The 65,777-nt window shown below is 37.0% G+C and overlaps 2 protein-coding genes across 3 annotated transcripts; one reads left to right on the forward strand and one right to left on the reverse strand.

Moving 5' to 3' along the window:
• The first annotated feature begins 6,442 nt into the window (after nucleotides 1-6,442).
• LOC131048526 (F-box/kelch-repeat protein At5g60570) lies at nucleotides 6,443-8,107 on the forward strand. Its single transcript, XM_057982497.2, has one exon. The coding sequence runs from the start codon at nucleotides 6,495-6,497 to the stop codon at nucleotides 7,650-7,652; it is 1,158 nt and encodes a 385-aa protein (XP_057838480.2). The 5' UTR covers nucleotides 6,443-6,494; the 3' UTR covers nucleotides 7,653-8,107.
• A 32,359-nt stretch (nucleotides 8,108-40,466) lies between these two features.
• Nucleotides 40,467-43,492, reverse strand: LOC131048525 (pentatricopeptide repeat-containing protein At4g02750). Of its 2 annotated transcripts, XM_057982496.2 has the most exons (2): nucleotides 43,132-43,263; nucleotides 40,467-43,034 (listed from the first exon to the last, which is right to left on the reverse strand). In XM_057982496.2, the coding sequence occupies exon 2, from the start codon at nucleotides 42,994-42,996 to the stop codon at nucleotides 41,239-41,241; it is 1,758 nt and encodes a 585-aa protein (XP_057838479.2). In that variant the 5' UTR covers nucleotides 42,997-43,034; nucleotides 43,132-43,263; the 3' UTR covers nucleotides 40,467-41,238. The 2 variants fall into 2 exon arrangements, with proteins under 2 accessions (XP_057838479.2, XP_057838478.2); XM_057982495.2 differs by having other exon boundaries at nucleotides 40,467-43,492.
• Nucleotides 43,493-65,777: the final 22,285 nt, after the last annotated feature.

Genomic DNA, 65,777 nt, shown 5'->3' on the forward strand with positions numbered 1-65,777 from the left:
TATCATTGCATGCAACATACATTTTTCATATTTTGATTGTATCTATTATCTAGGTGCATTCATATTTCCAATTTACCAATCTTTACATTACATGCAATAGGGGTTTGCTTCTATTAAGCAGGGTATAGTTTTTATTTGCATCTTTCCAATTCATCAATTTACCAATTTTCTAGTTTATTTTTCCAATCTATCTATCTGGATGTCTATGGCGGTGGAAACACCTAAACGGGGGTCTGATTGAGGTAGGCCCGTATATAGCTCCCAACATTTTTCTTGTCTCAATGTGTGCAAGTGGTGAATAGGTCTTGCACGTCGGAAAGCACGCACATGAGCATTTCTGAAACTTTTTATTCTTGGTTTGTACGGACGACAACGCACTGTGCTGAAGTCGAGAACCTGAGAGCTCCCTAATCCAGAGGTATATGCCACTTTTGATTATGTTCTACTCTTTGAAACTAGTTTCCTATGTGTTACTATTTCTGTATTATAAATTTGTTATTTACTTTCGTATAGCTAGTTTAGTTGTTTGTTATCCTCTGGCTCATCTTAGCGCTAGTTCGAAGAGGTAGAGGTGGACTTATTTGTCCTCTAAGATTCATCATCTTGGAGGGGACAAATCTCCTCCCCTACAACACCAAGATATGCAACCAAAAAGTGAACACTTTGTGTTTTTTCAAAAAAAGGGGCATTTGGCAAGTGGCAAATTCAAAAAGTTGATGTTAATAAAAAAAATCACGCCTTTCATTTTCATTTCTTCTTGCAAACCTTTGTCTTCATCCATTTTTTGCTCATCCAACCTGTGCCTTTAAAGGAAGATAGTAGTTTTTGCCCTTGAAGTTGCCTTTGCAAATGAACAATGTGCACTTACTCTTCTCTTTGTAGTTTCTAGTACTCTGAATATTAAATTTAGTTATCAGTACCTCCAATACTCATAGTTTTAAGTTTTTGCAATTTTCAACTTGCATCATATTCTCTTATGACAAGATCTTCAATATTTGCTTACCTCCATTCAATGGGAAAAAAATTGTCCAGATTTTTGAAGATTAGTAAAATAAATGGTTACGTTTAATTAGGTCTTTCTTCCCATGTATTACCATTCAAAAGAAAGGAAACCTTTATGTACTTTTTGCATTAAAGAAGGTAAGATTTGTTTAGATTTATGTGCTTCCTTGCATTAGAGAAGATAAGATTTCTACAAACTTTCTCAACTTTTCTTTTGCCTATCTCTTCTCAAATGGAACTAGTAACTACCAAAATAGCTTATGCACCTTTACTTCTCAAGATTTTCAAAGGGAAAAACATTGCACCTATTGCAATGCACTCAAATTGCTTTAAACATGTGGTAGGCACAATTAATTTGTTTGAAAGAAAAGGAAATAAGAACCGTGCAATTATGTTACCAATGTAACAAATAATTTTATTTAAATTATTAAAATGTGTATAAATATTGAAATTATAGAAATGTAAACAAATTTCTAAAATTTTGTAAGATGATTGGCCAACCAAAAAGAAAAATTGCATTTGACGAATGCATAAGTATCTGACTTATTGACAAGAATTACAAATCTATCGTTTTTATAAAGTGTGAAAGGAATAACAATTATGAAGAAAGTAAAGTTGAATCCAAACTCAAATCAGAATTAAATAAAAAAATGTATCATTTTTATGAATGTGAAAGCGATGAACAATTCTAAAGAAAGTAAAGTTGATTACAAATCAGAATTAAAATTTTCAATCATTTGTACGAGTGTGAAAATGATGAGGATCACTTTTAAAAGTAAAATAAAATGTCGATCGTAGACGGTGGGAGACAGATGATGGTGGTCCTTGGTAAAACACTCGTGGAGTAGGCGATGAAAACAACAAGCCGACGTCATAAAAAGTAAGAGTGGTCCAGGCCATAAATATTTGTTTATTGATTCCACATGTTTCCTCCCCATTTTCCCCTTTTCTTCACCTCAACTATACTTCCTAATGGTAAGAAGTTTGACGTTCGTTTCTTTACAGCATAAATTCAAGCGTAGGAGAAACCAAGAATCCCACAGCTTAAGAAAAATCACTTTTTGTTACAGAATGTAGCCTGTAGCCATGGCTGCGCAACCGGCAGTGATGGTGGTAGGGGGTTGCACGCTCTACACGCTATGCAGTCCCATCCGGACGAGTTATGCGGCAGTGATGGTGGTAGGGGGTTACACGCTCTACGCTATGCAGTCCCATCAAGACGAGTTAATGAGATTCGATCCTTGGATGACTGAATAGGTGGGCGGGCGTCGAATACATTGGGGGTGAGTGTGAAACGAGGTTTTGATTGCGTTTTAAGCTTTGTAAGTTTATGGATGTCAAAGTTATTTTGGTTTCAAAACAGATTTTTCGTACAGCGTGATAGCAACGTGTTGGTCAATCGCAATCGCTTATTGCAAAATTGATGGTCTAAAACACGTGACTAATACGCATGTTAGTGAAAATGATCGAAGGTCTTGTCTGGTAAGAAATCAAAAACTTGCACTGTTCTGTGAAACATGATCCTTTTCTCCCTTTTTTGGATAAAATTATTATTTTTTAAATGTATTGGGAAAAAACAATCATTATGGCTTCAACGTCTGTAAAGAGACCTACGACATGACAGGAAGTGTATTGTCGTATATTTAAAAGTTTACAAATATATCGTTATTATCAATCTACCTATATAGGGAAAAGGACCCAGTAGTTGTGCACCCTAAATTCACGCTTCTCAAAATCCTACGTGGAAATTTCAAATCACTTCGATTTTTTACAGCAAGCAACTTGGCAAGTCCCCTGCTTATAACTAAGGTTTCAGGGCCACATCATCAAATATGATGCCACATCAGCAAGCTTTTTGCCAAGGTGTCCAAAACAACCCAAAAAAAAGTGAGACCAATAGGCATGCAAAAGAGACCCCAATAGTTGTGTAGCTGATATGGCATTGCTTGATTGGTAACTTTTTACAATATTAGTACATTTCCTAACAACTATTGGTACATTTCCTTACAACTATTGGTACATTTACTAACAAAAATTGATATTTTATGTTTCAAACAATAGGTTTTATTTAGTCAATTTTTGGAACAAAAGGTATCAACAACCCTCACAACAATTGGTACATGCTCAACTACTGGTGCTCTTCCCCTAATTTATGTTGATGAGTTATTTGAATTAAATTAAATAGTAGTTGAGGATGTTAAATAAGTATATTGTTGTTTTTGGAAAGTAAGTAGGTATTTAGTTTTGACATCAATATGGTGAATATATTATTTTATTATAGAAAATTGAAGATTTGGATTCGTTTTTTTTTTGTTTTTTTTGTTTTAAATGAGATTGTGGTTTTTTAGGTTGAATTTGTTGATTTAGTTCATCTTTACATGTGTGAATATGTCATGTAACTCTTGGATCCAATCATGTTAATTGTGCACTTCTAGTATCAAGATCGTTGGATTCTTTGTTTGTGTATTAATCATCAAGAAGTTGCGTTATTACCATGAATCAAATACGATAATCATTCTCCAAACATATAAAACAACTTAAAGGATCAAGACTCTATGTATTGTCATGAATCGAATTCTTAGAAGCACATTACACTCACATATCGATGCAAAAACCTTCATGAATAAAAAATAGAAACATTAAATTTGACATTTTCTCCTCCCACTTACATAATATTTATCCTTCATGTCATGAAATATTTATTCTCTTAAGACAAGACTAATTTTATGCTATAATAATTTAAGAGAATTTAAGTATTCATATTAAAATGAAGTAACTTGAAATATATTATAATATAATGTTATTAAGAAGAATCATTTATAAAAGTTTAATCATCATCATTTATTCAATTTGTTTGGTATATTTATTAAATTAAGATGAATTGATAATAACTTTATTTAATATTGATATATCTCACAAATTTTATATTTTTTGGTTTAATATAAATATGCTAGTTATTATTAATTTACTTGTACTTCTCTCAGAAATAACCAATTATAAAACAAGAGCTGTGAGACAGCATGAGTCCCTACCTTTAGGGTTTGAAACTATTTAGAACAAAAGTTGCGTATTACCATTGACTGTTAGTCTTAAGCTTTGATAATGTGCCAAGTTGAATTCTTTCAAAAAATATAAAGTATTTTTGCCTTGAAAATTTGTTGGTTTTCTTACCAAAACTCTTTTACATGTACTCATTTTATCTCTCTTACCGAATTGTTCCTAAAAACCCCTAGATTTGGAATCAAAATGTACTCAAATTGGATTCGTGCACAAAACCCTGTGGATTCAACCAGGTTTCTGATTTAACATCTTGTATTTGAATGCAAGTGATTCTGCACAGCTTTTATCAATTTTGACCTTTTTGAAGGTTTTGGTCCTCAAGTTTGTCATGTCAACCATGTTTTGTGTTTGTTTTGGGAAAACATATGCTGAGATCCAATGAAGTCTTCAACAATGATAATCATGAATTGAACCAGTAAGACCCTAATTAAATAAAACCCATACCATCTATTTGCACCAAAACCTTCATGTTTTCAATCTCAACAAAACGAGCAAAACACACCCAATAAATTTAGGGCAATGAGAGGGGAGCAGAGTGCTACACATTACATGTCAAGGTTGTAGAATCTGAAACTTCTCTGTCTCCTCTGAGCCAACTGATTAATCAAATAAAATAGCAAAGAATACACTAACAGCAATAAAAAAATTCGCTGAATTGAAAATTCATAAATTGTTGAATGCTCTGTTTTAAACGCAGGCCCCTGTTTTATTATTGCAGAGATTCTCTGATACAAAAAAGAGTTTATTGCAACTTACAAAAAGAGTTGAGTCTTAAGATATATAAAGATTTCCCAGCTACTTAAAAAGACTATAACAACCAGTTCAATGCACCTCAAAAAAGAATTCGAAAGATTTGCCAAATAAAGTATTTACTGCTTAAAGCAGAGCATGCACAGTATGCATTGTTCGATGAAAGAAACTAACTAATAGTTCTAAAAAAAACTCCAAACCAAATTCAGCTAATTCAGGCATGTTCATACACATGCTTTATTTGGTTGCATTAAATAAAAATAAATCTAAACCGGTCGACTAAAAATTGGTTGAAAGAAAGCAGAGATCGGTGGAAAAATGTTAGAATGCAAACTTGTCGTAAAGAATTACGAGGTAGGGGTCACACATAAGGAAAATATGCATACACATTTTACCATATTACAGAATACAGAGCTCAATCTAGTTCATGTTTTCCATGTGATCTTCTAGTTTTGTCCTAGAGAACTCAATCCACTAAAGAGCATAATGCTTAAATTTCATTCTAAAAGACTCTGCTAAATTCATCAAAGAGTAAAGAGCAAAAGCCTTCCAGAAATAATTCAAGACAACAACCAAAAATCCATTCTAAACCATTCATTCTTACTCCTGCACCAAATTTTGTCCAAAATCACCTTGAAATTAGCACAGCCACACTAAATAAACTTGAAAAGCACTGCAAAAATCCCAATCCTCGGGGGAAAATGGGAGTTGATATGAATATCAGGCCATTGACGTAGAACTTACTCTCTCTTAAGCAGCACTGGTAAACCCTAGCTACCTTCCAGATCGTTGACGTGGCAAATACTAGAACCTTCTAAATAAAAGTTTGGTAAATACTTCATATTTTTCCCTCCTCGTTGCTCATTGGTCAACACATTTTTTTCTTGAAATTTTAATCGAAAAATGGAAAAAACCTCGGGAAAATATGGGAGGACGAATCAGGAAAAAAGAAAAATTCATTAAAATTACATTTTTTAAATTTAAATAGTGCAAACATTAGAAAGAACGATTTATTTTTATGTTGGCGCAGTTCCCGAGCAGAAGTAAATATGCTAAGCGAAAACATTAGTTTCCTGCCTATATAGGCAGGGACTAATAAAATAGTTAAAAGATAAAAAAGAGAAATATGTGAACAGACATGTCATTTTCATATATTAATTTAACTATATTGTGTAGATTTACATAATTATATTTGGATTTATGATAATGAATGACGACCTTTGAAAAAATGTTAGGTATCTATCTTCTCAGTCGTTTATGAGAATTTTCAAAAGTTCTAGACTATTTACCTACTTCAGTAACTATTGCGTCTCCTTTCTGGAAGTGCAACAATTACTAAACGTGGTCCAATGTGCAGCAATCCGGGTAGACAATACAGAGTGGAGGCATGGATCGAGTCGAGAAAGGACGCTCCAAAACAGATTTTGAAAGGACGTCAATCAGCAAACATGGCGTCGTATGGATGGCGGTAGGAGCAAGAGGGCCCTCCAATCAACGACAAGAAGCGACCCGCGATGACACATATTTGCAGATACGACAGAGCATGCAAGTTGAGTTTGTGCAGGCCCCACGATTGCGTCAGCCCTTGTGTTTGCATTTGTTTTCGGCTGAACGAATTCAGCCTTCAAATACCTAATGACCTCTGGAAACACCATTCCGAAATTTGCAAGCAGAGCGTGAGGATGGGAGAAATGCAAGATCAGTGTGTTGTGATATTACCCAATATGGTGGACGACATCGGGCTTCTGTGTCTAGCCCGGCTGCCTCATTCGTGCAGGGCCAAGGCGCGGTGTGTGTGTCGGTCGTGGAGACGCGCCCTCGCAAATCCCTCTTCTCTTCGGCGCTCCTTCAATCTTCAATCCGCCCCGGAGCACTGCCTTTTCATTGCCCTCTTCGACACAGACTGCGATCCCTCCTACTTGCGCGCCACTGAGCACAACACGAGATGGTTGTTCATCCACCCTTCCTCCCTCCAAACCACTGAGCCTCTGCCCAATCCTCTCTCGCAAATCTCTACCGACCGCCTGAATCTCAGAAGCGTGGCCGCCACAAGCGCAAACCTTTTCTTGCCTGACATTCCCGATAACAAAATCGAGGGGTTCCAGTCTTACAACGCAGAACACCGGCGACGGAGCGCGGTTCCGTTCGCTGCGCCCGACTATAAACACGTCAGATTGTACGCCTGCGCTGCGCTGGGCGACTTGGTTTTTTTCAGCGGCGGGCAGAACGATGTCACCGGAACGGCACAATCGAGTGGTTGTATGTACGACGCAGCGAAATGTCGATGGGAAATCCTTCCGAACATGATAAAGCTGAGAATTGATTGCACAGGCATCGTTATGGACGGCAAATTTGTTGTGATCGGGGGCTCTTACAATGACGGGCAGTTTATGCGGGTGCATGCTTCGGGTGAGGCATACGACCCGAAGACTGGCAGATGGACGCTGTTGCCCGATCTGTGGGCCAATGGACTCAACTATGTTGATGAGTCGAATGCTGCGCAACCGGGAGTCGCAGTGGTAGGGGGTCACACGCTCTACACGTTGCAGTCCCATTCGAATGAGTTAATGAGATTCGATCCTTTGATCAACAGGTGGGTGAGTGTGGGATTCGTTGGAGGTGAGTTGCAGAGAAATCCGTGCTTGAGTTACAAAGTGATTGCTGTTGGAGAGGAGTTGTGGGTGGTAGAGCACGCCATGGGAAGGGACATCCGTATCCACGCTGGTATGCCGCCAAAGAATTGCAGGGATGGAAGGACGGTCCTCAATTTCAGGGAAGTGAAGTTACCGGAACTAGAGGGCTTTGATCATGTGTTGACATGCACAGTCTTGGCGCTATGAATGCATGCACAAAAAGATTTTAATGATGTCTAGAGGCCAAACAATTTGAGGGATCAAGAACTGCGGTTTTAAGTTATCTTCAAACTTATTTCATGTCGGATCTTTTATTATAAATCTTACTAATCCTTGCTTCCTCAATGAATATGTGTTTAGCTAAGTACGTCCAAATTGCTACAAAGTGCATTTTTCCTAGCATTTGTAACACAGGTGTGGGGATTCAATTTCAGAGATTACGAGTAGATCAGAGATCTCTATAGATCTTCATCTAATGTATCAGAAATTTTTAATTTTGATAAACGATTGTTGAGGTCCCACATTATGATGTCCCAACCGCCCTACCTACAACGCCTTTTAACTTTCGGTGGGATGTAGGTGTCTTCCACTCCGATGTATTCTGTTGTCATCATTCTCAGATTGTCCATAATTTTATTTCAGCTATTTTGTTTTTTGCTTTTGCCCAATTCATTTGTGGTTTCCTTAAATTATTCGTTTCGGGACGACCCGACTCACGGACCGGGAGTTCCTCTGGTCCATTTGTCATGATTGTAATATTTTATTTTATGTTTTTTTGACGGCGGACAGCCGAGTCGTGTAAGTACAGCTTAAAGAAATTCTTTCTCACCATTCTCCGACCACATCTCCACTTTCAACTGCACTCTAGCGAAATATGGGTGTAGTTAATCTGGTTTTAAAAGCGTCATGATTTCAGCATAACACAAAGATAAATCGAAAAATTATAGATCTTCGTTATGTTCCGTAGAATTAATTGCAAACGCGTAATATGAATCAATTCCTAGATATCTCCAATGACAAAATGTTTTTGGGCAATACAAATATCTCAAATCTAATTTATTTGGTTCATAAGATCTTTTACAAACTCTTTAAAACACCCGACTTTCATGTTCTTCCCTAAACACAATTAATTGGAATTATGAATTCACTAAAAATTATGTCTAATTTTAATTGTATATTAATTTATTGTTGAATTTTAGCTTATAATAGTGACATCTCCTGTTTAATTGGACTTTCTCTTAACTCCTCCACTATTGGCATCATCTTATATGGGAATGTCATGTTAACATCATCACTTTCAAGTGACTTCCATGTTCTATTTGACATCATGATGATATAATGCTAAAATCATTATTGCAATTGTACATATGAGATTTCTACCTCCAAGTGAACTTGACCTTAAGTTCACTTCCAAGTGCATTTCACCACAATATTTCTTTTGTAGATAAATTTACCAAGACTCTAGGTATTGCCATGAATCAAAATGATGGATAGATATATCCATAAGTGAGTGTAATATGCCCCTCAATATTACAAGATTATGTGCTAGATAAATTTCGTAACTTAATTTAAGAGAAAAAAATATTTAGATTTTCAATAAATTCTTCATTTCTTAATTTCATCGTCTACAAAAACACATAACTTTTTTCTTTAAATTATTACAAAATTAAATAAATTAAATTAAAATATTGAAGTCACAAGTCCTTTGAAGTAGAGTACCAAAGAGATGGGCACCCAACTTTGAACAAGAATATCTTAGAACTAAGAAAACAAGTCAAAACATAAAAGAAAAAAAGATATGATCTGAGGTGGCCTCAACTACTCATAATCTATTGAAAAGGGTGTGAAGGACTTGAAAATAACAAATCTTCCCAACTATCAAGGTAACATTGCCATGATTTCCATGGATGACCTTTTAAAGAGAGCACTTATGAGAAACACTTGTCATTAATTATTGATTTGAGTTTAAAACGTTAAAACTATTACAAATTAGTTGAAATGGGCAAAACAATTAGCAAAGGAATCGTTTGGTTGATTGCATAACCAGTAAAAATATTATGCAACTTGATATAGTATGAATAGATAGATGCTAGACAAAACCAAGTCTTTAGGTTACAAATGGAATTTAACAAAGAAACTAAGAATTTGCATGAACTACATAGACATAAGGAATTGAGATATCACTACTAAAACACAATATTTCGATCAATCAGGAAAGAATTTAATATAGATGGTAGTCTTTTTTATAATTTACCCTTATTTAAATCTAGTAAAGAAATATTAGATATAAGTTATTCAACTTAATTTCCAATTTTCAAATAATCCTAAACACGAATACCCTCAGACTAGATGATTTGTGTGAGCGTATTCTTAATCACCCAAAAATCTCTAAAACATATAGCAAGTGTGATGATAAAATTTGTACATTGCACTATATCCAATAATCCAAGTGATGGTCATTGTTTAAGGAACAAAGCATCTTCAATAAAAAAACATTTTCTTGTTTACAAATACATACATTTGAACTTTAGATAATTTCTAAGTCTTCCTCGCACTACACTTGACCAAGCGGGTAAGTGCACCAAGATGATGAACAGAAAAGTGGCCACATGCCAAAAAAAACCAAATTTTTCATAACCCGTGCGGGTTCTAAAAATTAAAAAATGTGCTAGGCTTGGTAACACGAAGCCTACCCAAAAACAATTTAAGAAACAAAAAGTTCCTCAAAACTCGTACGGGTTTTGAGGAACATTTTATTTTTTAATAAAAAATTAAAAGTTTCTCAAAACCCATACGGGTTTTGAGAAAGACTATTTTTTTGTGAAGGCCACAGGTTTTGGCCATTTTCAATGCCAAAAATCGTGGAACAATAGCAAGAGAAAGCCAAAAATTCATAGAACCTGCACGGGTTTGTAATTATTTTGGATTTTCCTAACATTTAGAGCAATTTTCAACAATTACACCCCATCGAACAGGTAAGATTTGATTGTTTTTGTTTGCATTTTAATTGAAGTAGGGTTTTTTAATTGATTTAAGTTTTGTTTTTATTAATTTGATGTCAGATTCTTCAAGCAATCCCCAAAAATGAAATAGACAACAAAGACCTCTTCCTGCACAAGCAACACAAGCAAACCCTGTAAACATTGCCATGAGCAACAAGAAAACCCTCAAAGTCCTCAAAATGTTGCTCCTCAACAACCACCGCCACCCCGAAACCCTCCACGTCCTCTATTAGATCATGTAGATGTCACATAAGAGGATCTCATCAATCACCTTACACAAAATAGTGCCCAGATTTTTATATTGGTGAATAGGTTGAGGTCCTCTAGGCTTGAGCACCACTCAACCCTCGCCAGAACACTAGAAACAATGGCTAATAGTGCAAATGAGGTATCTAGGGAGGTTGCGAAATGGGGTTCATGGAGGGATAGATGCCGAACATTTTATGTGGATGGGTTGTCATATGATCAAGTGAAAAAAAAGGGCATAGGTAAAGCTGACATATGTGCTCTTTTCACCGATCCTGTTACCAATAACAATCTAGAACTAAATACGACTCGGTTTCCTAAACATTGGTGTGTTCATGCTAGGTTGAAAGAAGATTTTTGGGATAGGTGGTATATGGTCTTTGACCAACCACCTTGTAATAATTGGGAGGTGCCTCTATATTTTTTGAGAAAGTTGTATTGTGAGTTTATCCTCGGTGAGAAGTCGAATTACTTTTGACATCCAGCAATTTCAGGGTAGAGGGAGAGGCTCTGCGTAGGATAGACCTGGGGCCATAGGGTGGTAGAGCCACAACATAGGAGGCGTACAACTCCTAAACCCATAGTTCATGTCACTGTCCCTATATCCTTGAAGGAGTCTATGGAATTACAGACTCTTCAAGCAACTACATCATTGACTGATGTCATTGTTCAGCATGGCACATAGTTGGTTAGAGAAGAGGATGTATCAGCACCTGTGGTACCTCCTTCATTAGCGACACCTCCTTCATCAGCATCACCTCCTTCATCAGTGTCACCTCATGCATCATTTGGCACGAGCCAGCCCATTCAACATATGTGCCCCACTTGCCAAGGTGTATGTTTTGGTGTAGACACTGACACATACAAGGATAGTTCGACATCTCATTCATGTACATGTTGCGAGAGTAGATGTCATGCTTCCACTACAGAGGATGTGGCCCTCACCAACGAATTGATCAATATGTTGTACCCTCTCTATCAGACACAGGTGCGTTTAATTCTGTTTATGACACGTTATCAATTAAGTGACTAAATCCTATAAAAAGAAATGATTTTTTATTTTTAGAACAATTTAAAGTGACATATAAATAAAATGCATTGCAGGGTGCAGCAGGTGGTGGGAGTACACCAAATACTTTTCAGTCAACTCCATGGCCACGAGAGGTAAAGATTTGTAAATTTGTTAAAAATATAATAATACATTGGTTTCAAAATATCTTTTGTTAATTATGTGTATCATTACTTGGTGTTTTATAGGGCTTATCGGTGACTGAGATGTCCCAACTTGATGATATCACGCTTTTGGCCATTGACTTTGGCCAAGATAGTTATGCGGTACCATTTAGATTTATATATTTTTGACTTAAGTAATATATTAAATACATGCTCTTTTCCCTCATGTTAATTTTTTATGTTAGTTTACCCCACCTGCCTCGAGGACATCTTGTGTGAGAAAGCCATCCTCTAGCACTCCGAGGCAGAAAAAAATATCCTCTCAGACACCCAAAGGATAGAAGGTAATTCAGTACAATTTAAATTCATTTGTTGAAATGTATTACGATTAAACATGTATATGTAGATATTGATAGATGCACTTAAATTATTTGTTCTATATACAGAAACATATGGGGTTTACGGAATTAACGAATGCACCTGATGTCGATGAGGTTTAGTAGAGGGAAGAGATGATATCTTCATATTCACTTTGGATTGCATTCTTGCTTGTTCGAAATAACTAAATCATTTTATGTCTATATCATATGTTATCATTTTTCATACAGGAAATGGTAATAGCTGCATTAGATTCGACTAGGCCTCCTAAGGTTATAGGAGAACTATATAAGGCTTCGGTGTGCATTTGTTCTATATATGCTAAAAATATTTGTTTTATCTAGTTTGTCAACAACTTTGGGTTATTAACTTGTATAATTGTCTTTAACCTATTACAGGCTCCTTCCAAACTTCCTACTGTTATTCTACCATTCCATTTCAGTAGAAGTCCTACACATATATTATGGGATCCAACATGACCAAGGGAAAAGGTATGTCTGTCTTAGATCAACTCATTTTCACTAAGTGCACAATGGAGTTGAAACTCTCTAGTTAACTCCTTTTGGATCACTTACCATGGATATAGGAAATGGTCATAACTAATCCATTTGTGACTTTGCCTCCTACGACCACAACACATCCATCTGAGGCTCCGGTATGCTTTAGTTTTTGAGTCTATTCATTTTTAGTTATTATGTGTTATTTGACATATATGTTAGTAACATGTATTAATGTTGTTTTACCAGTTACAACCCCCTTCAGGACATCCCACAGATCCTCAGCCTTACCCAATTGCAGAAGACAGAGATGAGGTAATCAAGATTTCAACTTCAAACAATTAAGAGTTCAATATTTAGTTGTTTTGATGTTATATTGAGAAAATATATCTGATTCGACATTTGAATTGTCCTTGTGCAGCCACCTACAAAGCCACGTACTGCTTTGAAGATTCTTGATTTTGATGATCCACCACAATCATAGATACGGATAGAGACATATAGTTATAGTTGTGGTCATTGAAGGACCAATTCTTTTATATATTCGACATTTGTATATGTATATATTGACTTTGATAGACATGGCACATGCCACATTTTTGTAACTATTATTGATTTGGCATCAATGCCATTTTTTGATATGTACACTATTATTGTTCATTTTGATATATATGAAACTTGATATTCGATCCAATTTGTTCATTGATATATATGAAACTTGATATTCTTGAAACTTAGTTATTTGCTCTTGAAATGTGATCAAATGTGATCAAACTTATTCATTGTGTATATGTCTTAAAATGTGATCCAATTTGTTCATTACTTGTAACTCATATGGCGTATACTTTTAAACTATCTATTGCTCATATTGTGTATACCCAAGTACTGACACCGGTAATGTTGATATTGTGTATTTTGATTGAGTGAATTTTCTTTGAGTCCTTCATGCATGAAGATATTGGAGTGAAGTTATTATTTCATAAACTCATGCTTATGGAGCGAAGTTCATCATTTCAAGAACCAATTAAGACAAGATTTGAGCGCACAAAGCGGATTTGAAATTTATCTAAGGATGAGTCGACTTAGGTAAGGTTTTCATTTAAATTTTATTCCATAACAAGTCGGCCTTAGGGTAAGAGACACACCTATTCATCCAAATCACCTGTAAAAGAAGAGTTGAAGTAATCATTTTAACATTAAATCAAACCAATTATCTCTTCTTTCATCAAAAACCATCTATGAGAGGTGGCAAAATAGTGCATCTTTCATTCTACTCATCGTGGGAATGGACCGTCAGCGCGAGAGCATCTAGGTGGTCAGGTTTACGCTAGGTGTGCCCTTGTCTCACTCCCCAAGACATCTAATCATTCTGAGCCACCTCATAGCGACGTTTTCCCTTGAAAGCTCAAAGTAGAAAAAAAAGTCAGACTTTGACGTCGCATAACTTGGAGAATTTGGAACTTATGGAGGATATGTGTGAACCTATGGGCTCGTGTTGTCACTGCCTAAAAAATCCTCTCTCGATTTTGGACAACTCGATTCTGTTTTCTTGTGGTGAGATTTTTTCTATCGCATCAAAAACCGTAAAAAACCGTCAGTGAGAGGTGGTAAAATAGTGCATCTTTCGTTCTACTCATCATGGGAACGAACCATTAGTGCAAGCACATCTAGGTGGTTGGGTTTATGCTAGGTGTTCCTTTTTCTTGCTCCCCAAGACGTCTGATCGTTCTGAGCCACCTCGTAGCGATGTTTTCCCTTGAGTGCTCAAAGTGGAAAAAATGGTCAAACTTTGAAGTCACGTAACTCGGAGACCGTGGCACTTATTGATGATCTGTGTGAACCTATGGGGTTTTTTTGTTGCTTCCTCAAAAATCCTCTCTCATTTTTGGACAACTCGATTCCATTTTCTTGTGGTGATATTTTTTCTGTCGCATAAAAAAATGTCAAAAACCATCAGTGAGGTGGCAAAATAGCGCATCTTTCATTCTGCTCATCGTGGGAATGAACCGTCAGTGTGAGTGCATTCGGGTGATCATTTTTACGCTAGGTGTGCCCTTTTCTCACTCCCTAAGACGTCCAATCATTCCGAGCCACCTCATAGCGATGTTTTCCCTTGAGTGCTCAAAGTGGCAAAAATGGTCAAACTTTGACGTCACGTAACTCGGAGACTGTGGCACTTATGGATGATCCATTTGAGCCTATGGGATCATGTTGTTTCTTCTTAAAAAATATTCTCTCAATTTCAGACAACTTGATTCCATTTTCTTGTGGTGATATTTTTTTGTCGCATAAAAAGCTGTCAAAAACCGTCAATGAGAGGTGGCAAAATAGTGCATCTTTTGTTATGCTCGTCGTGGGAACGAACCATTAGCGCAAGTGCATCTGGGTGGTTGGTTTTATGCTAGGTGTACCCTTGTCTTTCTCCCCAAGAAGTCTGATCATTCCGAGCCATCTTGTAGCGACGTTTTCCCTACAGTGCTCAAAGTGGAAAAAACGGTCAAACTTTGACGTCGCGTAACTCGGAGACCGTGGCACTTATGGAGAATCTGTTTGAACCTATGGGGTCATCTTGTCTCTTCCTAAAAAAATCCTCTCTTGGTTTCAAACAACTTGATTCCATTTTCTTATGGTCAAATTTTTTCTGTCACATCAAAAACTGTAAAAAACCATAAATGAGAGGTGGCAAAATAGTGCATCTTTCGTTCTGCTCATCATGGGAACGAACCATCAGCGCGAGCATGTCCGAGTGGTCATTTTTACGCTAGGTGTGCCCTTGTCTCACTTCCCAAGACGTCTGATCATTTTGAGCCACCTTGTAGCAACGTTTTCCCTTGAGTGCTCAAAGTGGAAAAAACGGTCAAACTTTGATGTTGCGTAACTTAGAGACCATGGAAATTATGGACGATATGTTTGAACGTATGGGGTCTTATTGTCACTGTCTAAAAAATTATCTCTCGGTTTTGGACAAATTGATTCCATTTTCTTGTGGTGAGATTTTTTTGTTGCATCAAAAACTGTCAAAACCTGTCCATGAGAGGTGGCAAAATAGTGCATCTATCATTCTGCTCATCGTGGGAACAAACCGTCAGCGTGAGCACATCCGAGTGATCATTTTTATGCTCTTTGTTCCCTTGTCTCACTCTCCAAGACGTCTGATCGTTCCGAGCCACCTCGTAGCGACGTTTTCCCTTGAGTGCTCAAAGTGGAAAAAATGATCAAACTTTGACATCGCATAACTCAGAGACCGTGACACTTATGGATGATCTATTTGAACCTATTAGGTCATGTTTTCGCTTCCTAAAAAATCCTCTCTCGGTTTCAAACAACTCAATTTTGTTTTCTTGTGGTGATATTTTTTCGGTTGCATCAAAAACCATTAGTGAGAGGTGGCAAAATAGTGCATCTTTCATTTTGCTCATCATGGGAATGAACCGTCAATGTGAGCGCATCTGGGTGGCTATTTTTATGTTAGGTGTACCCTTGTCTTGCTCCCCGAGACATCTAATCATTATGAGCCACCTCGTAGCGACATTTTCCCTTGAGTGCTCAAAGTGGAAAAAATGGTCAAACTTTGGTGTCGCGTAACTCGAAGACTATGGCACTTATGGACAATTCATTTGAACCTATGGGGTCATGTTGTCTCTGCCTAAAAAATCCTCTCTCGATTTCAGACAACTCAATTCTGTTTTATTGTGGTGAGATTTTTTCGGTTGCATAAAAAACCATCAGTGAGAGGTCGCAAAATAGTGCATCTTTCGTTATGCTCATTGTGGGAATGAATCGTCAGCGCGAGCGCATCCAAGTGGTTGGGTTTATGCTAGGTGTGCCCTTGTCTCATTCCCCAAGACATCTGATCATTCTGAGCCACCTCATAGCAACGTTTTCCCTTTAGTGCTCAAAGTGGAAAAAACTGTCAAACTTTGACGTAGCGCAACTTAGAGACCGTGGCACTTATGGACGATCCATTTGAACCTATGGAGTCATGTTGTCGCTTCCTAAAAAATTGTCTCTCAGTTTTAGACAACTCGATTTCGTTTTCTTGTGGTGAGATTTTTTCTGTCGCATAAAAAACCGTCAGTGAGAGGTGGCAAAATAGTGCCGAGGAGGAAAGTGTCCTTACACAACTTGAATTGCTCATCTAACCACCTAGCTCTATGTGTATGACCTATGTACTCATACAATATTTTCTCTTGAAACATCTTCATAAAATCAGCTATGCATATATCCCTTTTCACTAACTCGCACCTCTTTAATTCTTTTCCATCTTTAACACCATATGTGTCTGACTTGTATTTTCCAATAGAAACTAGTTCCTTACCAATTTCATGTGTGCTATCCAGATGTAGGCATCTATGCAACTGTTGCAAACTACCACATGTAGGACAAAAACCTCTCAAACACATCATCTTATAGTAAATGCACTCGTCATCTCGTCTACATAGAACACTTGAAATAAATTCTCTCGGTGACTTGGGAGGTGCTTCTAGACCACATTCCTGCAAAACATTGTTAGTGTGCAAAGTACAACATATATAGCGATAAATATCATAATGCATGAAAAATTAAACATGGACCCTACAACAACATGTAGTACGTGCATGATAAATCTTAACATAAAATAGTTTTGTCATCTCAAAAAATCTTTGACCAGTTTTAACCCGAGGAAAGATTTGAAGAAACCTTTCAAAAAATTGTGTTTGAGTTCTATCTAAATAGTTTTTTGGATGTGGCTCACGATTACTTATTCCAATTCACCTTCTAACAACATCTCTTTGGTTGGGTGAGACCCTTGTGTTGTCGTGCCAATATTTCTCAATTAATGTTCTTAGTGCATCAACAACAACCTTGTCCTTGCATGGGAGTCTACCCAAGAATGCCCAAACAGAATTATTGTTAGGATCCTCGATTTTCCCTTGCCTTTCTAAGGCATAGTGTAATGTGGTTCTGCTTATCCTTAATGACTTGCTTGTTTTTCTTATTAAATGATAATTTTTCATTTCCTTTCCCATTATGGTTGATGTGAGGACATGACGAGTAACATTAGCATCTTTAGTGCGTTATTTCGAACCAATGGCTTGGTATGCATCAAAAATATTTCTCACAATTGTTCTTTCACTATTATTTTCGGATGTTCTTAACCCCAAAATTTTCATTGTCTCTCTAAATTCCATATTTTTAATCATTTCAACAACTAATTGGCATCTTCCACTTTGATTTAAGTTTTAAAAATAGTTATTCCAAATTCTTCTAACCGTTCTTCTACAAGTTCTTTTGGAAATTTTATCATACATTGGCTTCACAATATTTTCATCAATGTCTATTAGGAACTTTGGTTTTCTATGAATTATTCTAAGAGGTGTTAAGATTGGTGCATGCTCTTCATTTTCATTAGGTGCATTGATCACATCAAATTCAAATGGTATATCTTCTTCAATTTCATTAACATGTGCATTCACCGAATCATTTTCAAATGGTGTATGTTCATTGCATTCATTAGGTGCATTCATTGTATGCATTTGAATTGGTGCATTCATCATATCAATTTCAATTGTTGAATGCTCATCACTTTCATTAGGTGCATTAGATGACGCCTTCACGTAATCTCCTCATACACTCCATTTGTCTTTCCTTTGCTACCTCTCTTTATTCATTTGTTCCTCTATTGTTCTTTCCCATTTTCCTACACATAACATCATGATGAAAATCCACAATCAAATAGCAAAAAAACAATAAATGATCATCATTTTGTTATAATCTAAAGTAACAATAATAAAATAACTTTAAAAAAAAACCAAAATACAAGACAAATCAATCATGATCAAAGCAAAAAAATAACAAATGATCATCATTTTGTTATAATCTAAAGTAATAATGATAAAATAACTTCAAAAACAATCCTATATACGAGACAAATCAATCATTTCAAAGAAAAAGTGAAAAAAAAAAAGAAAATCTGACTGTTACTGTCCCAGAAAATCATGTGCAAAAGCAGTGGGGCCTTCAAACAACTTGCAATGTTGGTTTTTACACCGTTGGGACTAAAATATATTAAGATTTTCCCATAAAAACCTTTCATGTGAACGTTCGCAATTTCTCATAACCCGTATGGGTAATGTAGAACTAGAAGTTTTGGCCTTAGTTCTACATAACCCGTACGGGTTATGTAGAACTAGGAAAAGGAGAGGGGGAGAGGGAGAGGGAGAGAGAGACAAAGAGGGATATTGGGAAAAGGAGAGGGGGAGAGGGAGAGAGAGGGAGATGAGAGGGAGGGAGAGGGAGATTGGGAAAAGGAGAGAGAGAGAGAGAGAGAGAGAGAGAGAGAGAGAGAGAGAGAGAGAGAGAGAGAGAATAGGATAAGGAGAGGGGGATGGATGGAGAGGGAGAGAGGGAGATTAGGAAAAGGAGAGAGAGAGAGAGAGAGAGAGAGAGAGAGAGAGAGAGAGAGAGAGAGAGAGAGAGAGAGAGAGAGTAGGATAAGGAGAGAGAGAGGGAGTAGGATAAGGAGAGGATGATGGATGGAGATATATAGAGAAGGAGATTAAGAAAAGGAGAGGGGAGAGGGAGAGGGAGAGAGAGGGAGATTGGGAAAAGGAGAGGGTGGTGTAGGAGCACCTAGGACTTAGGCTTATAGGTTTTTCTCAATTTGGGCTTGTACTGATCTTAGCCAAGTTAGATATTGAATAAGGACTCCAAGAGGGTCCAAGAGTGAGTGTGATGAATAAAATGTAGGCCTATATTGAGTTAGTTCTTCTTAGGTTTGCATTTTGTGCATAAGTAGTGGTTTGAGTAGGTAATTGAGCTTCTTGGTGGTCAAAAGTGTCAAAAATTGGTATAAGCATTAGGGAGGGTTAAAATAGTCTTATAAATGCTTTAAAAGTCATGAATAATGACTTAGAATAGGTTTCATAGGTTGAAAAGGCAAAAAGTGCAAAAAGTGCAAAATTGCAAAAAGTTGTCATGACAACTTTTGTCCTAAAATGCTTAGCGATGGAGTTAGGGATAGCCCAATGCCCTAGAAATCCTCCACGCGTGGGGAAGACTATAAAAACATTCTCTTGCATGGTTACCAATGTTGGAGTCTTTGTCTTGTAAGATCAACAATCTAAAACTACTCATTTTTGGACTGTTTGACATCATTTTGGCTTATTTTGCTCATATTGTGAATACAAATGGATTGAATCCATTGATCCAGTAATGGATTGAGTTTCTTTGGTGTGTTTCAGAGTTGTTAGTTTCATTTCAAGCTTTGTAGTTAGGTTGTATTAGTGTTTTCTTGGTTTTGTTTGCAAACAACTAGTTTTGGCTTGTAAATAGCATTTTTGAGTAAAATGGTTGCCCCATGAATTCCCTTCGTGCTACCATCATGGCCTATTGGTAATGGAAGGAAACAAATTGTAAAGTGTACATATGCAAGGACAAGTTTTGGAGATGAAGTTTGATATGACTGTCACCTTGTTCTAGGCGAGTCCAGGAGCAACCCGACTAGAGGAGACAAGGTGAATTTGGAGTACAAAGTGCACGGGTGGATGCAAGACCACAATCTAACCTTTTGGAGGGTTCCATGAAGTTCATACATAATTTCCAATTCAAGGAGAAGCCTTGACAAGACCATTTGATTCCCAAACACAAACTTGACCAGTCATTACCGATTAGGAGGCCTAGAAACCCTTCAAAACCCTCATATTTGGGTTAGGGCATTGTACGGTGGGTTGAGAGACCAAAACAAACTAAATCACTTGGGGATAGGTGTATCATTGAATAATATCAAACCTTGTTGCAGGGTCTTTTGGACCATTTTCCTCCAGGCCCTAGAAAACTGGATTTTGGAGGCCTAATAGGGGCCCATTCCTTGTAGCCCTTTTCTAGGCAAAATGGTGAAATCGGTAAGGAAGGAAATGAAAGAAAACCTCAATTGGACCTAAAAGGTATTAAAAAAAAATGTTAGAAGCCACCTCCACACCTCTGCATCAACTCACAACAGTAGGAGGTCAAATTGACAAGTTGAAGCCAAGACAGTCATAATGAGCACATGGGAAACATTGTAAATTGGTAGGGTTCCTAGTTAAACACTTGAAGAAAACACCTTGAAATTGACAAGAAGCAAGCCCTAGAAGAGATGGAGAAGGAATTGGAGGTCTTAGAGCATAGATAGGCCTGGAGAATTGGTGGAATTGAGCAACACCAACTAGGTGAAGTGTGAGCAAGCTAGGTGAACCCCATCAAACTGGTATCAGAGCCTAAGAGATTTGGGCTAGGTGAGTAGATGTCCTTAGTGGAATCTGTAGGAGACAACAACATGGTGACCAATGCAGAGTTGGCAAAGAAAGTGGATGATCAGGAGGAAGAGAATAGACTCCTGAAGGAGAAGTTGATTGAATTGGAGAGTAACCTTGGTGAGATTGAAACCAAGGCAGATGAAGTGTTGGTAAAGGTTGAAGGAGTAGAAGGGAAGGGTAAAGAAGTGTCAGAGATTGACAAAGTACCTAAACCTGACCCTATCCTAGAACAAGAACCTTTCCTGAAAGCATTGAAGGCCTTAAGTGGTAAATCACTAGAAGGATTGCCATTGTTCACTGGTAAATGGAGGCAGAGGTGGTCCTAGAATGGATAGAAGGTATGGAGAACCATTTTGAATGTGAAGGCATAACTGAATCCCAAAGAGTCAAAGTGGCTAAGTCAAGGATGAGAGGAGCTTCTCTCACATGATGGAAATTTGTGCAAGATGAGAGAAAGAAAATGGGCAAAGCACCCATCTCTTCTTGGAAAGGGATGTTAGTCAAAATCAAAGAAGTCTATCTCCCTGATGACTATGAAGAGAAAATTCATAGGAAAAGACAAAACTTAGACAAAAAGACCTTGATGTTAGTAGTTATATGGAGGAGTTTCACAAACTTAGCCTTAGATCTCATATGGTGGAAGAAGAGAGTCTCAAGGTACCTAAATGGTCTATGGTGGAACATCCAAGAAGAAATCAGTCTAATGAGCCTAAAGACAGTTCATCAAACCTATCAACTTGCCCTTAAGGTGGAAGAAAAACTGAAAAGAAGACATGACTCAAGCAGCAATAGGGGCAGAGGTAGAGGAAAAGACAATAGAGGCCATAGGGGAGGCTTTGGAGGAAGAAGTTTTGAACAAAGAACACAAGGGGAGTCTAAACTCACTGAGCAGCAAGAGAGTGGCACTAGTAAAGGAGGATTCAATAAAGGAAGGGGGTCAAACAGTGGTTTTAGAGGAAGATCTAGTGGACAAGGTAGAGGTTCCTCATATTTTGCAACAATGAAGTGTTACCATTGTAACCAACTTGGCCATCCAGCATATAGGTGTCCAAAGAAGGGGTCATCATCACAAGCTAGTAAAAGGAGAGTGAACTATCTTCAAGAAGAGTCTTCAAGCAGCAAGACTTCAGAGGTTGCCTTAGAATCAGAGGTAGGTGACAACTTGATGATAAGGCAACTTTGATCAAATAACTAGTCAGAGAAGAGCCAAACCAAAGAAGGTCCTTATTTAGGATCAAATACAAGATTATGGACAAAGTTTGAAAAGTGATCATTGATTCAGGGTCAACAGACAACATTGTCTCAGAAGAGGCAGTGAGTAAGCTCAAATTGCAAAGGATACCTCACAACAACCCTTATAGAGTCACTTGGTTGAACAAAGGCCAACATGTCCTAGTCAATGAGTAAGCATGGGTGGATTTTACCATTGGAAGGTATAAGGACAAGGTGTTATGTGATGTCCTACCCATGGATGCATGTCATCTTTTGTTGGGAAGACCATGGCAATTTGATAGACAAGCTATTCATGATGGAGCTAAGAATGCATACTCATTCAAGAAAGATGGAGTCAAATTCAAGATTCAGTCTATCCTTGAGGAAAGTGAAAAGAGGTCAGCAGGTCCTAATGTTCTTTTGGTGAGTGAAAAGCAATTCTTGAAGACACTTGAGGAAGGTGAAGGTATAGGGTTTGCATTAGTAATGAAGCCTAAAGATGAAGACAAGAAAGAGCAGCCAGATTTGCCAATAGAGGTTCAAGACTTGTTGAAGAAATTCAAAGGCATAGTGAGTGATGGGCAGCCAACCACCTTACCTCCTAAAAGAACCATAAGCCATGAAATAGACTTCATTCCCGGAGCATCCTTACCTAGCAAGGCAGCTTATAAAATGACTCTCCAACAAAATGTTGAGATTGCCAAGCAAATCCAAGAGCTCTTAGACCAAGGCCTAATTAGGAAAAGTATTATCCCTTGTATTGTCCCTACCGTGTTAGCCCCAAAGAAAGGTGGTACTTGGAGATTGTGTACATATTCTAGAGCTATAAATAGGATCACCATCAAATATAGGTTTCCAATTCCTAAAATAGAAGACCTAATGGATTGTTTAGGGGAAGCCAAGTACTTTACCAAGATTGACCTTAAAAGTGGATACCACCAAATTAGGATTAAGGAGGGCGATGAGTGGAAAACTGCATTTAATACTACAGAGGGTCTTTATGAATGGCTTGTAATACCATTTGGCTTATTCAATGCTCCAAGCACCTTCATGAGACTCGTGAATGAGGTGATGAAGGACTTAATAGGTAAATTTGTGGTGGTATATCTAGATGATATTCTCATTTTTAGTAAGGATAGGGAAGATCATATTAATCACTTGCAAGATGTATTACAAAGATTGTATGATGAAAAGCTAACCATGAATTTGGACAAGTGTGAATTTGTTAAGAAGGAGTTGGTTTACCTTGGGTCTGTGTTGTCTCAAGGAAACCTCAAGATGGATCCCAGCAAGGTTGAAGCCATAGTAAATTCACCTACTCCTAAGTCAGCAATAGAGGTGAGAAGCTTCCATGGACTAGCTCAATACTACAGGAAGTTCATTAGGCAATTCAGTGCTATATGTGCACCAACGTTAGACACCATTAGAGGTGGAATGAAGGAAAAGTTTCAGTGGAGTGAACAAGCAAATAGAGGTTTTGAAACCTTGAAGGAGAAGATAGCTACTCAACCGGTGTTGGTATTGCTTAGTTTTGACAAACTTTTCATAGTAGAATGTGATGCAAGCAATGTTGTAGTAGGTGTTGTCCTAAGCCAATAAGAAAGACCAGTAGCTTTCCATAGTGAGAAGCTAAGTGATGCAAACAGGAAATACTCCTCTTATGACTTGGAACTATATGCTTTAGTGCAGGCTTTGAGGAAGTGGAGACACTATCTCCTTCCTAAGGAATTTGTAGTCTATACGGACAACCAAGCATTGAGCTTTCTAAACTCACAAGACAAAATCAGTCTTAAACACATGAAATGGGTGGAGTACATGCAAGCCTACACATTCACAATCAAGCACAAGAAAGGACAGTTAAACTAGTTTGTTGATGCATTAAGAAGGAGACTTTTGACAGTCCAAGAAATCCAATTGAGAAGCATAGGAGTTGACAGTTTTAGAGACCTATACCTAGAGGATGAAGACTTCTCAAGTGCCTATAAGGTGTGCAAGGAGTATCAAAATCACTTCCATAGTTAGTATTCTGAATTTACTTTGCAAGATGGACTATTGTTTAGAGGTGGGCAACTTTGTGTGCCTAGAGGCTCGATGAGAGAAAACCTCATTCAAGAGAAGCATAATGGAATCCTTAGTGGACATTCTAGAGTTAATAAGACTCGTGAGTTGGTTCGGAGGTACTACCATTAGCCAAGGATGAATCAAGATGTGAAAAAGTATGTGGAGATTTGCATAGTTTGCCAAAAGGCCAAGGGTACTTCTTCAAATGTTGGTTTATACCAACCTCTTCCCATACCAAATAGACCTTGGGTGTTCATTAGTATGGACTTTGTAGTAGTTTTACCAAGGACAAAGAAGGGATTTGACAACATTTATGTCATTGTGGACAGATTTAGTAAGATGGCCCACTTTGTGCCTTGCAAGACTACTAATGATGCATGCCAAATAGCTCATTTGTTCTTTAAGGAAATAGTAAGGATACATAGTTTACCCATGAGCATTGTTTCAGATAGGGACTCAAAGTTCATGAGTCATTTTTTGAAGACACTTTGGCAAAATCTTGGCACCAACCTATCTTTCGGATTAGCCAACCATCCTCAAATAGATGGGCAGACCGAAGTGGTGAATAGAAGCTTAGGGAACTTATTGAGGTGCCTTACCAAAGAGTATGGTCAGACATGGGACCAAGTGCTTTCTCAAGTTGAATATGCTTACAATGACACAATAAATAGGACCACCGGCAAGAGCCCTTTTGAAGTGGTCTATAGTGTTCACCCAAGGGGTATTTTGGAGTTGAGAGACTTAGGTAGTGCAGCAGCAAGAAGTGGATATGCAAAAGACTTTTCTCAATCAATGAAGGAGGTACATGAATCAGTTAAGCAAGCCTTGATGGAGAACACAAGCAAAATCAAACAAAAAGTTGATGAAAGAAGGAAAAACCTCCAATTTCAAGTGGGAGATCTTGTCATGGTGCACCTAAACAAAGCAAGGTTACAGCAAGGAGTGCCTAACAAGTTACAAATGAGAAGGTTGGGTCCTTGTGCCATTCTAGCCAAGTATGGAGAAAATGCATACAAGGTGGACCTACCTGGTGACATAGGATTGTCACCGGTTTTCAACATAGCAAACTTAGTTGCCTACAAGGGACCAATTCAAGATTCATATTGTAGTCAATCAGAGGTATCAGATGATGTGAACAACCTTCAACTACCAGCAAGACCAAATCCAAGGGTTGAGAAGGTGTTGAGTTCAAGGATCCCCAAGAAGACAAGGCATCAAATCTATTGGGAGCACCTAATCAAATGGCAGGGCATGGATGATGATAAAGCTCCATGGGTGCTTGACGCAGAGTTTAAGAGGCTAGGAATTTATCAGAATCTGATTCCCAAGGAGGTGACATAATTTTCTTTTGTTTGGGAGAATGGTGCAGGAGCATCTAGGACTTAGGCTTATAGGTTTTTCTCAATTTTGGCTTGTATTGACCTTAGCCAAGTTAGGTATTGAATAAGGACTCTAGTAGGGTCCAAGAGTGAGTGTGTTGAGTAAAATGTAGGCCTAGATTGAGTTAGTTCTTCTTAGGTTTGCATTTTGTGCATAAGTAGTGGTTTGAGTAGGTAATTGACCTTCTTGGTGGTCAAAAGTGTCAAAACATGGTATAAGCATTAGGGAGGGTTAAAATAGTCTTATAAATGCTTTAAAAGTCATGATTAATGACTTAGAATAGGTTTCATAGGTTGAAAAGGCAAAAAGTGCAAAATTACAAAAAGTTGTCATGACAACTTTTATCCTAAATTTCTTAGCGATGGAGTTAGGGATAGCCCAAAACCCTAGAATGCCTCCACACTTGGGAAATACTATAAAAACCTTCTCTTTCACGATTACCAAGGGTTGATTCTTTGTCTTGTAAGATCAACAATCTGAAACTACTCATTTTCGGACTGTTTGACATCATTTTGGCTTATTTTGCTCATATTGTGAATATAAATGGATTGAATCCATTGATCCAGTAATGGATTGAGTTTCTTTAGTGTGTTTCAAATTTGTTAGTTTCATTTTAATCTTTGTAGTTAGTTTGTATTAGTGTTTTCTTGGTTTTGTTTGCAAACAACCAATTTTGGCTTATAAATAACATTTTTGAGTAAAATGGTTGTCCCATGAATTTCCTCCATGCTACCATCATGATCTATTGGGAAATGGAAGGCAACCACTTTTGCAGTGTACATATGCAGGGACAAGTGTTGGAGATGAATTTTGATATGACTATCACCTTGTTCTAGGCGAGTCCACGAGCAACCTAGCTAGAGGAGACAAGGTGAATTTGGAGTGCAAAGTGCAGGGGTGGATGCAAGACCACAATCTAACCTTTTGGAGGGTTCCATGAAGTTCATACAAAATTTCCAATGCAAGGAGAAGCCTTGACAAGACCATTTGATTCCCAAACACAAACTTGACTAGTCACTGCCAGTTAGGAGGCCTAGAAACCCTTCAAAACCCTCATTTTTGGGTTAGGGCATTGTACAGTGGGTTGAGAGACCAAAACAACCTAAATCAGTTTGGGATATGTGTATCATTGAATAATATCAAACCTTGTTGTAGGGTTTTTTGGACCATTTTCCTCCAGGCCCTAGAAAATAGGATTTTGGAGGCCTAATAGGGGCTCATTCCTTGTAGCCCTTTTCTAGGCAAAATGGTGAAATTGGTAAGGAATGAAATGAAAGAAAACCTCAATTGGACCCAAAAGGTATTCAAAACATGTTAGAATCCACCTCCATGCCTCTGCATCAACTCACAACAATAGGAGGTCAAATTGACAAGTTGAAGCCAAGACAGCCATAATGAGCACATGGGAAACATTGTAAATTGGTAGGGTTCCTAGTTAAACACTTGAAGAAAACACCTTGAAATTGACAAGAAGCAAGCCCTATAAGAGATTGAGAAGGACTTGGAGGTCTTAGAGAATATCTAGGCCTGGAGAATTGGTGGAATTGAGCAACACCAACTAGGTGAAGTGTGAGCAAGCTAGGTGAACCCCATTAGAGTTAGAGAGAGAGAGAGAGAGAGAGAGAGAGAGAGTAGGATAAGGAGAGGGGAATGGAGAGAGAGTTAGAGACAAAGGGAGAAGAGGTTAAGGAGAGGGGGAGGGAGGGAGATTCTGAAAAGGAGAGGGGGAGAGGGAGATTGGAAAAAGGAGAGAGAGAGAGAGAGAGAGAGAGAGAGAGAGAGTACGACAAGGAGAGGGAGAGGGAGAGGGAGGGCAGAGATGGGGAGAATAGGAGAGAGAGAGAGACAGACAGACAGACAGACAGACAGAGAGACAGAGAGTAGGAGGAGGAGGAGAGAGTGAGAGACATGAGGTAGAGAGAGAATGAGAAGGAGAAAATGGTGAGAGAATAGACAAAGAGAGAAGTGTGAGGGGGAGAGAGATGAGATAGAACTCAAGGAGGATAATTAGGGCTCAGAATAGACATAGATGGTGATGGGGGAAGGAGGATGAGAGAGAGAGAGAGAGAGAAAAAGAATAGATGCATGCATGTATACAAACATATATATATATATATATATTTATATATTTATATATTTATATATTTATATATATATATGCATATATACATACATAAACACATATTATATATGTATGTTTAACATATGTGTAGTAAATGTTAATTTTACAAGCCTACATTATTATGTCTTCATAACCCGTATGGGTTTTGTGAAATATAAAATAATGGTTTTAGTTATACATAACCCAACCCATACGAGTTATTTAGAACTGCGAATAGTACTTTTTGTTCTTCAAAACTCATGCAGGTTTTGGCTTGGTAAGAGGGTTGGAAAATGACCTAAGGCTTGCAAGCCCATTCCGCCCCCCCCCCCCCATTTTTATCCCTTTACACATTTTTTCATCCTCCAACATGATTTCTCGACTTCGTCTTCATCAGGTTTACAAATGATCAAATGGGTATCTCTAAAATTACCACCATAATCTCACACATCTTCTCATTTTTCTAACCATATAATTTTTTCTATTTTTGGACAACATTAGCATAGTAAACTTTAATTTTCTTTATCAGTGCCTTGACAGTCCTCACAGACATATGTCTACCATTTTTTTAATAACTTTTGATATAGTTGACCAAATTCAAAAAAAATTACATATTATTGTTCTACACTAGATTATATACACTTTTTAAAAAAAAATACTCAATGGAAAATTACAAAAAAATACACAACTTCTAGATCTCACTCTTACCTATCATCCTACCATAGGGTTTTGCAAAATAGTAAATCTAACTATATATTTTGTGCAGTTCATGAAAATAGCTATGTTATTTTTTTTTTTTTTTTTAAATCAAGAATAATTTTTTGTGCGTGAAAGGTTTGACCCACTTAATCTTATCCAATTTTTTTAAAAAATTATAGTTTAGAAAATAGATTCAGAGTACTACAATTCTTATTCTTTTCTCAACTCCTTGTTTTGAGTGCATGACCTTCAAATATCTCTTTGAAGTTTAGGTTTACTTGTTTTCAAAAGAAAAAAAAAGTGGCCACTTATATCCCCCTTTTTGTTCACCATCTTGGTGCACTTACCCAAGCATGTGAGGATTCTCACGTATAGATTTTTCTCCATTAATGAATAATGATCATAAATCATTTATTTTCACATATATAACATTTCTCAATCCCAACCAATGCTTAACGCAACTAAATATGGGTTGTTTCCCTACAACTACTTGCAATGATTGCATGCATAAGAAAAAAGTAAGGGGAAGCTTAATTTGAAGTGAGACAATGTTCATGGTAGCATACCTATGGGAAAGACCAAGAAAGGTGTTATGTTTTGCAACTGTAAATATATTTAAGAAATTTTTGCTTGCATTTATAGATTAAAATTTCTTATAATTAGGGAATGTAATCCTATTTGTTACTATTAATACAGGTATAAATATATTATTGAAAGATCCACACTTAAACTTAATTGATGATTATCATGCTAGCATGATAGACATAAAGAAAATGAATTGATGCCTTTGTAACATCCCATTTACTTCTACCCTTTCATTTTACCACATGTTTGAACCCACGAGTAAAAAGAAATACATTGCCATAATACCAATAATAAATTTTCTCTTTTCCTTTTCAATTCAAGATACATAATTGAAATAACTCACTTTTTCATTTTCATTCATCATGAAACATATACAATGTCATATTCATAAACATTTGACGACATTTACAATATCCTTTTCAAACTTCCATTTGCTTTAGGAATATTTGATTACAAATAAAGCTCAATTGAGCTTAAAGAATACATAAGTAAATCATAGTGGTCCAGATGTCCTTCCTGACATACATCGTCAAATATCGACCGCCAATTGCATGAGGAAGAGCATCACTCAAGTGCTTCTCCACCCAACCAAGACTTAGTAGTCCCCCATGCCTCTTCTAACTAAAGCGGCCTGACCCTTCGACGAAGAGTTTGGTTAGTTAACCTCACAATATAATATAGCCTTCTGAGCATAGTGTTGTGTCCTACATAACTAGAGCTACCATATTGAGGCTACAACCTACATGTATGGCATCCCCTGACTAGTATATAAACCTAGATCATAGTGAACTGATAGTGTAGATAGTGGCAACCTACACTACTTAGGCCTAAGAATTCATCACCCAGTACTTCAAGTGAGAGTCGTATGTCCACCCACTTCTTTGCTCTATTTGGTAAACAGACCATTTAACTATCCCATATTTATCCCATGGGTACCAATAGGAAACATTTAGGTTATTCCCAACCCTGGTTAATCTAACCCTAGATTACCAACTCATTCCTTCCTATATACTATAGTTACACACCTGTCTCATAAGGTTAAATAATAGAATAACTATCTAGGTTTATTCCCATCTATGGATTATCATATCCCTAGGATTAACCAAATCAATCACTCCTATGTACTATAGATACATATCATAGATTAGCTCTATCTTAGCTATTACATATATAATGTATATCTAATCTTAAGGATTAGCGAGTTTCTATCAACTCAAGAATACATATCCTATACGTATCTCAATCGTTGCTTTAATAAGCATAATTAATCACATACATGAATCTAATCACAAGATTACAAATTTTCATCACTCAAGAATATATTTACACCAAGTAACACAATTCCTATCATAGCTTCAATTGAGCATGTGCAACATCATAATCTATATATAGCATATCAATATAAAAAGAGGTAGAATACTCATGTCTGGATTATAGCTACCATGCATTAAATCGATTCCTTCATTCATTGACGCTAGTTTCACAACATATCTACTAACGTAGACATTCCCAAGCTTTCCCCAATAGCAACTAGTCCACTTCCTAACAACCCTTGAACTATCTTCTTCTCACAATGAAGAACTTTGAAACAAAGAATGATAAGCAATGAAAAATATTATGGAGATGGATAACTGATGTAGAGCATCATGTAAAACCAACCAACCATCAAGGATCATGCTGATCCAATCATCTGAACAACATTTTAGAGGCATTTCTCATGTAACAACATACCTTATCATTGAATCAATAACAAATATGATAGGTTCCTCAATCTCATCAAAGATACTTACAACCTTTACATTCCATAAACTCAAACATTCAATCAATAACCTTCAATTAATCACAAAACTTTCAACATATCCATAAAAACTCATACCAATCAATCATGAGTCCATCCAATTCATGCTTCTAATCACCTTCCAAATTTGTCCCAGTTGTGATAGTTTTGATACCCCGCATTCTGTTATTAACATCTTCTGAACCAGACATTAGTTTGAAAATCTCTCTGGTGAAGACATAGATAATTAGTCTTTCTAAAACATATTCAAAAATTGTAAAGATCCAATAGTTTGTTAGAGATTTATGCCCTCTGCACCGAGACCATTTTGACTGTCATAGAAAAAACAAGAAATGTGAATGCTCAGTCCGCCTAGGGCATCAAATATCTTCCAAAATACAAATCCATTTGATATGAAATAAAATCCATATGAAAGCCCCTTTAATCTACTCTCAGAATAACTAAGATTTAGATTTTTCCCATGGTGAAAAGTTGCAATATGGTCAAACCCTTGCACACACCTCTGAAAATGAGGGTTTACAAACTGTTTTTACAAAAACTAACATAACTCATTCATTCCTTCATAAAAAAACATCAAACCAAAGCCAAAAGAAAGTTGACTCATTGCCCTAACTTTTCATAATAATTATACACCATTTCCAGGCCTTACATGGCCGTGCAAGGCCTGGAAAGAGAGAAGATAACTGTTTTAGGACTACAAAACAAAGGTTTTTGAATTCCCAATTTCAATCAAAATGTACTCCTTCTTTCTCTTTGGTTTGGGTCAACATTACATCATTTAAATAGTGATTCCCATCCTTGGGAACTCTCATAACTACCCTTTAACCGATTTATAACTCTTCATTTATGCATTTTACATCCTTATTACCCTTATTTGAGTCTTTTAACGCATTTTAGAACATTTCAACCTCATGAGGACCTTTTTGGATAATTTATGAAAAATGGCTTACATAGCCTTACATTATGATTTACAATGACTCAAATAGACCTTATAAGCTCAAAAATTATTTAAATTACTCATGAAATCACTCTTGACCTCATGGAACCTCTTGAAACTAGGTGCTCCTGCACCAATAACTAAGATGGAATGAGAGCAAAATGCAAGAGATGATATGATCTCTAAGCAATTAGACAAATGAGATGGGATGGAATTGAATGGAATACAATTCTCCCAAATCCTACTACAAAATATTCCTCTCATTCTCTCTCACACTAACACTACTTTTCAACAAATATGAGCACTGAGCAATGAGACTAACTAAATAAAATTGAAAACCAATGAGTGAGTGAATGAATGAGAATGAAAAATGAGTGCATAACCTCCACGTTCACTCATCTATTTATACTAATATTACGAGAAACCTAAGGCTATAATTAAGCTCACAAGGTTGCCACAATTCACATGCAAAATGACACCACTATGACTTAGCAACAACTCACTATCCTATAATTGACACATAAGAGTTCACTAAAAATGATACTATAAATCACCTCTTTACTAAGTCATGATAATTAATTACCATTGATTAATTACCTATCAAATAGAACTCAATTCCTATAAATAATACAAATGTTATTAACTAGGTCGATGCCTAGTTGATCTATTCACATTACCATTCTCTTATTAAAGGGTGTCGATAACACTTGACATATTAATATTTACGCGCTTTCCCCTTGGATAGCGCTTACACACATTCTCCCACTATAATATGGGGTCGAATAAGTCGAATATAATTAACTTGCACATACCTAATCAGTTTCAAGTTTCAACTTCTATCCTATTTAATATATTCCTATCGACCAAGTATCCCTATGTTTTCAATGTTCATCATCAATGTGGAATGGGTCGACATCATCCAAGGTGTCGATCCATTAGATTCACCACCTTACAAAGTGGAAGGGGGAGGGTTGATGTATGTATCGAGCTTTACAAACAACGCATGCATTTAACAAAGCAAAGGGAGAAGTGACAGTTTAACCACCGCACCACCCTCCTAAAGAGCAGGGTACGCCACCCTCCATGGTGGCCGCCGCTCCTCTTCGCTACTTCCCTCCCTCCGTGTAGAGGTCTAGGTGAATGGGAAAAGACCGAGTCAATCTGCAATGTGGGAAATCAAACATGCAGGTCGACAGGTATATATATATATATATATATATAATCTTTTATTCGATAATTCAAATAGTACTTATAATTATCGAATGATATATATAAATATTAATAGATACGGAAGCACAAAGATTAAGATCTATCAAAGAGATTTCAACCAACATTCCAAACAAGGATACTTAAACCAAGACATAACAACACTTCACTAATCATCACCAATACAAAACATCATCCAAACGACAGAAGACATCTTATTGGTACCCCAACTAGTCTAACTCAACTTGACCAACTAGGTTGTGAGTGTGTGATAGCTCAATAAGGCACATATGCAAGATTACCGAACCAAATTCTTCTCCTAAGTGGTACTCTTCCTCCCCTCTAGAGGATTGTTCATTTCCTGCATCCAACTCAACACATTACAACAATAGTCAGCTATTATTAAAACATCATATATTTCATCTTTAAATACTCAAAATATAAGAATGATTGCACATTCATTCATCCAATTTCCAAATATATTCAAAGTGTATTCATTTGCTTATAGTATTTTAATCAAAACAGATAAAAATAAATAGTAATTTCAAAATGGGGTGTAACAGTCTTCTCTTTGTTCAAGAGATTCTAAGCTAAGATGATTGACATGTTTACTTTTAAGAACAACACTGCTTCCATTAGTAAGGAAGTAATACTTCAAAAAATAAAATTTAACCATTCAAGCACATAAGATCGTACATAAACTTGAGCATTTCCTTCTAAACATGGACGTAATAATAAAAAGAATAAAAACTCCATAACGTTTAACCTCTTTTATTTGATTTGACAAAACTGTGGGAGGTATTTTTGCATGCCAAGATGTAAGAGTGAATTAGAGAACCTTAAACTTGGTGTGTTTAATCTCTATTAGTGGTGAATGGATGTATTTATGGATTTCCTCTATGTAACTAACATATGTGGGCACTTTTGAGAATGCTCTCTCTAAGTTTGTTTCCGTGGCTTTATATGAGAATTTTGTATACTTAGGCTGGGGCTTCTTGGAGATATTGGCAAGGATAAAGTTGCCATTGTTATGTAATAATTAAGAGCATTTTCTATGATAAGTGCAAGGGCTTCATGATATGCATCTATAGCAACGTGGGAGAAGCAAAGTAGTCCAAGAGACAAGAGTATTCCTTTGTGAAGAATGTTTACTATATTTATAGATGCTAAGTTTAGGGAATTCATTAAGTGTTGTAGCCATTTTTTCATCTTGTGTTTATTTGCCTATTAATCTTTCCTACAAGTCTATTTTGGTAGGTGAGATCAGTGCATTATGATACAACTATAATATTAATACGAGTGTTTAATATAACAAGGTGTTAAATCATAAGTTTATCGTAAAATATTTTTCTGGTACTATATTTGATGTTGTTAGGGTTTAGATTAGGAACCAAGAAAATAAATCTTCAAATTTGGACCAAACTAATACTAGTAACCTTCTCAAGTAATCACTATTTTTTTATGAATTGAGATCTTTAATAACCTATTTTGGATTGTTCCCTCTTTTTGGTAACTAGATATTTGACCTTATGTGTCCTTAGTGTGTTTTCCTTACTTCCAAATCACCTAAGTACTAGAGTATTTTGGGAAGATTTAAGTTTTTTTCTCTCCTTTCTAAGGACATTGAAGTATTGGGTATGTTTTACTTGGTGTAGTGTTGTAAATTGTAACCCCTTACAATTTCACACTCCTTTTTGGGCCATTTATTTAGTGTGCCTCGTTCTAGGTCTTTTCGAGCTTATTTTTTACTTATCTCGTCCAAACTGTCATCATATGCTCATTAGGTGGCATGATCCAATGTCTTAGGCCTATGCACTCTACAACCACCTTTAGTTTTTCCTATTTTGGTTGGACTATGGTGCCTAGATCCATAGTACTAGTGGAGCAGGTTTCCTAGTGCCATAGTCCCTCCAAAGGGGCCCAAAATCAAACATGTCGGTGTGCATATTCCTACCATATGTGATCTGATCCTAATATTTCAATATGACCATTGGAAGTTGGCCTAAATATGAAAAATACCTTGACAACCCTATATAAAGGCATCGTCTCTAATTAATTCAATTATCTTTCATAATCCACAACTCCAATTCAAGTAGATAATTCCTTCATATGAGAGAAGATCTGAGTACAAGGAGTATCAAGCTACAACAAGTTATCTTCAAGTATGTTTTCATCATGGATTTTGTTATGATTTGTCGTGTTATTGCATCAACACTTCAAGGAATTATCCAAGGATCATTACATCACCATCATTATCATCTTCAAAAAAAGTCTTGTCAATTCAACATTTCACTTCATATTTAACCTCTGCCCTACTAGGGTAAGCTCTCTTCTCTAATCATTCATAGTTGTAGTGCATGTTAATTCCTACCAAGGTTTGATTTAGGAAAGCCCCTATACAACACAACATTTTCCCTCTTTTTTATGTGCGAGTTATAGATTCGATAATCGAAATTTGTGGATTTGTAGAGAGAAGATTGAGATGAACAAGTTTAGATTTTGAATAGGCGAAAATCCCTAGACTATGGCGCTTAACTCTGTAGTCCTTCTAGTTTGACATAAATTTTGGAGGGAAAGTAGTTTCAAGGCTTCTAATACTAGATATGAACATCTCATGTGATTCGAACACCTATTGGACTATGGCACCTAGCTCCTCTAACCAACATTTTCAAGATCAGATTTTAGTGATAGGTTCTTCTCTACACACTATTTCTAGATCTATAATTTTGTGTTAGCTTTTTATTATGTATCTTTCTGTTTATATTGATTATTGTCAATTTTGCATCATTTAACCTAGTTCTTGTATCTTCAATTCAATCATAGATAATCATATCCAATCAACATTCAAAAGGGAATAATCAATCACAATTCTTATCTCTCCTTTAGAACTAAAGTTGGGCTTAATTAGTTGTTCCCCAATGAAAGAGTTTGGAAATGGTTCCTATTTTGCATTCTTATGCTAGAACCCCATTTTCTACCATTTCACTAATATCTTCTTTTCTAGGTACCTTTCTCCTTATTGTTGTGAGTTGTAGAGGGTTATAAGGTTACATTTATGTATCATGAATGCCCTTTGAATCCCATACCCTTCTAGAGGTCATTTTTTGTTCTTCTTGCAACCATGTGTCTAGTACTTCATCACTATTTGTACTAGTATTGTCACTATCCAACTCAATTTCTTCTTCACTATTTGGATCTCCTTCTTATGTGGTAGGAAATTTGGAAATGGAGTAGAGCTACCTAGATTTGTCTTCTACCTCTTTGTCCTGAGCAATTTCTTGTACATAGGCTCTATCCTCGTCATCACCTAGTGGGATTTGTACAATCCTATTTTAATCTACAAATAAAATTTCTTCTTTCCTTGAGACTACAATAGCTTTTTCATTTACAAACCACTTTATCCCTAGCAATGCCTTGAATGTATTAAATGGTTCTTTCGTTTCTACTAATTCAAATTTTTCCATTTGTTTTAGACCTTCGTTGTTATTTTCCACATTTTTCCATGTTCCCAATGTCTGCATACCAGACCCATCTACTAGACTAATATTGATTTGGGTTTTTACCAATTTAGGTTCCTACTAACTCCCAAGTAGTTGCCAATATGATGTTTATATTTTCTACTTGATCTACCATGGAATGTTTGATCTCCTGATTGCTCAAGTTTGTAGTATTAAGAGTGTCTTATTCTTTGAATCCTAGTCTTGAGTTATAATATAAACCTACATTTGCTTGGAATTTTGCTTATTCCAATAATTGCCTAGTTGCTTCAATTTAAATAACGTCTTTTTGTTGTGTTAAGGAGGCTAATTTCTTCAACATGTGTACCTCATCTTCTTAAAAACAAGTCATCTACTCATTCTATTGTTGTATAATAGTCTGCTTAGCCCTCTCTACCACCTTATCATGTTGTTGTTTGGAAGGCTAGAAGTGTCATAATCCGAACTTGATTAGATATTTAATTAAATTATTAATATTTTGGATATGATGTTAGATAATTAGAATAGTAATTAACATGTTGATTGCTGACTTTATATTTATTCTGACATATTGATGTAAAATTGAGTTTTTTTAGTTGACGATAGGTGTGAAGATGAGAATATGGCCCAGGCAGGGGTTACCTAGCTTTCCAAAAGTGGATGATATTATGGAATGACACACACACACGTAATTTAATATGAATGCATTTTTTTTATTGAAATAGCTAACCAAATGATGACTTTGTTGTGAAAAATACTCATTGTTTGATAGTTAAAAATATTTGCTTCCCTTGTTGATTTGAAATAAAGAAATGATAAGGAAAATAATTTTTTAAAAAAAATAGGTATATAAGATTTAATTTAAATAAAAATAATTATTGATGAAATTACAACTTTTATAGTGCTTTTTATCCCATATAAACAATATTATATTTTCTTATTTAAACTTATTCTTTTTCAACCTTTTGAAGTATCCTCAAGGAAAATAATAATTAAAATTAAAAAAAAAAAAAAAAAAACTCCACGGGAGAGGGAGGGCAATGGAGAGTACAAAAGAGAATTAATGGTAGAGAAAACCCACACCAAATATAGGAGAAGAAAAAAATTAATGGTGATGATCACTAGGGGAAGAGCACCAATAGCCATCATACCTAACTTCACACACCCATAGATTCTAAACGATATGTCGAATTTTGAATTTTTTTTTTTGGTTGTCTTCGTATGCGACTTAACTGCTTAAAGCTATTGATCTAGCTTTTGGGTAGTAACGATGCACGTTGTGGAATCAGTTATGCACACAAAGGTGAAAAGTACACATTTCAAAGGGTCGCATGATACCTAACTAAAGATGTTCCAGTAGCCGTCCACTCAAAATCACTAGTACTTGTAGACAAATGTCCCAATAGTTTTGCACAAATGTTTCAATAGTGGTGCACAAATGGGCCAATTATGAACAAAAAATGATCGGCTATTGTTACAAAACAAATTTATTAATGGTGTTTTCACTATGACGGTTATTGGGAGGTCACTATGACAATAAGATGACGACTATTAGAACTATGACGGCTATTGGTACTCTTCCCCTAGAGAAAGGCCATACCTCATCATACCATGCAGTAATTGCCTACAAAAGCTAGATGTTGTGCATTTAACACCATACCATGCAATAATTTCTTGTAAAAGTTTGATTCTTTGCATTTAACCACCATTATAATCTCGGTGGAATTGGAAGTAATAAAGAGGGTTTCGTGGGAGTATGTTTATAGAAGAGATCTTTCCATCAAAACCAAACTTTGTAACAAAAAGTAACTTACTTCCTATACCCTCCCAAATATTTTCTATATGACTTCCTTATGTCCCCATGGCCCATGCAATAATTTCCTCTAAAAGTTTTATTCTTTACATTTAACCACCATTATGATCTCGGTGGGATTGGAAGTAATAAAGGGGGTTCCGTGGGAGTATGTTTATAGAAGAGATCTTTCCATCAAAACCAAACTTTGTAACAAAAAGTAACTGACTTCCTATACCCTCACAAATGTTTTCTATCTGACTTCCTTATGTCCCCATGGCCCAAAAAAATTGCTAGCAGATGACTGGTTTATCTTTACCTCTTTCTGCCTGTGTGCAGTCATCCACGTGACCAACAAAATGCCTATTGCAACGAATGATTCTGATTATATCCGACTGATTCCTCTGCACACTGCCAATTACAGCAGCCTCTGCTCACATAGCCCAATCTCAGCAACTGCAGATCAATGACCAGCACATATTAATTGGCTCCTCACAAGAGCGATTCAAACCCTCACGTTTCACTTCTAAACTCTGCATATTTATCCTTCCCTACTTCAATAGCATATTTCTCTTCCTCACATCCACACACAGGAACAAACAAGTGCAATGATTTTAGATGCACCCGCAGGACCTCCCTACAGCTTTGATATCAATTGAAATATAAAATACAGAAAATAATAATAATCTAAAGTTTTCCATTGTTTTTTAAAATAAAATGCTGTACATGTATAGACTTAGAAAATGTAACAGAATAGAAACCTAGTATCTACAACTACCAAAACTAAAACTATTTCCTTCACATCCTGTTCAACTGTAACATTTTTTGCCCAAATTAACTTGTCTTTCGTAAGAGAGCTAAGATCACTATGTCCAGGTCAATCATTACTCTCGCGTCTCATAATTTTTAGCAGATTTTTTTCTTTCACTATTTTCGATGTGTTCTCTAGTATAAGGCCTATATTTTCATCGAGAATTGAAAAGCTACTTTTTAAAACTTCAATTGTTAGGCTTCACTGGTCATCTTTCCAGAGACTTCTCCCTCTTCTCCTTTCAACTTTCCTTTCTCTTTCCCATTCCCCCTTTAATTTCGTCGATCCCTGAAATCATGTGATTCTATTATCTTGGGAGTCGAGCCTCGTTTCCTCATCTCATTATTAGTTTAAGATTATGTATATCGAGGTTTAGGTTTCAGCAGAGTTGTGTAGTCTACTTTCCTTGTGGGCTAACGGGAGCTGAAGAATGAAACTTTCATGTTTCAATAATTTGGAATGACGATTTCAAGTTTTGCATTCTAGTGCAGTAAGTGTTGTCACCGATTGAAGATTTGAAAGGTTTAAAGTTTACAGATTTCGGGCAATATGCACATTTGAGAGTTCGAAAATAATGCATGGCAATGGGCAAATTGCCTATATATAATTTTGCAATGCCACACATAGCAGTTTCAGATTCTGCAAAAATAGAAATTAAGGTTTACATATATTAAAAGCAGTTCAAATATGAATCAAAAATTCTTTGAACTTGGCCTAATATGTTAATTACGAGACTTATCAATCCTGAAACTATCATAATAAACTATCAACTAAAATATAACTCCGAATTATATTTGTTACAGAAATAAAAAATTCCAAACCTCGTGAATCCTATAATCCATAAAAGGCCATGTTACACCTAGGATAAATGTCAGTTAAGAGGTTTTTATTGCTTATGTTCGCATAATAACCAGTGTAATGGATACATTCCATTTGTTACGAGCAATATCCATTGCAGTAGTATATTGAATAGTCAAAACATCTTTGCATAAATGCATCAGTCCCATGTTGCAAATGACTTCTCAATTTTGGATATAGATAAGTTGCAGCACTTTCCTAATTATGCCCAATCTCAGAACATCTCGTTGCAGCACTCATCTAGTTTAGAGAAGTTACCCCTCTACATAGTGTATCTCATCCATACAATCCAAGTCCAATGCTATCCATATGTTTAATATGCTCAGAAAATTTATTAGTGACTTAAATACAAACATATTAATATTCTTAAGATACAACCCTAGATAAAATTGGCAATTCTAAGAGTATGTATTGATAGTGTAGGTATCAAGTGGGAACTTGCAATGTTTTCTACAGTATCCAAGTATCCAGATTCAACATAATCTACACTGTTTTTCCAGAAAGTAATTAATGATTCTATCCAAGTATCCAGGTTCAACATAATTTACACTGTTTTTCCATTAAGTAATGAAAGATTCTTTCTCCATAATACAATATGTAATTCCTTGAAGTTTAGGATAAGTTGGCAATGAGAATATTTAGCGGCTGCCCTTGGGTGCTAGGATTTATTTCCTAACCATTTCATAAAAGTTCTGCGCCGAAAAGAAATATAGCCATTTTGCATAGCCGATGCATGTTACCACTATAAATGATCGCAGGGGAAGTGGATTTTTCCTTCAAGCAATGAAAGATTCTTTCTCCAGAATACAATATGTAATTCCTTGATGTACGGGGTGACATTTCATGAGAATATTTAGCGGCTGCCATTACTTTTGTTTGGGTGCTAGAATTTACTTCCTAACCGTTCATAAAATTTCTGTGCCGAATACAAATATAGCCATATTGCATGGCTAATGCACATTACCATTATAGTTTATCATAGGAAAGCTGGATAATAGTAATGGGCACCTCATTCTGTAATTAGGCGGAATAGATGAAAAAAAGGTACAGCTGTATGTATTTGAATATGCTCGCTGGAAGACGAGTACCTCTCCTTTAACCATGCTAGAATTCATTCAAAACAAGTTATATATATGAGCTTTATCATCCTTGTCAATACCAGTGATCCGCACAAGATCGAGTCCATTTTCCCAGCTTCCAACTCAAATGATGGAAAATGATGGTACTAATTTTAGTTTTCCAACAGGGAGAACCAAGCATGTGGTGGCTACATGCCGTATTCATTGGTGCATAAATAGTCAATATTTATTTGCGGATTACAACAAATGTATGTACGTTATTTTGTACCTCAATCCAGCTGCAGCCCGGCTGCTTTTCCACACCCCTTTCCTTCATCATCTTCCTCACTTTTGATACATCACCCCACTTACCAGCTGCAGCATAAATATTTGACAGTAGGACATATGGTCCAGAATTGTGGGGTTCCAATTTAAATAAGGTGTGTGCTACCCTCTCGGCAATATCAGCATTCCCGTGAACTCTGCAAGCTGCGAGCAATGCTCCCCACACAACAGCATCTGCTTGAACTTCTGCAGGCATCCTGCCGATAAAATCCTCTGCCTCGTTGAGGAGACCAGATCGACCAAGAAGATCAACCATAGATGCGTAGTGCTCTACTCTTGGCGTGATCGAATAATCCCTGCTCATTGACACAAACAACTGCCAACCTTCCTCCACCAAACCTGCATGACTACAAGCACACAGGACACCTACAAAAGTGACATCATTTGGCTTGATGCCTATGCTCTCCAATTGCTTAAACAGTTGAAGGCCCTCCACGGCATGCCCATTCTGTGCGTTGCCTACAATGATTGCATTCCATGAAATAACATCACGCTCAGGCATTGTATTGAATACTAACCGAGAATCCTCCATGCTCCCACATTTAGCATACATAGTTATAAGGGAGTTTGCCAAAGGGATATCCACGAAAGTGCCTGTCTTCATTATATACTGATGGATCTGCTTACCCTCTCCCAGAGCTGCTAGGTTCGCACATGCACTTAATATGCTTGTAAAGCTAGAGCAATCTGGCTTAACTTTTGACTCTATCATTTGAGAGAAAAGACTATAGGCTTCTTCATAAAATCCATTCTGTTCATAACCTGCAATCAGTGCATTCCATGAAATCACATTTCGTTCTTGCATTTCGTCAAACAGTTGACGTGCATCCTCCAGTCTTCGGTTTTGAGCATATCCTGCTATCATTGCATTACATGACACAACATCTGACAGAGGCATTCTGTCAAACAAGTAACGTGCTTCATCTACCCTGCCAGTCTGACTATACCCTGTAATCACTGAATTCCATGAAACTACATCCTTTTGCGGCATTTCGTCAAACAATTTCCGAGCGTCATCAATTCTCCCAGCCTGAACGTACACCATAATCATGGAGTTCCATGAAACCACATTCCTTTCAGGCATCCTGTCAAACAGATTGCGTGCAACCTCTAATCTCCCATTTTGGGCATAGCCAGAAATCATCAGAGTCCACGAGGTAATATTTTTCATTGCTTCAGGCATTTGCTCGAACAATCTGCATGCATCATCTACTCTACCATTCTGCACATATCCTGTTATCATAGCATTCCAAGAAATCTCATTTCGTCCGGGAATTGTATCAAACAGACTGCGGGCATCATCGACTCTCCTACATTGAGCATAACCCGTGATCATTGTATTCCATGATACAGTGTCTCGTTTAGGCATTTTGTCAAACAGTTCCCTTGCCGTGTCAATCCTCCCATTTCGAGCATACCCAGATATCATCAAGTTCCAAGTATATATATCTGGTTGAGGTATTTGATCGAAAAGCTCACGTGCATCTTCGATTCTATCACTCTGGGTATATCCCCTAATGACTGTGTTCCAGGAGACATTGTCTCTTTTGGGCATTCTGTCAAATAGGCAACAGGCTTCATCCAATCTTCCATTGTGCATATAGGCTGCAATCATTGAATTCCAGGAAACTACATCTCGTTGAGGCATTATATCAAACATTTGTCGCGCATCTTCCAATAATCCATTCCGAGCATATCCTGTGATGACAGAGTTCCAAGTTACTAGATCTGGTTCAGGCATTTTGTCAAACATTAAGCGCGCATCTGACACTCGCCCACTCCGAAAAAGACTTACAAGTTTGTTATTCCATGAACGCCGATCCACGCTCAGCTTTCTCTTCTTCAAATTACAACTACTCGGATTACAGGTGTGAAAAGGTTGCTTATGATCAAAACTCCACAAACATGGAGTTGGATGACGTTTGAGCATTACAAGTGCTTCACTACAGGCAGAGCAAAGTCTACTCTCCAGTACCTTCATCCACTTCACCCAACTACTAAAACCCTACATTAAAATTATTCTGGTTGAATTTCCCTAACAGTTTGTAAATGATATAAATGGGTTAAATTCGAAGTTCAAGATATTTAGACTCGTTATAAGTGAAGAGCTTCCCTCTTCTGTTTGCTGTGATCAGTGCGCAAGGCATGTTATATTTTGAAAAATTTATGTAGAAGAGGTATTATATTATTATTATGTAATTAAAAATATTATATGACTAGTATTTATATAAAAGAAGGTGTAATAGTTATGTCAATAGTAAAATATATTATAGGATAGAGATTCGGAATTGTAGAATGTGTCTTAATTAGTGATAACTATTTATAATATAAGCGAAATGATAAGATTGAATGTAAATTAATTTGAAACTTTAAGTTGTACAAAATGTTGTTACAATATTAAATGTGTTTATAGTCTATGAAAATTATTATATTAAGAAATTGATTAAATTGAATACATTTGTTGTTGATTGTTGATATATCTTCTAATATTACATAAACATTCATGAAAATGATATTGCTATTATTAAAATACTTACAAAAATAAAATTACTAAAAAATTAAAGCAAAAAACTTTCAATTGGTTTTCTAAATTTACAAACTTTAAGCTTATTTATAATTTTGTTAATTATTAATTAATTTTAAAATCTATCAAAACAATTGCATGACTAAAAGAACTTTAAAATGTTGTTTTTTAATAGTTGTTCTTTATTATTTCTCAATATATTTTCTTTATTTTCTTTTTTTTTAACTTTCCCTTTCATCTTCCTTTAAGTTTCTTTCATATTTTAATTTAATAGTGGGTTAGTGTTTACTATTTTTGAATATTTTCTCTATCATTTGTTTTCAACTTTCCTTTTTATTTTATTTTAAGTTTCTTTTAACAACATGAATTTGAAGAAAAGTCTTGTAGAGTTGTAGAATAGGGGTGACTCAAAATTGTAAACAACACTAACTATAGTCACATAAATCTATCCATTTAATTAAATGAATATTTACTATTTATTTGATTAATAAACCCACTAGCCAGTCGTTTTGTAAGCGGTTTATATGCTTTGGACTTTTTTATGTCTTACCTTAATTTCCTATGTTAAAGGTTTCGGGTCCTGAAAACTTGTTTTTCTTAATTAATCAAAACAACATGAATTTGAAAAAAAGTCTTGTAGAGTTGTAGAATAGGGGTGACTCAAAATTGTAAACAACACTAATTGTAGTCACATAAATCAGTCCATTTAATTAAATGAATATTTACTATTTATTTGATTAATAAACCCACTAGCCAACAGTTAATTAAATTAACATTTAATTATTCCTCCTCAACCATTCTCCTATTAATTAAATAAACTATTCAATTTATTTTAATTAATTCATTACACCAAATTCACAATCAATTAAATGAATAAATCCTATTTATTTAATTTAATCCCCTTTCCTCTTTTAAATAAATAATTAAAACATTTATTTAAAATCATTAAACCCCCCTTCCCCTCCCACCCACTTGCATTCTCCTACAAATGCAAGTTGCAACCACAAGTTGAAACAAATTAATTTTATTTTAATTTAAATCATATTTTCTCCCACCCACCAAACCCACTTGCAATCCTAAATCCCCTTCTAGCCACTTTCTAATCATTCCTAATCAGCCTAATCCATCCCCTAAATATTGTCACATTCCTAAGCAACTTGAAGTCACTTTTCAAAGACTCCAAAGTCTTTGAAAAACATTTAATTCTTTATGTGTTCAACAAGCTAACCTCTAAAGTCTTCCAAACCACTAATGGCTCTTACATGACCATTAATGACTCTTACATAACCATTTATGGTTAAATCCACTTGCCCCCATGGTTAGAGACTTCAGCTCTAACTCAACCCTCATTTAACCCATGGGTCTCTTCAAGCATTTATTGTTTTGACCATGGTTATCCTCACTAACTCTTGCACAAGAGTTTATCCATTGGATAAAGGCATTATTTATTGGATAAAGGCTTTATTCATTCAACTCAACATTAACCTTACCTCCCAAGTTAACCCTCAAGCCATGTCAAGCATTTAATGTGTATTCCCTCTCCTCTCAACCCATCTCTTTTTGACATTTGTCATCTTGGAATTGGGTTGAAAGCTATTACATGGATCATAAAACCATCAATCATAGCCCTTATTGAGATTACTCAATCTCAACCATCCATTGCTCCATTTTACCTATAAATAGAGCTCACATTCCTCATTTTCAAATCCTCAACCGTCAAGCTCATCTTAAGCACATCTATAATCCTAAAAACTTGTATGCATCTAACTTATAGTGAATTTTAGAAAGCATTTAGCATAATCATTTCACATTGTCATTTTGGGCTAAAATTAATCTTAGTTAATTACATAATATAATTTTTAGTTAATTACATAATATCTCATATTTAGTTTGTTTTACACTTGCATTTGCATAGTTTAAAGCATTTACAATCTTGAACCTCCATAAGACATCCAGAATAGTGCAAAAAGCTCCTGAGACCTACACTCATTTGGGAATTTGGAGAGAAGAGGAACAAGGGAGGAGAAGCTACAAGCATGGTGGAAGGCATTTGGAGATGCCTTGTTGCATTTATTTTCATTGTTAAATGTTCTATTTTGCTTTTAGTGTCTCTCTTGATATGCTTGCTTAGGATAGTGTTTGATTTATGATTTTCTAACACTAACAATTGGTTTCTTGCTTGTTTGTGTGTGTTTGTCATCCTAACCATCCTTTTTGCAAAGCATCATTTGGTGAACCCGATGTGAATCGAAGACGCAACCTCCCGATATCTTTTTTTTTTGAAAACTACTAACTTTTGCATGTTTTAATTGACACACAGGTCGCACTTTAGCGCCTTTGAAAGTGGGTACTTTAGCGCTATTGTTCCTAATAACAGTGCTATTGTCTCTCAACTAGCGCTATTGTCCTTCTTTTAGCGCTATTGACCATTAAATAGTGCTACCGTATCTATTTTTAGCGCTTTCAGCTCGTTGTTTGACAAAATTAATTCTATCTGACAGAGTTCTTTTAGCGCTTTTGTTTCTTTTTTTAGCACATTTGCACTTATTTTAGAGTTTTCATTTGTTATTTAGCACTTTCATGTTAAATAGCACTTTTGTTTTCACACAGTAGCACTATTGTAACAAAGAGTTGTAAAAAAGGCTTTTTGTAACCGAAAAATCAGAATTTAGGCTTCTAGAAGCCCACGATAATCATTTTTGGCTAATTGTTTATCTCTTTGTGCAGGTTTTTAAATTAGATTAGGAAGTAAATTTACTTTTTTTACTAACTTTTTCAAAGTTGGCTTAAAAATGAATTCACTTTTTATTTTAGTTTAAATAAACTTCACATTTCTTTTTGGGTATAAAATGAATCACACATTTTGTTTGGGCTCATAAAAAGAATCTTATTTGTCAAAGGTAAAAAAAACCACAATTTCAAAACCCAACAAAATTTCTTCTTTGCAAGATAGGAGCAAAATCTTTATTTTGGTGCTTAAAATCAACAACACAAATTTCATTTCTTGCATCAAACTTAAAAGAAATCACAATCCACACTTCGTTTTGGGAAAAATTTAAAAAGAACAAACCATTTTTCCTTCAAGTTCAAAGCAATTTTTACTTCAAGCAAACACGTGTTCTCAATTCAGTTGACCGGGATTTCAAATTCTTAGACTACAAAACATTTTGCCTTTGAAGTTAAAAAGAACACCATGATTGTTGGAGCAACATCTCCAAATAGCTAGATCACATTGCAATGAAAATCAGTTAAAAAGAACAAGTATTTTCAGTGATTGGCACACTTGTGCAAAGTTTGTCGAGTGGTCCTACTTCTAACACACACTATCCTCTCCCTTAGCTTTCGTGGTCCTAGGTGCAAGAGAAAAGTGTTGGTAACACTCAAAATTTTATCTTTTTAAGAGAGGCCTGCCAAGAGACACATCACTCTTGGGAACGACCTCGTTGTTGGCATTTTGATGATGTTTTGATTGGCATTGATGGACACACACTTTCTTGATGTATGAGTTATGACTCAACCGGTAATTGTTCCAACCAGTATTGTGTATTATTGAATGTATAGTCTTTAGAATCAGTATTTTGCAGAAGATGTTTACTGGTCACAGATTGACTGAAGAACTCAAGTGGTATGGAGACCCCAAGCGGTTCGAGGATCACAAGCGGTTTGAGGATCCCGAGCAGTACGAAGGACCCAAGCAGTAGTTAACTTTTGATCGGAACACTTTGATCTACCAATCTTCATTTTTTGTCAACCGATAATCAGTATATTGTGTTAACATGTATTACTCTGTGATGAGTTACCAACTAGTATTTCTATAATGTGTGATGAGTTATCATCCACCAACACTTTGGTGGTGATTTTGTGTCATGTTACCAAATGTGTCTAGATGCATTGAACTTAGGAACTTGTAATCTAATCCTATTAGACCGACATGAAATCAGATTCCTTTATAAGGACATCATGTCTAGGGTTTGCATGTATGAGATAGAGTATGAGAGATGTGTGATAGAAAAGGTTATGTGTGATCATTGTAGAGAAGATGAAGTCTGTGTGAAGAGTTAGAGTGTGGAGATATTAAAGACTGAAGTAATGCTGAAATGCATTAACAATGAGCTATCAAGGATCTAACCAAGCATACTGTGCTAGTATCTAGATCACTCACTTGTTGATTATTAATATCTTTGACAAGTCTGAAACCCTTAACTGAGTAGGCCCAACAAAGCCTTTGTAAATCCTCTAACAAGGTGGTTCACAACTGTGGATTTAAAATCGTTTAACAAGGTAGTCTTTAACAAGACTTATCTCCTTTAACAGAGATTTAGATTCCTAACAGGATCTGTTTGGGTGACGAACATTGTATGACCTTAACCGGTCTGGTTTCTATTTTGCAGATAGTTACTCATAAGTTTTTGCTCACCGTGGTTTTTCCCATTTGGGTTTCCACATCAAATATCTTGTGTTATGGTGATTGTGTTTTTGTGGGTGAATTCTTTATTTGCTATTTGGTTTGCATTTATCTTAACCGGTTTATTAGTGAATCTGTTGCACCGGTTATTTGCTAAACTGTTTAAGACTTTGAGTACAGTATTTTTTTGTATACTAATTCACCCCCCCTCCCCCTCTTAGTATCAATTGGTATCAGAGCCAACTTTTCTATAAGTCTAACCACTTGGAAGGAGATATGGGGGAATACATTGTGAGGGAACTTACTCATCGTCTCACTCAGACTGAGAGAGCCTATGATGAACTCAAAGTCAAGTAAAAAGCCTCTTTGGCCAAAAGAAGAGAGCATGCTGAGAAACTGATGGAACTTACTAAAAATAGTTCTTCTGATGAAGCAGATATGGATGCCCTAGTTAAAGAAGTTGAAAAAATGAATGAATCTAAAGCCAACCTGAGAAAGGAGTTGGAAGGACTGCCTATCAGAATGTGTCAGGAGCTTGAGAACAGAACGAAAGTTGAAGATCTGGTAAAAGACAAAGATCATGAGATCTCCAAGCTAAAGCAAGAAATCAGTAGCCTTACCGCTCATATCCAAGAGAGTAAAGTGGAAAAAGAAGAAATGCAAGGTGAACTAAACATGGCTATTTCTGAGAATGCGACCTTGATGGAATTCAATGCTGCTATCTCCAAGGAACTTACTGAGCCAAAGGAGATACTTGCCAAATTCAATAAGAGTACTGTTAAGCTAGAACAAAAGCTGGAATTGACAAAACCGGTAAAGAATACCACTGGACTTGGTTTCTCTAGGTATGAGGAAGGTGAGACCTCTGGAACAAAAGTTGAAGTATCAAAGAAGCAACCAACATCCAAGGATAAAGGTAAGCAAAAATTTAAACTTGTTTTCTTTAATTGTCTCAAAGAAGGACATACTGCTAATGTGTGTAGAAGCAAGGCCTACAACAATTTTCCTTATTTTCTAAACAATAAGCCTAGATCCAATAGATTCAATGGAAACTATTATGCATGCAACAAGTTTGGGCATAGAGAATTTGAATGCAGGTTTGTTTTGCACAACACTAGGAAACATCCTCCAAGGACTCAAGGAGTTATCCCAGAACCTTCTGTGAACTGGAATCCCAACCGGTACAATACCTATGACCATTAGTCAGGTGGTTATCAAGCGGCATTTGGTTGGAGAGCAACTTGTTTGATCTATCGTGGTAGCGGTCACACTGCTGTAACATGCAGAAGAAATAATGGAAGTATGAATAATGGACCATGGAGAACCCCTGGAATGGTATGCTATCATTGCAACAAATCGGGACACACTGCCAGAACTTGCAAACTAAGAAAGAACCTAACGGATGATATACCAATCACTCTAGAAGGGAAGATTGATGTTGAAACCGTTCAAGCGGGAATGAATAAAACTTGGAAAAAGAAACCTGAAGAAGTGTCACAGGATGAACCGATTTCTGCACCTAGTGTGGAAGTCTCTGAACCGACAAACTGAGCTTCAGAAAATCTTAGGGGGAACATATTGGTGAAATGTTTTGAACTCCCAGTTTATATCGATAAAGACCTTAACCGGTATATGTTACCTGTCAATCGACACAAGACTGGAAGCAGTAAAAGGCAAAATTAGGGTTTGTGCCCTAACGGTCATGCATTTATTATGGTAGGTGAAAAGTTTGTTTAAAAGGATTTTGATCATCATTTTCACTTTTTTTTTTCGAGCGAAGAATTTTCAAGAGCAAAGTGACAAAGAGCGATTCGTCTAGAAATTCAAAGTGAATTCAAAAATCTTGCAAAGGAATCCAGAGATCATTTTCAATCTATCAAGTGAAGAACACTAAGTGGCAATTTAGCAACCGAAGTGGTGTATTGTGAGTGACATTGGCAAACCCTAAATTTCAAATTGTGAAGGTATTTCTCAAATTTCTCTCTTATCATGGCTTCTGCATCGCACTCTAGTTCTAGTGCACCTGTAGATTCAGCTGAATTTATTCAAAGGAAAATGAAATACAATGCCCTATCCCAAATACCCGTCAGAGTAATTATTGAGGAAGATATTTCAGGGTATATTGACTATAAATTGAAAGACCTAGGATCCCTAGTGAATCATTCCCAGCTAGGCCTATTCTGTGGGGATGATAAGAAGATCAAACTAGAGTACAGTGTTCTTGAGAAGATGAAATTGCATAATGCGGTATATTTTCTGGAAGAATTCACAGAAGATCATATCCGCAACATCCTCAGCAGAGTACATGGTGATAAGATGTACCTCGAGCACATGCATGACACCACACCAAAGGCAATTCATGTCATCATCGGTTTCTGCAATATTGGAGAGGTATCAACACTAAGGAAGGTCACCAAGGCTGAAATGACTAAGCTCACCGGTTCTCTGAGCGACCAACGGGCGATGACTGTCATAACCATGAAAGATGATTTGGTAAAGTATGCTTGCATGGTGATTGGTTACCGGATATTCTATGCTAGCAGAATGAATTTTGTCCCCACTGCTGCGGTGAATGCCGCTTACAGAATGATTAAGGAAGATACTACATTTGATCTATGTACCTGTCTATAGAAGCAATTGCTATTGAACCTGAAGTCCATCAAACAAGACAATGCTCTAAGGTTCAGGTTTGGACAACTTTTGGTTGGTTTATTCTTCTACTTTTAAGGTTATTTCCCTGGAGTAGGTGATGTGCAATGGTCTACTAACCTACCGGTCTTTAGACAAATCAAGGAAAGTCTACAAATAGTGGGAACTAGATATCCTGAGGTTCTTAACAAGTATTTTGATGAACTAAAGCGGAAAATGAGCCAGAGAATGTGGATATCAGATGATATTGTGAAGAAGTATAAAGATGACATCTGCTTCACAATAAAGGTAGATGAATGCATAATGGAAGTGGTGGAACTGAGAAAGGAAGTTGTTGAACCTATGGGTTATGAAGTGGTGAATGACATGTTGATCGGGTATGCCTCTACCCTACTTGCCTCACCACTGGATGCTAAGAAAAAGAGAACTGATACCTGCATGGAGAGGGTCACACTAGTTGAAGAACCAAAAGGATAAAGCAGTGCCATTGGTATCTGCACCGGTTACCTCTGCCAGCCCAAAAGTGACCAAGCGGTCACCTGCTAAGAAGAAACCTGAGGTTATTCATGCTAAAGTCTTTGAGAGGAAGCAGAAAACCAAAACCAGCTCACCGGAGTCAGAGGACACTGAACCGGAAATTCAACCAAAGAAGACAAGGCAATCAAGCAAGAAAATGAAATCTACCAATAATGTTCCTACAACTTCAACACCAGTGAATATAGATATTTCCTCTTATAAGCCAATGGCACATTGTCAAAGGACTATTAAGAATATTAAGAGGAAAGTGCTTGATGATTTAAAGGAGTATTTTGATGATTTTACTGATAATGAGAAAGAAGAAGTAGAATAGGAAATCATTAAATATTTATGTGTTAATGATTGGTCAACATCTGAGATTAGATCGGTTACAACAAATTCTTTATATAATTCTTTAGCTAATAAATGGTGCATTGCCATTGAGAAAGAAAACGAGATTGGGGAGAAAATTTTTGCACAATACTTTCCTGATGCTTCTAATTCAAAATTATTTGAGATAATGGCTAAGAACAAAGGTCTCTTCTTCATGAGAAGGAGAAGACTCAGACTGCTAGAAGGCAGAGCTTCTGAAGTGGAGAAGGACACACATTTACATGCTAAAGTTGTTGTTAGGTTACACCAAGTGTCTGAGGCCAATATGAAGGCTAAACAAGAACCTGGCCTATCATCAGGTAAACCATATGAAGTATTTAACAATGAAGGTGAAAGAGAGACAGAGCAAATGGATCCTATTGATGTGGATGCATTAGATGTTGAGGATGTCACTCCTAACAAAGAACATGCAGAGAAAGAAAAACAGGACAAAGAAAAAGCAGAGAGAGAGAAACGAGACAAGGAAAAGGCTGATAAAGAGAAAGAGAAGAAAGAGCAAGCGGAAAAAGCAAGGCAAGAAGAAATCAAGAGAAAAGAGGAAGAGAAAAAGAAAGAGGAAAAGAAAAGGAAAGAAGAAGAGAAGAGGAAAGAAGAGGAGAAGAGAAAAGAAGAGGAGAAGAGGAAAGAAGAGGAGAAGAATAAAGAAGAAGACAAGAGGAAAGAAGAAGAGAAGAAGAAGGAGGACGAGAAGAAAAAGCAGGAAGAGGAGAAGAAGAAGGAAGAACTGAAGAAGAAACAAGAAGAGGAGCAAACGAAGAAAGAAGAGGATAAGAAAAGAGCAGAAAAGGAGAAGGAAGCAGAGAAAAACAAACAAGCGGAGACTCCTAGGCAACTAGTGGGCAAGCCAAACAGGTTGACACCACCAGTCTTATTGACCTTCAATCTGCAGATGAGTCTGAGCTGCTTCATAGCATAAAACTTGCACAGGAGAGACTGGAAGCATTGTGGAGGAAAAAGGAACAAGATGTCATTCAAACTGTGATTGACACCCTTACCAGTCTGATTCCTAGTACTAACCTCCCCAGTACCAATTCCTCTCTGTCCAAGCTCAAAATTCTTTGTACCATAGTGGAGGATCAGGTACAATGCTTAGAAGATGATGTTGAAGCCACTGCAAAGAAGAACCATGAAAAGGCACTCAATGCTACCTTAGTCAAGAAAATGAATGAGTTGTGGTCACAACTTTTGAAACAACAGAAGGATATTAGTGTTGCTATGGATGAGGGAAAATTACTATTGAGTAAAATCTGCCAACCCCATCTATTTTGTGATGATGTGCTTAAACAAAAAGATAAAGTCTAATTGGAGTTACAGGCATATATAAGCAACTTCAAGATGCCATATGATTCATTCACTACATATGGGAAAACAATTCATTAGTATCAGCTTTAGACTGCCAGAATGGAATCAGAAATCTACAACCGGACCAGAGATTTGCAGGAGCTTCAACTGGTCGTATTGCCAAGACTGCAGATTCTTCAGAAATGTTTTCTCAATCTGGAAGCCATCACGATAACTCAAGAAATGAGTACCATTGATGCAATGGAAGAACTGGTATTCCAGATGTAGACTGAAAGTGAGATTTCTACCTCATTACTTGAGTCATGGACATTGGCCATGAAAACTTTTATGCAGGACTTTAAATCTGTTTTTGATAAGTTTCATTCCTTATTGTCATGAACATTTACTATTTTTATATATAAGGAAAACAAGGGTTATTCTGCATTACTTTGTCATTATTGGCAAAGGGGGAGTAGTATACAGTAAAATTTTGGTGAATGTTACCATTTCATGTACTTTCATGTTACCACTTTGGGGGAGTAGTGTATATTGTAATTTTTGCAAAAAGGGATAGTGTATATGCTTAGGGGGAGTAATTTTGATTATCGCATTTTTTGTTGTAAAAACACTTAGATGTCAAAATTTTCCTAAGTGTTGCCATCAATGCCAAAGGGGGAGATTTTTGGCATTTTGATGATGTTTTGATTGTCATTGATGGACACAGTCTTTCCTGATGATGGACACACACTTTCTTGATATATGAGTTATGACTCAACCGGTAATTGTTCCAACTGATATTGTGTATTATTGAATGTATAGTCTTTAGACTATCGATATTTTGCAGAAGATGTTTACCGGTCATAGATTGACTGAAGAACTCAAGCGGTATGGAGACCCCAAGCGGTTCAAGGATCACAAGCGGTTTGAGGATCCCAAGCGATACAAAGGACCCAAGCGATAGTTAACTTTTGATCGGAACACTTTGATCTACCAGTCTTCATTTTTGTCAACCGATAATCGGTATATTGTGTTAACTGGTATTACTTTGTGATGAGTTCCCAACCGGTATTTCTATAATGTGTGATGAGTTATCATCCACCGACACTTTGGCAGTGATTTTGTGTCATGTTACCAAATGTGTCTAGATGCACTGAACCTAGGAACTTGTAATCTAATCCTACTGGACTGACATGAAATAGGATTCCTTTGTAAGGACATCATGTGTAGGGTTTGCATGTATAAGACCACGTATGAGAGATGCGTGATGGAAGAGGTTATGTGCGATCATTGTAGAGAAGACTAAGTCTGTGTGAAGAGTTAGAGTGTGGAGATATTGAAGACTGAAGTAATGCCGAAATGCATTAACAATGAGCTATCAAGGATCTAACCAAGCATACTGTGCTAGTATCTAGATCATTCACTTGTTGATTACTAATATCTTTGACAATTCTAAAACCCTTAACCAGGTAGGCCTAGCAAAGCCTTTGTAAATCCTCTAACAAGGTGGTTCACAATTGTGGATCTAAAATCCTTTAACAAGGTAGTCTTTAACAAGACTTATCTCCTAACAGAGATTTAGATTCCTAACAGGATCTATTCTAGTGAAGAACATTATATGACCTTAACCAGTCTGGTTTCTATTCTGTGGATAGTTACTCGTGAGTTTCTGCTCACCATGGTTTTTCCCATTTGGGTTTCCACATCAAATATCTTGTGTTATGGTGATTGTGCTTTTGTGGGTGAATGCTTTATTTTCTATTTGGTTTGCATTTATCTTAACCAGTTTATTAGTGAATATGTTGCACCAGTTATCTGCTAAACTGTTTAAGACTTTGAGTACAATATTTTTTGGTATACTAATTCACCCCCCCCTCTTAGTTTTCATCACTCGCGCGGTAAATCCTTCGAGCCGTATAGAAATCAGGTGTGAACAAAAGTTATAGCCTTAGGTATAGTTGTTCCTACAGTGTAACTTGTCAAAAGGACATATGGGCCCCACCACAAGTTACAAGGCTCTTAAGTGGGTCACTGCAGAATGAACTTATGTCCAAAAACATCAAAAATTACTTAACACCTTTTTATATAGAAACCCACCCATTCTATTGATTGCGAATATTTGTGATAAATTCAGTGCAAAAGCATAGATGGTTTTTCTGCCAAGATACTCACCATACATATTTCCTTGAGTAGAAACAAGGCTTTTTGAAAGGCTACTTGTATCTTGATAAAAGTGGTGACTCCCCCATCATAGGGATCATCTATCTATTATGCTCGTGCAAGACTTAGTCTATCACATCCTTACCTGCTATGGCGGGATTCATAAGGTATGTAGTACCAAAGTTGAAGAAATATCAAGATGTGGGCTGAAATTATTGCAACTGGCCATTTGACCTTAGGGATAAAATGTGTTTGAAGTGTCTTCGTTTTGTGTCAGACCAGTGATAAATTGAGCTGACTTCTGGCTTTTGGAAAAACATACACAAAAACATTTGAAAAGGGGTCAAAATGTTCAAAGATTGGGTTGATTTAGACCCACAGTTATTTGTGCCTTTTGAGGCAACATTATTGTGTTTTTGTGCTTGCTCTATTTTCTTGTCAAATAAAATCAAAACCAATTCAAAAACAAGTATTCATCCAGCACCAATTTGTCAAAAACCAAGTATTTGGCAAAAATCAAAACAAAGTGCAAACAAGATATCAAATTATATGACCATCCTTCACATTTTGAGAAGGAAGAATCTTCATCAACATATCAATTTGAAGAAAAGACCATTAAGCTCAAAGGCTTTCATCAAAAGAAGGAGATTTTTCTATCTCAATAGATAAATTTTTGTCTCACATAGAGCCTTCTCACATCACATGCGTCTATATCTTCAAGGAAAACCCAACGAGTTTGATCAAGGGTCTTTAAACTGCAAAGCTTTTACTCAATATAGAGCTTTAATTTATCATAAAAACAAGGGAGGCAAAATCAATCCCGCCTTCTTTCCAAACATCTGCATTACATATAACATAGCTCGGGAAGAACCACCAACCCCTGAGAGAGAAGAGGAAGAATTTGTCCCATTTGTAACACAAAGTTTTTATTGAAGTTCCCATCCATTCTCACATTCATACATCATCAATCCATTCCAACTCTCGAAACATAAAAAGGTCTTGTCCTAAGTTCTTTTTAGATATTGCTTGAATCAAAATAACACATCACTTTTTAGAGTGTCTCTACATCTAGGATAAAATTTATCCTAAGAGGCATTTCTATGCAGTTTAAAACTAGTCTATGAGTGCATCCTCTCATTACTAGGTAGCTTGGTTTGTAACACATCTCAGACCTTGCTATACCTTATCATATCAAACATTGTTAACAAACACAACAAGCGATTCATCAAAGGACTTCGGTAACATCAAACCTTTAGTGTTAGAGATCCATATGCTAAACACTTCACCAAACATTTATCTCTCATTCCATCACCAACTCATAATCATTTTCACCAAACTTCAACAACAACTTTCAAACAAAATGGCTCAAACCAGATCAAGGACTAGACAACTAGAACTCAAAGAAGAAGAGGAGGAAAATCTCAATGAATTCCAAGAAGCCTTTGGAGGAAACACAAATGATGAAAATCCTAATACTCCCACTCCTGAAGCAATAGAAAGGGCACAACACAATCCCCTCTTCAATTGACTTTTCGATGAAATCCTCAAAAACGACGCTGATGCTCACTTTTTGAGACTTGCTCAAGAGGGAGCCAAACTACCCTCTGATTTTGATACTGCACAATTACAGCAAGCATCGGAACACCATAGTCATAATAAGGGTGGAAGAGGTTGAGATAACTTCAGATATGACCTTAATCAAGGAAATCCCCCACCTCCTCCTCCTCCTAATGACATTGACATGTTGAGGCAACAAGTCAAGAATCTAGCCCAAAAACTCTAGAATGGTGTGAAAACTACCCAGTTTTCACTTAATGATATTTGTCCCTATCCCTTTGATAGGAATCTACATATGCCACCTTTACCATGAGCATTTGAAACACCTAAGTTCGAAAAGTATCGGGGAAAAGGAGACCCTCGAGATCATGTCAGGGAATTTCACTCAGCTTGCCTAGAAGTGGCATATGAAGACACATATCTAATGCACCTCTTTCCTCAGAGTTTGGGGGGAACAACCACACAATGGTTTTCTCAACTAACAGGCAACATTAGGACATTCGAATAACTGGTCCAAAAGTTCATTGTACATTATTCACACAACATAGAACGCGATTTCACCATGGCAGATCTATGTAACACCAAGCAAAAACCAGGGGAACTATTTTCAGCTTTCTTGCAATGGTGGAGACAACTATCTAGTAGGCGTTCTCTTCATCAACCTAAACGAGAGTTAGTGGAAATATTTATTTCCAACTTGAACGAAGAAATGGAATTCCACCTAGACATGAAAGGCATAGAATCCTTTGCTGACATGATCACCCAAGGGTTAAAATGTGAATGGGCCCTCATTAAAAAGGGGCTTATCAAGATATACAATGAACCAAAAGATGGCCCTCACCCATGCTTTAACAGTGATAAACCCAACTTCTGGAATAAAAACAAAAACATCGTCAATGACAAAGTTGTAGATGCAAGGACTATAATGAGTGCACAACCTGTGGTTCGATTTGCGGGGCAAAATCCCCTTCCTAAGAACAACATGGTTGCTCCTCCGCAAAATCAAGGACGCAATGCACCGCAAGAGGAACTGAGACAATGACATCAAAATTATAAACCAAAACGTACATACACTCCCTTAGGGGAACCTATTGAAACAGTGTTACGTCAATTGGTCTCTTCAAATCTGGTGACCTTACCAAAGATATCTAATTACGAACCTCAGGTCAAACCTCCATGGTGGAGAGATAGCGAACATTATGAATTCCATCAAGGGAAAGGGCATAAAACAAGTAACTGTCATAGACTGAAAGATCTTATTGACCGAAGAGAGATTGAAATTGAAGGACACGACCCAAAAACCTCAAATAATGATCATCTCATGTTTAAGAATCCGCTTCCATCACACGATCAAAGGGGTCCTTCCACTTCAGGATGAAACACAGATACCAATGATTATACATGAGCCGCCTATAATTACAATGTGAATCACCTATATGATGCCAATGAACAAATTACAACCATCACCATCAAAGATCCAAGCCCTACCTGCAATGTTGTTACGCGTCGTAGCAAGATCACCATTAAAGCAACTCCACAAGGCACAACCTCCATCCCAAAGTAGTATAACATTGTGGAACAATTAGATAAGACACCCGCACTTATATCCATCTTAGAGATTTTGCGCCTATCCCCGTCTCATAAAACAATCTTGGATCAATCTCTCCAAGAAGCGTCAGTCCCTGCCAATCTAAATACAAATCAATTTCAAGCTATGGTTGGTAATATGAGGTCATCACCATGTCTCACTTTCTCTGAAAGTGACAATACATCCTTCCAACAACCTCATAACGCCTCACTCCATATTGAAGGATTTATCAACCAACACAAGATCAAGCGAGTCTTGATCGACAATGGAGCAGGCCTAAATATATGTGCATTACAATTGGTCACAGCATTGGGATATGCAGTTTAATCAGTGGATCCCCGCAAAAAGATAACCATAAAAGCCTATGATGATGCAGAGCATTCTTCAAAAGGAGTAGTTGTGTTACCAATCCGAGTAGGCCTAGTGGTGAAGCACATCATATGTCAAGTTTTGGACCTTTCTTTGTCGTATAATTTGTTGTTAGGAATACCTTGGATACAAGCCGTTCCATCCACCTATCACCAGTGTATCAAGTTTCCTCATAACGGTGTAGAAATTACAACCCTTGGTGATGCAAATCTGTTTGCATATTGTAACAATATCAACCATTAGCCAGAGATTACCATTCCCAACAACATAGAAGCTACCCCATCCACATCATATGTTACTCCAACCTCTCTTTCCAATTCAAACACCACTATACCAAAGAAAGAGAAGCTAAAAATGAAAATGGCAGAGGAAGGTCTTGGGGAGTATAATCTAAGCCAACTCTTTTGTGTTGGGCAACTACCCACTTCCCCTAGAACTCATGGTAAGCCTCAAAGGTTACTTCAAACACCACTGGTCAAGCCAACATGCACTTTGGCACCTTTTATCCTTGGAAAGAGTCAGGAAGAGGAGACCAGAGATGAGGACTTAGCAGAATGGATCTATAAAGACCCTATCACCACACAAATCCCACAAGCTAAGCTTCCCACATATCAATATGGCAAAGGCCTTACCATTATGCAAAGAATCGGCTATGATGGTCAGAGTGCTTTGGGACCTCACAAGCAAGGACAACATGAGCCATTGTAGCCTAAATTAAAGCTTAAAGATAACACTGGATTAGGCTTTCAAAAAGAGACTCTTCCTAAGCTCAGGTTCAAAGGGAAACCCAACAAACCTCTATATCAGCCTAATACTCTAAAGAGGCCACCCTTGATTATATCAGCAACACCAAGAACCACAACAACTGCCCCAATGAGGCAGAGAATCTCATCAACCATCCACAACACCAATCATACCACCAATCAAACCAACAACCCCATCAACAACAACAACCACATCAACAACACCATTAGCAGTATCAGAACCCCCAATAGTATCGACATCACTGATAATTCCATCAGAAACAGTAGATTCAACAACATCGATACTCCTAGTATTAGATTCACTTATCCCAATAATCCTCCCCGCAGCACCAGCCATTCCATCTCCAAAGGTACATCAACCAATTACACCTACAATGTTCAACTCAAAAGATATCCCGGTTTGGTATAGTAATCGGATATTGGAAAGCGACTCAGAGACCCACTCACATGAGTGGGAATTTGATTCCGTACATCTCAATACTTCAGATGAGGAAGACGCATCACCACCTCCACCTCACAAAGAAATCCTTGTTTACGGAGAAGCACAGATTAAAACCTCTTGGGTTCCTAAACTAGAAACACCTTCCACAGACCCTACGTCACATCCTACGCCTGATTCTGATAGGGAGAGTACCATCAACGACCTTCACCACAACGTCTTAACCCTCACTAACATATCTTATGAACTTAGCCAGATTGATGAGGTAATTCCCATTATCCATCGTGAACTCATCGAATGGAACCAATCCAATCCCCCATGCCTTGACCAATTCCAAAATGATGAGACGATCATTGAATTTTTGGAACTACGGGATAACATACCAACCAGGGATCACAAAGATGGATTCGCCATTGAACTTAATAGCGCAACATACTTCGGGGTAGATGTCAAACCTTTCAGCTGCAAAAATATTACAATAAAACATGGATCTTCCAGTGAAAACCACACCGTGGCACTGTTTGATCCCAAAAAAGTAAAAAGAAAGAGTGTATCCAACGGTGAAAACCTCCCTGAGGCACCTACAGATGAAAGGTTTGACATCCTCCCCTCTAGTACAAATCAAGAATGATCAACGATCCTTATTGAGGAAACAAAAGAATTCAACGTGGGGACTCCTGAAACTCCTCACCACATACATCTGGCATCTCTTTGAACTCCAGTGGAACAACCTAAGTTTGTAGAATTCTTCCAGAAGCGTTAGATAAACTTCGCATGGTCATATGCAGACATGCCTGGTCTAGATCCTGATTTGGTCATGCATCACCTCATTGTGGCAAAAGGAGCTAAACCAGTAAAATAGAAGCTTCACAAGATGCACCCCCAGATTGTGGTACTAGTCAAAGAAGAACTTAAGAAACTCCTGGATGTTGATTTTATTAGACCAATTGATTATGTTGATTGGATATCCAACATTGTACCTGTCAGAAAACCAAATGGGGGCATCCGTAGTACTGACTTCGAAGATATAAACAAGGCATGTCCTAAAGATGACTTCCCCCTACCCGAAATTGACATGACCGTGGACCTAACAACAGGACATGCCATGCTTTCTCTCATAGATGGCTTTTCAGGATATAATCAAATAAAGATTGCACTGGAGGATCAACATAAGATGACCTTCACATGTCCATGGGGAACATACTGTTGGAATGTAATGCCTTTTGGTCTAAAGAATGCAGGGGCGACCTATCAAAGAGCAATGTCCACTACCTTTCATGATATGATGCATACCATAATGGAGGATTATGTCGATGACTTACTGGCAAAATCATTAACAAGAGAAGGTCATCTTGCAATATTAGAGAAAATCTTTGATAGACTAGAACAATATCATGTTCGACTCAATCCAAAGAAATGTGTCTTTGGAGTAACCTCAAGGAAGCTTCTAGGATGCATTGTCTCAAGTAAAGGCATTGAGGTCGACCCGACAAAGGTCAAAGCAATCATGGACATGCCACCTCAAAAGAACATCAGTTAGCTAAGGACATTACAAGGGTGGCTTCAATCCATCCGAAAATTCATTGCACAACTAGCAGATAAGTGCCATCCCTTTACACACCTGTTACACAAAAACATCTGCTTTCAATGAGATGCCAAATGCCAGCAAGAATTCCAAATGTTTAAGGACTATCTCATGAGCACACCATTATTGATCCCACCAGATCCAAGTAGACATCTATTTCTCTATATTTTAGCAACTAATCTAGCATTGGGAGTACTACTGGCACAACATAATGCAGAAGGGAAAGAGTGTGTTGTATACTATATCTCTCGCACACTGGTTGGCTATTAACTCAATTACACACCTATTGAGCGAGCTTGCCTAGCAATAATCTTGCTAGCCACTAAACTAAGGCACTACCTATTGACACATAAAGTACAACTCATTGCAAATATCGATCCACTAAAGTACCTACTCAGCAAAGCAGCATTGATAGGTTGCTTGGCCAAATGGGTGATGATTCTGAGTGAATTTGACATTGAGTATGTAGACTGTAAGGCTATCAATGACCAAGTAATTGTAGATTAGTTGGCTGATGCACCCCTCATAAGCGATCATCCTCTTATTTCTAATTTTCCAGATGAACAGATATTCACAATCACAACAATGCAACCATGGAAGCTCTACTTTGATGGTTCATATACTAGGCATGGCTCGGGGGCAGACATTATGTTTATCACACCTCAAGGTGACAACATCTTGAAGTCTTACAGGTTAAATTTTCCGTGTACAAAAAACATAGCAGAATATGAGGACTCGGACTAGCCATACAATGAAAACTAAAAGAGGTACAAATATATGGCAACTCCCAACTGGTCATTCAACAAGTCATAGACGAATATCAGACTAAGGATGATAAACTCATGCCGTACAAGAAAATGGTGGACAATTTACAAGAATCATTTATGACTATCACCTTTGAGTAGATACCTAGAGATCAGAATCGAGTTGCTGATGCCATGGCTACCATTGCATCTCTCCTAGATCTTCCACAGAATTCAACACACTACGAGTTCTTGGTAGAACAGATTTGGATTCCCGCTTATGATATCCCTGAATCTGAGATGATATGTCGCCTTGTCAGGTCTGAATCCCCATGGTACGGTGAGTTCTACACCTACCTCTGTGATTACACACTCCCTCCTAACCAATTGAATAACCAACACAAAACCTTCATTCACCAAATCGCTCGATACACCATCATTGCTGAAACCCTATACCAATGCAGTCTTGATGGTACTCTCCTTCAATGTTTGGAATAGGATGAGACAACAAAGGCTTTGGAAGAGGTACATGAAGGAATTTATGGGACTCACTCCAGCAGTCCTTCCTTAGCAAAGAAGATCATGCGCACTAGATACTATTGGCTGTCCATGGAAAAAGTCTCTTACTATTTTATCAAAAAATGCAAGAAATGCCAGGTTCATGGAGACTTGATACATGCACCAGCACAAGAATTGCAACCAATCACAACACCATGGCCCTTTTGTCAATGGGGACTTGACCTTGTGGGTAAAATTCATCCATCTTCATCCAATAGCCACAAATTCATTATTACCACCACCGAATACTTCACAAAGTGGATTGAAGTTGTTCCACTTACCCAAGTTACCGACAAGCAGATCACTTCATTCATCCTTAATTGCATCATCTGCTGGTATGGTGTACCTATGTCCATCATCACAGATAACAGGCTTCCTTTTAGAAATCAGGATGTGCGTGAGCTCTATGAGAAGTTTCACATCCAACACCGCTTTTCCACTCCCTATTACCCACAAGGCAATGGTCAGGCCGAAGCATCAAACAAGAATATATTAAGAATCCTCAAGAAGATAGTCAATGATGTTGGTCGTGATTGACATGTTCAATTAAATCCAACACTATGGGTGTATTGAACTAGCATTCGACCCCGTACAGGCGCAACTCCCTACTCATTGGTCTATGACGCAGAAGTCATCCTTCCTATTGAGGTCGAGATACCATCTCTACGGGTTTCCTTGCATAATCTGATAGATGATGAAGCATACCAAGTCTCTCATCTTCAAGACTTGGAACTACTTGACGAAAGGCGATAAGATGCATACAACCACCTCAAAGCCTATCAGCAGCGCATGAGCAAAAGCTATAATCATCGGGTTAAACCTCATACATCTGAGGTAGGTGATCTTGTTCTCAAAGAGAATCCTTGTAACAACCAAACAAATAACATCAGAGAAAGTTTGAATCAAACTGGCTGGGTCCAAATGTTATCACTACTGTATTTGGGTCTGGGGCATATCAGTTGGCTACTTCAGAAGCAGAACCACTAGCAGATCCTATCAACAACATGTGCCTCAAACGGTTTTATACATAAGCTCCACTATATATCAAAAAACACCAAAAACATTCAGATAAATGTCTTGAAGAAAATACAAAAAAATTAAAATAGTAAAGAAAAATCATGCATCTAAATAGTGAACAACCACTCCAGTGGCACCTTGGGTAAGTATGATGGTGAAAACCTGGCAAACAGGTGCCACTCATAAAGGCTATGGCTCCATTTTCTTTTAGAATTTCTGCAATCGCATTCATTACATTCATTACATCCATTCATCCATCAGTCAAACCATGGCTTGTTATTGATCTGCAATCAAGGATAGTACTTCATGCGTCTTGCATTTCACTTTTTCATAGTCATGTCTAAACTAGGGGCAATACTCTTAACCTATTGATGGAAGTGGATTCTACATTACTTGTGATTCATTGAGTTCTTCATTCAAAACTATCTCACAAAATCCAAAAACATTCAAAACTGTCTCACAAAATCCAAAAACATTCAAAATTGTCTCACAAAAATCCAAAAACATTCAAAAACATCAAAAATTGATCAAAAACATGGCAACGCATAAAAATCCTTTGTACATACGCATCAAAGCAGATATCAAACAAACATTTTGAGCTACTCAAACGATGATCACTTATCAAATCAACCAAACAATCAAACATCGACACACAACTGTCTTAACAAGGATGCATCCTTCCTTACCAAAACAAAGACATGATAACATTTTCTTTGACAAGAAAATTCTGTTTAAGCTATCAAGTACTTGGTCAGTTTGATAAAGTTATTTATTCATTTATATTAAGTTCCTACGCTACTCTGGGATATCCACAAGTGATTAGAGTAGCCATGATGGTTCCTAAGTATCGTTTTATTTATTGTCTACGATTTGTTCCAATGAAGTGTTGGGGCATGTACTAATGATGTCTACGTGGGAAGATCACTAAGCTGCGTGATCTTATGCAAAATACAATCATGGATCACTATGGCTTGCTGACTACAACGTATACCTTGACCATCATGAACCATTATGGAGGGTCCATATTCTTTATCTATGCTACTTGCTTACAAGTACAATGCTCCAAACTTGGTTCCTACTGCCTCGTCCAAGAATGATACTACCATTGCTCAATGATGAAAAATAAAGCACTATGGGTCGTCTTTTCATCTCATCTGTATATATGGCATTTTGTTGCATTCCATCCATCCATACATTCATAATAGCTGCATATCATTCATACATAGTAATGACAATGGATGCATACTCTATTTTTTTAATCTTCTTCCATAGGAATGGGTCCTAGGTCCTCCATATCTTCTATCTAAAATTGAATCCCCCCCTCACCCTCCCCATCTAGGTCCTCCATATCTTCTATCTAACACTGAACCCCCCCCTCACCCTCCCTATCCAGGTCATCATCATAAATCCCTTCATTTTTTCCCATCAACCCAATCAAGCCACGTTCATCACTGTCCATCTCTAATAGGAGGGGTTGCGTTTCCCATCCTAAGTCATTCAAACCAGTTACTCTATCTACAGAGGCACATCGACTCACACACACCTAGAATATCAACAAATACTCTGATCAAGTATCTTCCGGTCTCAACAGGTAATCGATCATGGCAATCCTAGACTACAATAGACATTTATCATAATGACCTAGTCTCAACGAGACTGCTATGATTCACCACAACCATCCATCACACACACACACACACTCTCAATTGCTCGACCAATCAAACAAAAATCACAACGGACAATTGCATCAATTGTCTAAGTCTCAACGAGTATTTTGCTTCAAATACCTTGGCTTCATCAGGGAATTACATCAATTGTCTAAGTCACAACATGTCACTTTGACTCACTTACTCAGACTTTATCCTGTCCAAGCGATCAACTGACATCAATTGTCAT

Source organism: Cryptomeria japonica, chromosome 2, assembly GCF_030272615.1.
Source record: "Cryptomeria japonica chromosome 2, Sugi_1.0, whole genome shotgun sequence".
In the NCBI taxonomy this organism is placed as follows: domain Eukaryota; kingdom Viridiplantae; phylum Streptophyta; class Pinopsida; order Cupressales; family Cupressaceae; genus Cryptomeria; species Cryptomeria japonica.

Coding starts and splice junctions, on each gene's coding strand:
- LOC131048526 (XM_057982497.2), top strand. CDS start 6,495: ATGGGAGAAATGCAAGATCAGTGTGTTGTGATATTACCCAATATGGTG.
- LOC131048525 (XM_057982495.2), bottom strand. CDS start 43,317: ATGAAGGTACTGGAGAGTAGACTTTGCTCTGCCTGTAGTGAAGCACTT.